This window comes from Mauremys reevesii, linkage group 3 (assembly GCF_016161935.1).
Source record: "Mauremys reevesii isolate NIE-2019 linkage group 3, ASM1616193v1, whole genome shotgun sequence".
Taxonomy (NCBI): Eukaryota; Metazoa; Chordata; order Testudines; family Geoemydidae; genus Mauremys; species Mauremys reevesii.
The window spans coordinates 64,541,425-64,613,104 of NC_052625.1; the positions used below are offsets into that span (position 1 = coordinate 64,541,425).

The 71,680-nt window shown below is 47.6% G+C and overlaps 1 protein-coding gene across 8 annotated transcripts; it reads right to left on the minus strand.

The window, feature by feature from the left end:
* Positions 1 to 19,265: 19,265 nt before the first annotated feature.
* VEGFA (vascular endothelial growth factor A) lies at positions 19,266 to 43,352 on the minus strand. Of its 8 annotated transcripts, none has more exons than XM_039531173.1 (8): positions 43,124 to 43,352; positions 36,532 to 36,583; positions 31,051 to 31,247; positions 28,881 to 28,957; positions 28,363 to 28,395; positions 25,250 to 25,303; positions 23,979 to 24,110; positions 19,266 to 21,723 (listed from the first exon to the last, which is right to left on the minus strand). In XM_039531173.1, exons 1-8 carry the CDS (start codon positions 43,187 to 43,189, stop codon positions 21,702 to 21,704), a joined length of 633 nt encoding a protein of 210 aa, XP_039387107.1. In that variant the 5' UTR covers positions 43,190 to 43,352; the 3' UTR covers positions 19,266 to 21,701. The 8 variants fall into 8 exon arrangements, with proteins under 8 accessions (XP_039387107.1, XP_039387106.1, XP_039387108.1 ...); XM_039531172.1 differs by having other exon boundaries at positions 25,232 to 25,303; XM_039531174.1 differs by lacking the exon at positions 25,250 to 25,303.
* Positions 43,353 to 71,680: the final 28,328 nt, after the last annotated feature.

Below are 71,680 nucleotides of genomic sequence, written 5' to 3' on the forward strand. Positions count from 1 at the left end.
AGAGGAAGGCGAAAAACCTCCAGGGCCTCTGATGTCTACGGAGTTGTGTCTCCCCAGCTCAGAGGAAGAGGTTCATTTTGCACACTGAATTCCTACTCTGCCCATACTTTGGGACTCAAGAGAAGCAAACCTGGCAGTGTCCAGTTAATTGCCAGTATCTGGAGCAAATGCCCAGTTTGCTAAGCTGGGTGAAACAATGAATGAACACTTACTCAGTCTTTTCCCTCTGTCTCAAAGGTCAGTGCCGTGTTCTTTTGCTGCTTCCCCTTCCTCCCAGGACCTTGGATCCCTGTTTAAAGAACTTGAAATGACAATAACATGTAAACTGTTTGGCCAGGGTGTATAAGTAGAGGTCTTTGTGTATCATAAATACATGATAATGGGGCAAAGGAGAGGAACAGAACAGTAGTGCTCTGTATTGGTAGAGTCTTTTTCTATGGGCTCTCATTCTCACCTACTCATCTATGTGGAAAAGTCTGATGATATAGGGCTGGGTCCTCAGCTGGTATAAATCAGTGCAGCTCCATTGAAATCCATGGGCGACATCCCCAGCTACTATAATCAAGGCAGATTTGCTGAGGTCAATGGAATGACACTGATTTAGGAGGATGTGGTCTATATGCTGAAGAGAAATGAGAGGAGAACATATTCAACTCCATTGTTTTTATTAAGAAAAAAAACATATCCCGGGAATAAAGTGGGGGCTGTCAGGGCTGTGTTACTGCACAAGCCCAGACCTGGCATCCATTAGTGCAGTGTGGGGCCTGCTCTAATTTATGCCACTGGCAGCAGCCCCTACAGGACCTTATGCTAGGAGAGGATCAGCAGAGCCAGCGGAGATCCTCATGAACCTACCCCCTCCATACCGCTCCTTCTCCCAACACACCCCCTTCAGTGGGGGTGCTCTTGTTGCAGGAGTCCGCTTGGCCACTGTTACATCAGTGGGAGTTCCCCTCTGCCAGGGCCGAGCAGCACAAAGGAGCTGGATTATAACAGAGGGCCTGGCCCTTGGTCCCTGTCTATCTGGGCACATCTATAACCCCAATCACCATAGTATCTGAGCAATTAGTACAAGTTTTGACAACACAATGGTCTGTTTTGGTTTTCTGGGAGGTGGAAACTTCATACACAGTAACACTACATTTTGTATCAGTTAAAGTTGCTGCACACATCACATATTTAACACAAATCTCAAAAGCAAGGATTATACTCTCAACTCCTCTATCCAGAGACACATTCTTTTGCACTTGCACAGCTATTTATAGACTACAGACAATGAACCATAACCTTAACTCTGCCCTAGTAGGAATGCCAGCCTTCCAGCACATCCTTCCCCAAACTCCCCCTACCATTACCATCATAAATGGACCAGGCTTCCCCTTCTACTGTTCCTTCTGCACAGTTCTAGGAAATTGCGCTCCCGTTTTGGGAGTGGGGTGCTGGAAGGCTGGCTCAGTGGCAAGCCATCACTGGAATACGAGGTAAGTATGCTGAGGAGGCAGTGTGGGCCAGTGGCTAGGGTCCCAAACCAGCACTCTGGCCACCTGGGGTCTATTTTCAGCTCTGCTGCTGACTGCTCTGTGACACTGGACAGTGACTTCACCCCTCCTTTCTGGTTTCCTTCCTATCCTTTGTCTGTTTGGTTTATTTAGACTGTAAGCTTTGCAGGGCAGGGACTGTCTTTCACTATACATTTGCACAGTGCCTAGTACAGTGGGATCCCGGTCTTGATTGGGTCTGCTAGCCAAGACTGCGAAACGAGTAATGAATATTCAATCAGTAGAGGCCCGACAGGAAAAAGATGGCCTCAGTGAGAGCAGACAGTCCTGTGATGATCTTTTGTCTTGTCATGGAGCAAAAGTGAAAAAACTTTCACATTCTGGTTTAAAAGTCTAGTCTCACCTCTGAAGAGTTTCCAGCTTAGGGGATTTTCAATATTTAGCACCATGAAAGCAGGACATCAAAGCTTTGCTTTCTCAGGAGCTACAGGATGCAGCCACAAATGCTACCATGAAATAAGCAGCTCTGCGCTGAGTTCTGTGGACTTGCCTGAGAACACAGAGCTGAGATCCTTTGTCAAGCTTTTGGGACTATAACACAAATGCCTTGTAATTTCCCAGAAGATCAGTGAAAGGCTCCTGGCTCCAAGCCTATCATTCAGGTAGTGGCACAGGAGAAACAGACAGAGAGTGACCCTGACATGGTTCTAAACAGGGGTGAGGGCCACTTGCCTGCGTCACTATGGAGATAACATCAGTCTGTTGGAGATGGCCTTACAGCAGCCTAATCATTCCTGCAGACAGAGGTGAAGCTGGACCCCGGGAGTAGCTCCCCTTTTCAGCTAATCTCTGGGCAGCTGAGGGATCAGTATGGGCGGGGACACTGTTTCACTGGTTTCAGCTCAACTAAGCCAGCCAGTCTCACAGCCTCACAGGCTTCTGAAGATGCCACAGGTGCTCAGATACCACAGTGACAGGCATAGTGTATGTACTAGGGGCTCTAATAGATGGGGTGGTCCTTGGTTTTCCATATCTGCACTATGTGGAAGAGTCACTGCTCAGTCTCTTGCTCCCTTTGGTGGGGAGGGGTGGAAGAGGGCTGGCAGTGCTGCAGAGGCGGCCTATGCTCAGCTTCTCAGGGGAAAGGGAGCACCTACTCCTGTCCAGCTTTAGAGAGAGGCTGAGCTCTGCAGGGTGTCCATGGCCAAAACATGGATCCCAGAGATAAGGGGCCTTGCTGGTGTCAAGGGTACAAAAGAGGGGACCCCGAGGGCTCCCGGATCACACAGAGGACCGTCTCCAGGCCTTTGCTACCCTCATAATCCTTTAATGGTTTCTGCACCTTTCTGTGTGTGGCTCTGAAGCCATCACACCCAGAACATGTTGAGGCTGATGCCATCACAGAACATGCCTACCTGAAATGCAACCCCAGCAAGGTGCAGCACAGAGCTCTGCCGAATTCTGCAGAACTCCAAAATCAAGGTGTGTGGACCTACCAGACCCAGCCCTTCCCTGGTAAAATGCACACACCCAGGAAGTTTCCAGCATAACTCATTGGCCTTAAATATTCAGAAACCCACAGTTATGTCCTCTGGGATGTAGGCCAAACAAAATAAACTAACAGAAAAAGTAGCAGGTTTTTGACTTTTGAGAGTTGGATGCTACAACCATTGGTGGCATGAGAAGTAACATCCACCATTTGCAGAGCAAACCCAGGGAAAGCAGGGTTTGTGTCAGGCTGCTGGGAGTGAAATGAGAGATGAACGGTATGCTTGGGTGCTGGATAAACGTCCTCATCCTAAAGCCTTTTGCTGCCCACTGGTGAGGGGCCATGGGCACATGCACTGGCAGAAGATGTAATGGAACCTACTCTTCCCTGAGGCAGAACCCATGCAATCTTGTGGACTTCAGTGAAGAATCTGGCCCATCGTGAAGGCTGTTGAGCAGTGAGGGCTTGTGTGTTCAGAATAGAGTCAGTGGTACCCCGAAAAGGGTGGCTGGGACAGCACTTGCGCGCACACACACACACACACACACACACACACATGCATACACACAAACACACACTAACTTGGTTCCGTTTCCAGAACCCCTTCCCCTCCCCCGTACACTCACCAAAAGAGTCTGGAAATTGTCTGAGGAAAAGCACAGCTGGAACTCAGTGCCACAAGCTATCAGTGAGGCCAAGAACTGTGTGGGATTCACAAAGGGAGCAGACGTTAAGCTGCATTGCAAGAACATCCAGCGTTACATTAGATAGGGTAAGAAAACAAGAGGTGTAAACTCTTGTGCTTTGGGACATAAGCCAGCTACTGACTGACAGGGATTAAGCAGAAACTTCCCTTATGGGCAGGTTATTCCAGAAATGCCTACAGCTGGGTTTCATGCACCTTCCTCAGAAGTAACTGGTACTGACTAGTTTCAGAGTGGTAACCGAGTTAGTCTGTATCAGCAAAAACAATAAGGAGAACTTGTGGCACCTTAGAGACTAACAAATGTATTTGGGCATAAGCTTTTGTGGGCTAAAACCCACTTCATCTGTGGAAGTGGAAAATACAGTAGGCAGGTATATATACACAGCACAAGAAAAGATGGGAGTTGTCTTACCAAGTGGGGGGGTCAGTGCTAATGAGACAATTAAATTAAAGTGGAAGAGGGCTGTTCTCAACAGTAGAATACCAAGGGAGGAAAAATCACTTTTGTAGTGGTAATGAGGCCAATGTAATCAGGGTGGCCCATTTCAAACAGTTGACAAGAAGGTGTGAGTAACAGTAGGGGGAAATTATTATGGGGAAATTAGTTTTTGTAGTGACCCATCCACTCCCAGTCTTTATTCAGGCCTAATTTGATGGTGTCCAGTTTGCAAATTGATTACCGTTCTATCGTTTCTTGCTGGAGTCTGTTTCTGAAGTTTTTTTGTTGAAGAATTGCCACTTTTAAGTCTGTTATTGAGTGTCCAGAGAGATTGATAGAGAGAGGACATTGAACAGGATGGTCCGCTGGGCCGATCCAGCCTGGGAATTTCTGTGGAGCAATGGAAGGAGTGGGAAGAGGCTGGGAAGGGGGAGATATGGAGAAGAGCTGAGGAATCTCTAACTTTTGTACTGGTGACCCCTTTCACACAGCAAGCCTCTGAGTGCGACCCCACCTTAGAAATGAAAAATACTTTTAAATATATTTAACACCATTATAAATGCTGGAGGCAAAGCAGGGTTTGGAGTGGAGGCTGATAGTTCGTGGCCTCCCATGTAATAACCTTGTGATCCCCTGAGGGGTCCCGACCCCCAGTTTGAGAACCCCTGATAGCGTGTGCTCTCCTTCTTTCTCTCACTCTTGTTTTTGCCAAGCATGTAAAGTTTTGAAAAAAGAATTGCCTAGATTAGATAGATAGATAGATAGATAGATATTTTTTAATTGTCTGTCCAAATGAATTCCCAGGTCAGCTGCCCCATGATGTCCCATCCAGGGATGGCTGATCCTCCCCAAACTAAACAAACGCTTGCAACAGCAACAATAAGCAACAGAATATTAAACATTAAATCAAAGCATGTCTGGTTCCTCCCCCTTGGGATAGAAAAGAAATACTGTGGGAAATCTAATCTGAACCAGGTAAAGAAACTGTGCCTACAAGATATTTTTGAGAGAGAATTCCTCTCCAAGAGACTTTGTGTGGAAACCATGACTAAGGGGTGATCCACAACATGCCTGGTGCACCCAGGTGTGTAAATAAATAGACCGAACCACGCCTCCATATCGAATGGCTGAGAACAGTGCACATCCAACTGCAGAAGCCAAAGGAAAGAAAGAGAGAGGGTTCCTCTGAGCAGCTAGCTTTGCAGTACAGGCAGCTCCATAGAGCTGGAGAGAGGCCATCTAAGTCAGATTCACTGGTTGTGAGGGGCATGGGCAGGGCTGTGTGTGGGGAGCTGAGGACTAGAATAGCAGGGAGTTGGGGATGGGGTGTTTCATATCACTGTTACCTTCAGGAACCATGTCTGCATAAATGTGCAGCACCCAGAACAATGGGGCCTTCACCCTGATTTCCAATAATATATACATATAACTGAAAAGAAATCCCTCTAGAGCGGCACAGCTCCCCATCCAGGCATCTCCCCCTGCTTCCATCCTACAGTGGAACAGCAGTTAACATCTGCAAACACAGTTTACTCCATCCTTCAAGTGACTCTGGGAAAGGGGAGACAATCTGAAATCAAGGAGAGATTAAGGTGCTCAAGCGTCTTCCCTTCTGCTCTGCCAGGCACCTGAGTAGGTGTGCCACCACTCATGACTATTGAGTCATGCTGGCCAGGGCTTCGTCTTATAAAATCTCAAACTGCCTTTGTGGGTGGCTGTTGATCTGCCCTCTGGTAATTCAGCATCAGGTGACTGGGGTAGCACAAGTGCCAGCAGCAATATCTGACCCATTTACTAGAACAGGACCTAATCAATGGGTTTTGCTGCTCTTTTGTCATCTTATCATCTACTTGCTTTTCCTCCCTCTATAAATCTCTATCCAACAGCTGTGTCCATTGCAATGAAGGGTACAAGCGACTGAATTCTCCGGCTCAGCCTGGGAATGTAGAGCACTAGTACTTAGAGTCACACTGCATGCTGCTGAGATCATCAGGTTCCCCACCCCAGCACTCCAGTGCCAGGAGCCACACTCCCAGCCCCGGAGCACAGGAGCCACCCACGAGCATCGTGATTGATATTGTTCCAGAGCCAAATTCAGAGGTATACGTTGGTTAGACTCCTCCACACTAACTTACATTCCTACCTCCTCAGGTAGCTTTCCCTCACCAGACCCTCTCAGGGCTCATCTACACTGAAAATGCTGCGCTGCACCACTGCAGCGCTTCAGTGAAGATGCTACCTATGCTGACGGGAGGACTTCTCCCATCAGTGTAGGTACCCACCTCCCAGAGAGGCAGTAGCTATGGCGGAAGGAGAAGCTGTCCCGTAGACATAACACTGTCCACACCAGGGGGTTGATCAGTATAATCGTGTTGCTTAGGAGTATGGATTTTCCACACCTCTGAGCAATGTAGTGATACCGAGATAAGCTAGTGTAGACCAAGCCTCAGACCCACTTACACTGGAGTCTCTAAGATGGTGTAGCTTGCACCTCAAGGACCTGGAAGAAAATGTAGGTTACAGAAGGGCCTGGCCTACTTCAGATTACACTTTTTTGCAGCCTCCTGTAACCCACTAACCCCACTTTTTATCCTATGACTACAGGGGTGTTAATGGGCCACTTCTCCTTGAATGGTCCCTTAGATTATGCTTAACTATCTGTTCCACCTTGCATTTAGCTGTGGCACTGGGAGTTCCTATCCCAGACCTGGAGAAGAGCTCTGCATAGTTGGAAAGCTTGTCTCTCTCCCCAACAGAAGTTGGTCCACTAAAAGCTACCACCTCACCTACCTTATCGCTCCGATGTTACAGCCTCCTGTTCATTATTTTTCTTACTTCAGCCTTCTTTTCTGACCCCTCAGTGTGTGACACACACTTTACACCTGGTTAGTCTCCGAGGGCCAAATGCAGAGGTGATGGGTAAGTTGCGGAGGTGTAGGTTCTACATTGGTAAATTATGCTTAAGTGAATGAATCTAAGCTGGTGTAACATACTCTAACAGGGGTGGAAGTAGAGCAGGGTGAAACTTTTCTCAGCAAAAAATGCAGATTTAGCAACACCAAAATGTTTCTTGAATTTGTTGTATACAGTGTTATAGGCATGTCGCTCCCAGGAGGGCAGAGCGACAGGGTGTGTGAGATAATATCTTTTATTGGAGCAACTTCTATGGTCAAAGAAGAGCTCTGTGCGGCTCGAAAGCTTGTCTCCCTCCCCAACAGAAGTTGGGCCAATAAAAGGTATTACCTTGCCTTCCTTATCTCTCAAAATTGTGTCTGTCTCACCCAACTGTTCCTGTTGAAAACAAAAACATTCCAAAAAAGTTAAAACCTTTCATTTCAACATTTTCTAAAGGGTCTAATTTTTCATTTTGAAGCGACTTTTTGGTTTGAAATTTCCTTATGTTTTATCTTTTAAAAATGCCAAAATATTGTTTGAAAGCTTCAAATCTGAATGGAACATTTTGTTCAACCTGAAACAAACATTTTTTTTTAACTTTTCAATTCACCAAATGTTTAAAAATATTCATTTTCAGTTTGACCCCAAACAAAGTTTTTCTCCCCAATTTTTCAGAATTGCCAGCAAACTGATAAAAAGCATTATTTGCATAGCTGTAGTTCAGGTTCCAGTACCCTGCATAAGAACACGTCTCCTCTGTCAATTCAGACTAATGTCAGCTGCCAACACCCCCCTATGTAGACATGCAGAGTTATGTTGTTGACTCTTGCTAGCTGGTGGATTCTCTTAGCTCAAATGCAGGATGTCAGAGTGTTTGGAGGATCTCTGTGAGGCACATGGAATTGGGGCAAAGTGTCCTGCATGAGTAAGTCTAACCTCCAACTTATGTGGTTATGGAAGTTAACAATAAAGGAAACCCTAGATAAGCTTTGACCACATCTAATGTGTAGTTACTCTGGGCAGAGCAAGATGGGAACTCCACTTGGTACCACAAGCACACTGTGGGGGCTGGAGGAAGGTTACCTCAATTTAGGCTCACTGCTGAATCTGGCCTTCAGTCTCTGAGTGGACCCACACAGCAGGGCACGGGTGTTTCAGCTTTATAAATACCAAGGGTGGCAGATAGTATTTTATTAATAGCACGAGAGGTGTTTCTTGCTAAGCAATAGTCAGAAGCATGGAGATTACTGCTGTTACATGCCAAGGTCTGAGTTCCGAGTCATTTTGGAACTAGCTCATTCTTTCATTGCTATTATTTCATTCTCCAAATGAGGGTCCCCCATCTTTAGAACAAGATGCAAAGTCAGGAGACGAGCAGATGGTAGGCTCTGACCCAATGGGAGGAGCTCCCTGCTGCCAGGTGATCGGTTTACAAACAGTGGTTCATGTGAGCAATGAACACATTTTAATAGACAGGGAGGAGCCACTGACTTTGGAACGGTGACCTGTGTAATATACAGTAGCTCTGTGATAAGAGGGTGCAACACCCTCAGGCATCCAAAGGTGAGTATCTCCTTTCTTGTAATTGCCCAAGATTGTAGACTGCACCAGGATAGGAGGCTGAGGGATCTTAGCCATCATTACTGAAGGATCACCCACTTCCCATGAGGAGTTGTGGGCCTTCCTGTAGTTGCTTCTGGTCACAATGTTTCTCCTGAGACCAGCAATACTGCTGCTATTCCAACCCTGCAATTGCTTCTCAGCCCTGACCTGCAGCCACCTGCTATTCCAGCCCTGGGCTCCCCACACACAGCTCTGCCAGTGCCCCTCACTCCTGACCTGCAGCCCCCCTGCTATCCCAGCCCTGGGCTCCCCACACACAGCTCTGCCAGTGCCCCTCACCCCTGACCTGCAGCTGCTATTTCAGCCCTAGGCTCTCCACACTGCTCTGTTGATGCCCCTCTCTCCTCACTCCTGAATCCAGTTCTCCAAAAATGAAAGGCTAACCCTGAAACTCATCACATCGTTGAACCTGTGCTTTTAATCCCAAAAGCCACTTTGGGCTCCATCTTGCTTTACAGGAAGAAAGTAGCAATAAGATGGATATTTCATCCTGAAACCACAGAGCTTACCAGGCAGCTAGAAACAATGTAACAGATCTGCCAAGCCTTAATCAAGGGAGAAACGTCCTTTCCAAAGCAAGGTTGATGAGAGTAAAGACTCAGGAGACTATATTATGGAGGGGAGGGATAGCTCAGTGGTTTGAGCATTAGCCTGCTTAAAAAATACAGGGTTATGAATTCAATCCTTGAGGGGGCCATTTGGCAATTGGTCCTGCTTTGAGCAGCAGGTTGGATTAGATGATCTCCTGAGGTCCCTTCCAACCCTAATAATCTATGATATTAATTCAGGCAACAGTTGCACATCACATGCATGTGAGGTTGTTATCTTACTATGCTAAGAGTTTGCCCCTAAACATCATACATGATCTCAAAGCATTTTACAAACATTATTAATTACACTTTAACAATTATTCTTTAATTTTCCCTTTAACCCAGTGGGGTAGATTAGTATCACCATCCCCATTTTACATTTAAGGAAACAGACACAGAGTGGGGACGGCCCAGATCCTCAAAGCTATCTAGGCTTCTAACTTCCATTGACATCCACGCCAAAGTGACTTGCCCAAGATGACACAGCAAGTCAGTGGCCAAAGCTGGGAATAGAGCTGCAGAATTCCGGTGCTGTCCCCTGCTCTAGCCACCCGCTCCTACTCCTTGCCTGGGTTAGAGGAGCCCACTGAAATCTTCTCTTTGTACCCAGAGACGGGATCTTCTTGGGTTACCTCAGTGCAAGTTTTCTTGTGCTGTTTTGCCATCCCTAGCACCCTTTTCTGAGTCAGAGGTTGCTCAGCGAATGCACCAGGCCCAGAGCTTGCACTAGTATGTGTGTAGTCATTCAGTGGTGTAGAACAGTGGTTCTCAACCAGGGGGCACACAGAGGTCTTCAAGGGGGTACATCAACTCATCTAGATATTTGCCTAGTTTTATAACAGGCAAAACACATAAAAAGCACCAGCAAAGTCAGTACAAACTAAAGTTTCAATGACTTCTTTATACTGTTCTATATACTATACACTGAAATGAAAGTACAATATTTATATTCCAATTAATTTATAACGATATGGTAACAATGAGAAGGTAAGATATTTTTCAGTACTAGTGTGCTGGGACACTTTTGTATTTTGATGTCTGATTTTGTAAACAAGTAGTTTTTAAGTGAGGTGAAACTTGGGGGGAACGCAAGACAAATCAGCCTCCTGAAAGGGGTCCAGTAGTCTGGAAAGGTTGAGAGCCATTGATGTAGAGTTCTATCTGCTTTGCTACCTAGTCCCAGCTCTGAGACACCCATGGACTGATTTGGTCATTAACATTCATGATGTTGTAATTTGAATGAGAAGGAAGGATGCACTTCAGTCTGTGGGTGTACATGAGCATATGTCCTAGAGTGAGCTGAGCATCACGGCACGTATATGGTGTGTGATTGCATGGACGTGGAGGCATGAAGTAATCGTACATTAAAGAACAATATCATTTGGTAGTGATCAAATATCATGACATTTCACACAGTGAGCTCACGAGGGACAATGCAATTAGTCTGGGAAATGATCTGACACTGGATCTTGTGATACAGCCTGTTACAGAGTGACTAATGATAGCTTTATAGCTGCTTCATGTCAGTGAAGGGGCACAAAACAGCCAGAGTGTACCTGTGAATTCTGCCTTGAATTATTTAGAGTAGAAAAATCTTGGTTCTGGTTTTCTTCTTACAGGCAATTAAAACTAACAATCGGTAAAAACAAAAACACTCTTTGTCCCTACTCTGCCTGAAGGAGTAATGAAATAGCTGTAATATTAATATGAGGATATACACACACACACATTTCCTTTCCATTAACATAACAAAAAACAGCTGCATAGATTTTTGCTGCCACACTTGCACCCAGCTGCCCCCTCTTTAAAGTGCTAATCTTACTGAAAAGACTCAATTGGCAGCCCTAAATCAGTTCCTGATTCAGCTTGGTGGCATGAAGCAGCCCAGTTGGCTGAAGTAAGCCGCAGTTTCTCTTGGATGCATCATCTCTAGCGCTTCTCTAGAAACAAACCACCGCTTCCTCTGCAGCCAAAACTCCAGCTCTCAGTAGTGCTAGATGTAGCCGGGCTCCTTAACTACACCAGCCTGAATTAGGAAGCGCTTCAAGGCTTCCGATTCAGTGAGATTAATAACACATTATAGGAGCCTGTCTGTTTGCAACAGGGGCAGCTGGGTTTTCCATTGGCTAGCAGCCCGTGCTGGTCATGTGACAGGATATTGACCTTTGTGACTGGGGCCAGGTTATAAAGTTTTGTTTCTTAGCAGTATTCACATGCGTCCTACCTTTAGTATGTGGGATTATAGATTTTGGCTTCTTTCTCAGCTGTAAAGCCTATATAACACTGTAGATAGCTAAAATTGGGGGAGGGAGCTTCAAACCTTTTTATCTCCTCTTCCCCCCTTAGCTTTCCACACACATGATCATTAAGCACTGGCCCCACTGAAATCAGTGGCAGTTTTGCCCTTGACTTCTGTGGGGCCAGGATTTCACCCTGTAGTGTGTGTAGGGATTGTTTGGGAAGCATCGCAGCCCTGTTGAGTGTTAATTGCACCCCGCTGTGCCTGTGAACGAAAGGAGAAAGGGCTGTCTAACCTGCAGGGCCCTATGTTGGAAAAAGTTAGTCAGATAGTAAATAAAACTAATCTGGTGGATGTGATTCACTTGCATTTTCAGACGCTTTTTTATAGGACTTGTCACAAAAGGCTGTTAAGGATAATTAATAGCTGCTGGATGAGGGGCAAAGTCTTGTTGTGCATTAATCACTTTGTCAGCTTTTAAAGAAAGAATCCGGCTGGTCCTCAGAGCAGAGGGAGCCAAACAGTCAGGTGCCCCAGAAGTCTGATAGTGCCCCAGGACTGGAGTGTGATGACGGCTATTTAAAGTTTTTATTAACGCTCTTGCGAAGGAAAGGGCATAATCTCAAGTAGGAGCAGAGAGGTTATTGTACCTTTGTATTTAGCACTGGTGCGACCACTGCTGGAATGCTCCGTCCCGCTCTGGTGCCTGCCATTCAAGAAGGATGTTGATAAATTCAGGAGGGCTGGGGGAAGAGCCACGAGAATGATTAAACAATTAGAAAACAGGATTTATAGTGATAGACTCAAGGAGCTCAAGTTATTTAGCTTAACAGAGAGAAGGTTAAGGGGTGACTTGATTCCATAAGTACCTACATGGGGAACAAACATTTGATAATGGGCTCTTCAGCCTAGCAGAGAAAGGTACAACACACTCCAATGGCTGGAAATCAAAACTTGTCAAATTCAGACTAGAAATTAGATGTACATTTTTTTGATAATGAGAGTAATTAACCATTGGAACAATTTACCAAGGGGTTGTGGTGGATCCTCCAGCACTGACAATCTTTAAACCAAGACTGGATGTTTTTCTAAAAGAGCTGCTCTGGGAATGATTTTGGGGAAGTTCTATGGCCTGTGCTATACAGGAGGTCGGACTAGATGATCACAATGGTCCCTTCTTGTTTTGGAATCGGTGAATCTGTGAACTTTATTGTTGGGACTCAGCTGTTTGAGCAGTTTGAAGTGGATTGAAAAGCACATGGGACAAAGCAACATGATGCGCTTTGAAATTCACCTTGGATAGGTGCAAGGTGACATTCCCTGGCACAAAATAACCTATTTTTTTCCTATCTGCCAAAGTACTGTGAATTTCCTCTGAGGAAAAATATTGGTGCCTGCCCTGAGTATAGAATCCATCCAACAAACAAAGTAGGGGCTTGAGTGCATTAAAAACGGGGCAGGAAATAAGCAAGAAATGTTTCTGATGGCACTAGGGTACATGGAACAATCCTCATTTGTCCCTAAGGAAGCTCTAAGACTGACGATAGGCAAGACAGATGGTTAGAAGTGGAGTGAGATTACACATGAAGGGACGCAACAGAAAAACTAGGATTTCGTAGCCTGAAAAGGGTTGAGTAGGATTTAGTGGAGGAATTTAAGAGTGTGAAGGAAGCTCAGGATTGCCAAAACGAGCATTTAAAAAGCGTGTACCAGGCCTCAAAATATTGTAGGATTGGTTTAATAATAAAAGTTGGGTTTTTTGTTTTTGTTTTGTTTTTTTGCCTCCTGGCTTCTGAGCCTTCAGGGCACCCTGTGGTCACATTGTCAAGCTTTTCTCTGCAACCATGAGGGCTACACACTTTTTTTCCCCCCTGACATCTAAGATGTTCATCTAATCACATGACTCCAGGAGACAGGGCTTTCAGAAGAACACCAAGTAGCATGAGACTCACAGTAAAGTCATGAGAGTTGGCAACACTGGAAGCAGATCAGTGCCTGCTTTTAAATGTAGTACCATGAGATAGGAACATGAGGTGACTCAGTGAAATCAATACCCAGGAGAGTGTCAGTGGAGATCTGAGCGCATTTGGGACCTTCCTTGGAGGACCAGGTCTTGCAGATTTTGACCTAAGATGTGATGTGCTGAGACTTAAAGGCGGCTGCCCAGTGCGGGCTCAGAGGCTGGTAAATGTCACTGAGTGCCTGGGAGTTCAAACGTTCCTGCAAAACCTAACTGGCAGTTTCCAGCTCTCAGAGCAATTTACTCAAATGATAGATCTCTCCATGAGACTGGAAGAGATTTCATAACTGCACATGGGGTGGGGTTTCTTGTGCCCCACGGCAGACAGATTATCTCACGATCGCCACACCCCACTTCTGAGACAGTCACCCTATGTCATCTCCTCTCAACGTCACAGGTCACCTCTCTCTCCCATCACCCGCCCTCTTTTTGTTTCTTGTGCCACCCCCTTCGCTAGCCAGGCCAGAATGGACTCACCTGAACTGTACGTCACACAAAGCAGTTTGTCTCCCCTGCCATTTCCTCCCCTCCCTCTCCCTTTCCTGTCACCCACACTTCATTCTATCCGGGAAACCAGAGCACAAGCATTAACCCCTGGGCTCACAGTGATCACGCTAGTGGAGATTGCCCTGGCAACGCTGGGGGCTCATGTCTCCCCTCCCACATCTGAGTCAGGCAGCAGAGCATCACCAGATCAGGGAGCAATAGCAATACTGTGCAATTCCGAGGAATCACAATGTGCTTTACACACAAAGGCCCCAATCTGGCAATTTACAGAGCCCAGGCAGTCTGCTGGTGCTTCACAGCATCCCCATCCACATGTGTGCATTGCAGGACTGGGGCATAAATAGGCAGGATCCACTCTGCCCACTGCAGCCTCGTACGGGGTGGAATGTGCAGCTATTTGAAAGCGGAGCCACTGAGGACCAAAAGTGCAAGCACATCCTCTCTGCAGCATGGAATTACCTGAGCTGGACTATGGCCACGCAATGAGAATTAACTATTGTGAAAAGTGCTGTGGCATCTTCAATGATTACAACTAGCCAGGAGAGCATCTCTCTTGAAATATAATAAAACTAAGAATAAACAACACAGAGCCTTTCGTCAGAGCCTCGAAGTGCTCTGCCGAGGTGAGGATTATTCTTATTTTAAGAAAAGAGCCCCCCACAGATATGCTCCAGATGTATCACACCCTTTTCCTGGTGTCAGCAGGTTCCCACAGCTTTTTACTTCCTGTGTGACCTTGGATTGGTGGATTCCCAGTCACTTCTGAGTTTTCAGTCAAGATTGGCTGGCTGTCTAAAAGCTATGCTGTAACTCGCCCAGAAGTGATGGGTTTGGTGCAGAGATTACTGAGGGAGGTTCTTTGGCCTGTGTTATACAGTAGGCCAGACTAGACGATCACAATGATCTCTTCAGGCCTTAACACTTATGAATCTATTAAAAGTTGATGGAACCATAACATTTGTTGGCCCCAGGAGCATTGCAGGGTACAGCGTACAACTACTGAGAGGTGGGAACGTCAGCGGCCTCACGCGGGCTCTCCTGAGCTGTTCCACAGGGACTGCAGCTAAGGGGGCAGGAGACTCCTCTTTGATTTGCACCTTACACTCACCTTTGAGGGAGTTCTGTCAGGAGTGTGGGGAACTGCACCTTTAAGAGACTTGTGTTGTGTAATGTAGAGGCAGTTGGCGCTGAGACACTGAATGAAGCAGATCTCTGTCAAACACTTTGTCTCTGAGTGCTTACTGCACACTGCAGAGAGAGGTAAAGGCCCCAAGGGATGTTTCTGAGACAGCCCCTTTATGCTCTATCCAATAGTTTGGTTGAGTCTTTGTGATGCTGCTGTCTGTATCAGTCAACATCAGAGCCTGGCACCGGTTTTATGTCACTCTCTCAGCTTGGCAAATCAAGAGACATTTGCCAAACTGGACCTTCTGTCCTCACCAAGTGGCCCAAAGCAGGTGAGGGACCCTTCCAGTGCACATGGAAATAGTGCCAGGAATAGCTGGGGGAGAAAGGTTTGAAATAGCAGAGCTGAGCCTTTTCCGTGTCGTCATCAGCCTTGTACCTCAACACCTGGCATCTGCAGTCTGAAAATCACAGGTTTTGCCATCAGCCCAACCTAGAGTGCGGTGGGAGTGCACCTTCCCCCATGCTGTACAGCGTATGCTGGGCGCACATCTTCAGAATGTAATCCTGGAGGTGTCTGCCTATAGTGTGTTGCGCCAGGCCACTTCTGGAGTTTGCATGTGATCCGGATGCCTGAGGAGTCATTCGAATCTTGTGTTTCTAATGACACATCCAAAAGGGCAGGGTTCACCTTGTAAAAATAGACTCTTAAAGAGTTTCAAACAGTAAGATTACATCATGCAGGTAGAGTTGTGTAACTCAAACCAAGAGCACAGGTACTTCATAGTAAGTCCCCATGTGATGTAGGTGTGTCATGTACCCGGAACTACATATACACCACAATCATCAATCAGAACTGAACACTTCTGCTACTGTTCTGTTAGCTGTAAGTGGTGAACTTTTATAATACCAGGGGCAAGCCCCTAGCAGTGACATGCACTAAGCCAATATATTAGCCAGGTTTGCCTGCATAACCTCATAAGCAGTACAAGTATCCTTAAATAGGTGGGCCACAGCTTGAGAAGGTGTCATAGCATCCACCATGCCAATGCGTGAACCCCGCAGTATTGACAAAGCATCAGAGGGGCCATTAATACACAGCCTCAGAGTGCATGAAAATCCCTGAGGACCATGCACACAGTATCTGCACACAGTTCCTTAGTCCTACAGCATGGCATCAGATCCCGACCCATGTCCCCTCCATGGTGCAAAGCCCTCAGGACCCTCTCAGTCCAACCAAGGTCCATGCTCATTGAGCAGAAAGCAAATCCTGAAGGAGGGTCATTCAAAATACTACTGCTAGGGTCACCATCACTCTAACCTCATCCTCTGCCCCTCTGAGGATCCCTCCCTCATCTCTTCACCCTTTTCTGCATCATACGCCAACTTCTTGTTCTTCTCTTCTAGGCCTTTCACATTTTAGCCCATCATGTCTATGTGTCCTGTTACCTTATCGTGACGGTCTTCTATTTAAGGCATTGGACTAGGACACAGGCTATTTGGCCGGCATTCAGTCCTGAAAACTCCCTGTGTGACCTCAGGAAAATCATTCATCTCTTTGCCTCAGTTCCCCATCCTTTGTCTGCCTTGTTTATTTAGACAGTAAGATCTTTGGGGCCTGGACTGTCTCTTCCTCTGGGTTTGTACAGTGCTTAGCGCAATGAGATCCTGAATTTGGGCGGTGGGAGGGGGGTGAAGTGTCTAGGTGCTACTCTAATACAAATAAATAGTAATAATAAATTCATTCCCATGCAGAGGGCCAGCATAAGGCCTATGAATTACTTAAATCTTAATGCTTAAATGGGACTCTAGGGCCTAGGTCTTGTGCCTATGCACTAAATTTACTCACAGTGAATAGGAATTTGCCCATGGGCCTGATCCCTTTCTCAGCAGCACATAGGATGACCAGACAGCAAATGTGAAAAATCGGGATGGGGGTGGGGGGTAATAGGACCCTATATAAGAAAAAGACGCAAAAATTGGGACTATCTCTATAAAATCGGGACATCTGGTTGCCCTAGCAGCACAGTGAAGGGGCAGGGATCACTTGTGCTATAACGTGCATCCCAAATCTGGTAGCACGGTCCCAGTCGGTTCAAAGTCACCCCAATCTACACTTTCACCAGCACAGGGCTCTCTTCTTTCTTCCATTCATGGGCAGGCAAGCTGCCCCCAAAGCACTAGGTGTTAGCAAAGCCATTGTCCAGTGGTTAAAGCAGCTGCAGGGTGGCAACCAAAGGAAGATTGTGAATGAGTTTAAAACATCTCGGCATCAGCGTGATTTTATCACAAGTCCTATGCTGGATGTGCCCTTCCGACCTTCTTCAGGTACATCATCTCCTTTAATACTGCCGAGTAAATGAATGGGACATCAAATGCATGGACGAGCTCCATGACGCTGCACAAAGGCAGCTTTAATTTACTGGTGAGCACCATACGGAGTCCTCAAGACAAAATCCCATTGTGGAGGATGAAAGATTGTACTCCTAAATTTGAGTGCAAACCTTCAAATCCAGCCTCCCATGCATAGTCTTTACTTAGGGAGTCACCCAATTGAGCTGCGCGGGATCAGGCTTGTACTGATGGGGATAAGCCATCCGAAGGAATGGGGACTTTAGCTTCACTTCGAAGGGCACCCTGATGGTGCCACTCTCTCAGGGGTCTCATATCTCGTGAAGGGATCATTCCTCAGCCACACTATGGCTGCGGCATAATCTCTGAGCATGTGTGCATCCAAGGCAGCTGCAAAAGTTCCTTTGCACCCAGCCTCGGAGAAGACACAAAGGAGACTTCCAACAAGCAGAAAACCTTAGTGGAAAGATGTGGGATCTTACCAAACAGAGCCAGTTCTCTCACTGAGCAGCAGGACACCGACGTTCCCTAGCTTTGTAAATGTGCTAGTTCTCCAATCCCCTAGTGAAGTTTAACATTAGGGGCACATTCCCATTCCCATTCCCCTCCCCATCAGGCCCTGCGTACAACCAATGGCTAATGAAGAACAGAGTGGGTAATAGTCTGGGTTCGTCATGCAGCTTCCCTGAGGAGGGCTTTAGTTCTCCATCTTGGAGAAAGTCAGTTGGGTTCCTTCATGCTGAGATTTCATTTTCAGACGTGCCGCTAGGAGCAGCGTGGAAGCATGGCAGAGGGCACCTTCTTGGCTTCCAAAGTAGTGGTAGCCAGGCAGGCTGTCTCTGCATCTTACATATATGGAAGCATCCACCACATTTCTGGATGTACAAGATACTTGTGAATGAAATCAGTACAGCCTCCTAAAATACTTACTCCCCTTCCCCTCTGCAGCACAATCTATGTTCAATGGGCTCTGTTAATACCCTGTGCTAGCGTGTCATGTCAAATATGCCCACACTCATGGGTGACAACCCGCATCCAATACACTCACCTTCAGGACAACCAGAGGATTAAGTCCATCTGATATGTCCACCTCCATGGCTGAGGAAGAATGGAAAAAGGACACTGGAGGTTTAGCACATTACTTGGCACATGCTAAGTGCTTTTAATCAGTGGATACCAAAGATGTGTCGGTATCATTCTCCCCATTTTACATTGAGAGGTGCCAGAACATGACGGCCATGGCTTGGCTGAACCATTGCTGATAGTGTTGTGTTGATATAATAAAACTTTTATTAAAATGTGCACAATGATCAGCTCCCTCTCTCCTCTACGTTGTAGGGCTCTCCTCTTCTTAGATAGTAAGTCCACTGAGGACCATTAGGGTCACATCTGCGTCTATGTTTCTACTCCACCAGTACAATGGGGCTTCAATCCTGATACTAGTGGCAGAGTTAGAAGTAGCCTGCTGGTCTCCTGACGCCTAGGCCTGAGCTCTAACCATTTAGATAACACTCCTCTACCAGAGCCAGGAAGAGAAGCCAAGAGTCCTGACTCCTAGTCTCCTTTGCTCAAACCCACCAGACCACAATCTCCTCTTAAAACTGGGAACAAAAATCACAGAGTCCAACCACTTGAATCCCAGGTGCTCTCTCACCTCGAGGCAACACTGGAGGGGGGTCTGTTTACACACTGGAAGAACAACAGGATGCAAAGCAGAAGGAGAAGCCAAAGAAAATCAAGATCAGAATTAAATTCTTTAATACAAAAAAAAGTTTGTTTGTCATCGTTGTAGTTGTTTTTTAAGATATATCTGTACTTTTGTGTTGGTTTGTTTAAAAATAAATATGTACTACGGAATATCTTGAAAAAATTCACTAGACACAATATGTATTGTTAATATCTTTTTCCCCGCAATTATTACAGATAAACAGTAGCACCAATAAATAAAATGATAACAAATATTAAAATTAAAAAAGGAAATTCAGGATGTAGAATTTTCTATTGTTCCTTTTTTTTTTACATATATAAAAAAAATCGTAGCGTCTATTTAATCCGAATCACACATATACATAGACATATATATATATATATACACACACACAGCCAAATATATATATAGTATGTAGATGTATATCTAACCCTTGTCTCAATAGGAATGTGTAGGGGTGTCTGTTAGAGAAACTCAATTAAATAACTACCTAGAACATGCTACTGAGTCTGCCAACAATTGGGGAGATGGGTTGGGGCATAGAAGGGTTAAACTTATACACAATCAGTTAAAAAAAAAAAGGAGGTATGGTTTATAAATAGTTGAAATTAAATATTAACAAGAAATACTGAAAAATCCCTACTCTTTAATTAAATTATGTTTAATTTCTAATTTAAAAATGGATATTAAATAAGTATATAAAACACTTTCTCTTCCCGCCTCAGAAGCTTCTGTCTTAAGCACGATGCAGCGCAAATATATACATGATGGATTCAGGCACACACCCGCGTGTTTTCCTCCTCCTGAAAGCCATCAGTTGGCTGGGGAATTCGTAGTGGTTAGTAGTCACTTGTGGTGAGTCTGTTTTTAGACTGTCTTGTCTTTTGGGACGCTTTCATTTGGTACATTATTAGGTGTTGAAAGTTCAATTGCAGGTGGTGGCTGGCAGCATTCTGACACAAACCAAGTATCCTTTTGATTATTGTTTTTTTAATCACAGAACTCGATTATATATATCCACATAGACATACAAACACTCATTGGTGTGCAGGGGTGTGTGTGTGTGTGTGTGTGTGTGTATGTGTGCATGTGCATACTGGCGCATATTACACATATAGAGAGAGATGGCCAAGATTTTCAAAAGAGACTAGTGATTTGAGGTGATGGGTACCCAACTTGAGCCTCCTTAAAGGGGCCTGGTGTTTCGAGAAGAGGTGAAAAATCAGGTCTCCTTAGGGTATCTCATATGAAGCACTCAAAAAATAAATCACTGCAAATCACTAGGCACTTCTGAAAATCTTTGCTGTATAGATATATATATATATATAGGTACAGATAATTAGATATACAGACACACAAACACACACACCCCTACTGTGTATATACTTTTGATTAATATCCCTTTCCAGAAATGTTCCATCCACATCTTGGACGCTCTTCAGTGGCAGCGCTGTGCATGAGGAGAGCAGGCCGTGCTGTCTGGCTATGCACGGTTCCCCATTCTTGCTTCAGCGCCCTACAGGCCCATCTGTCGTTTTGCAGCCACCAGGGTGAGAAATCGAGTTTCTTGTAATACCTCCTCAAGGGGAATGGTTCGTGCGTCAGCTGCCCACCATCCTTAAGGCCAGGCTCTACCCTCGGCAGAGTTTCTACAGCAAGTCAAATCAACGCAATATGTACACTGACATCCCGTGTCCCAACAAGGCAGGTCGTGAGACGAATAGGAGCAAAGGTTGGAGGGAAGGAGGGGAAAAAGAATCCTCAACCACGTAGAGGGCCCAGCGTGCCAATCCGCTTCCTTGACCTTTGACCCATAACACCCCAAGGCACCGCTCTTTGGAATCCCCTGCCCTCCTCTCTGGTTCCTCTCCTCCCCGGCACGGGGAAGAGAAGGTGGTTTGTGGAACAGCCCACGCAACAGAGAAACAGCGGCGGCCGCACAAGTCAGTCAGAGTTAAGAAGGCTACACCCAGCGCTTTCCAGTCTCAGCTTGTTTCTTATGCCCCAAGTAGCCCGCTTGTGTCCACAGCAGTCGAGTATATCCAGTGAAGACACCAATAACATTAGCAATGTTAAAAAAATTCAGTGTGTGTACATACACACACGCGCACGCACACACACACACACACATACAGATGCGGTTAAAATATATACACATATATAGATGCATGTATGTATATATATTTATACCTACATATGCGTCTGTATGGGAATCCCATAAAATACACCCCTATAGTCTTCCTGGCTCTGTTATTTAGCAGCATGAAAAGAAAAAAAAAAAAAAAGTTCAAAACCCAAAGGTGAATCCTGTGCGGCGGGTGCCTCGGGGAATGTTCCTTCCGGAGTCCATCATCCGTACTGAAAGTGCTGTGCTCTACCGATCCTTCATTTTAGGGTTCATTTGGATTAGGGTTTTTGTTTTTTTCCTTTCTTTTTCTTTCTTTCTTTTTCCATCCAGGCGAGAAATCAAGCTCCAGAAACAGGGCTGTTCCCCCTTCTTCTCCGCTGCTCACCGTCTCGGCTTTTCACATCTGCTGGGGAGGAGAGGGAGGAAAGAGAGAAAAGCGGTTACATTTGTGTGGCAGGGAGGGCGCTGACAAGTTTAAGACTGCGCTGAGGCTCTGCGGGGACAAGCTGAAGGCACTGCAGGGACCCAGGTAGTGATTCTTTCCGTACTAGAAGAGGGAGAAAAATCACTGAGAATATCAACCCAGCCAAATCACATTCCCCTGGGTTCTTAGGTTGGGGGGTGAGTTAGGAACAGAATTACAGCTGAAAAGTGCCTTCTCCCTCCTCATCCTTCAAACCCACCCTGCTTCCCATCTGCCCCTTCTCAGACTCACACACCAACTCATGCAGAGATACACACATACACCCCCACCCCAACTCCACCTGTGGTTCCCACTGGAAGCAGTGCAGCCAAAACGGTCTCATGCAGGCAAGAAGATGAAAGGAAAAGTGTGTCTCATTCCACTAGCTGCTGCGAGCAGGGGTTAGTGCCAGAGAACAGTGGCAGCCACTTGTGGAAGCAGCAGGAGAAACAAGAGCTGGCCCTGCCCTGTAGGGACCAACTTCAGAAACTCCAGCGGGGAGAGAGGGAGGAACTTCAGCTTAACCAGCTTTAAATCCGGAAACAGCTAAATCACCCGCTCCCATGGCTCCATCCTGCACTCCCGGCCAATGCACTGGCTCTGGAAACCTCTAATCATGCCACTCACCCCACCACAGGGAGAGCTTGGCAAGAAAGACTAATAATCCCTCAAGACAGGAAGGTGTTTCCCCCTCCCCCCCCACTTGGGAATATTTCCCACCCTTGAATTCTGAGGGGATGATTTCCAGCTGCTCCTGGGACGGGGGAGGGACGTGGTGGGAGATAAAGGTCAAGGGCAGGGAGCTGTCTGGTCTCACTCTCTGTAACTCAAGAAAGGCTGGCTTGGCTCTGCCCACAACACCAATCACTCTCCCACTCAGGTTACACCTCCCTCCCACCAAAAAAATTTCCTCTGCGTTCACAAGCCCTGGCAGCACCAGAAGTCTGGGCTTCCCGGGGTTTGGCACAAAGCAGGATGGCACAAAGCTTTCGGGGTGTGAGCACCTCGCTCCCAGGGATGGCTGTAATACACAGCCGCTGATCAACCGCAAAACTACCACCAGGCAGGGGACGAGATGCCTCAGCTTCCAGCCGTTGGCCACACAGGACCTCATTTTCATAGCCACTTGCCCTCTTCGCCCCCAGCAGAAACAGCCTAACACCCTCTTACAGGAACCGAATCTTTGTGAATCAAGGCTGGAGTTTATAGCCACAGGCTGGTCCTTAGCAGTTCCTTTTACACATCTATACAGAGATTCTCTCACACACACCAGCAGGATCCTCAGCTGGAGTCAATCAGCATAGCTCCATTGAATTCAATGAGGCGACACTTATTTTCACCAGCTGAGGATCTGGCCCACGGTTTCTATGCATGTCTTTCTCCAGCTATAGCTATGACTGATAGAGAAGACGTAAGTAGGCTGAAGACACAGCATGGATGGCTGGACAAACCACACTGTCTCTCTGTAGTCCCATCACACATGCAGCAAGAAACAGTGACCCCGCCTTGTGTACACTATAGACAGACACACACATACCATGTCTCGTGGCAAAGCCTCACGTACTCTCATCTCATTGTTAGGACATGTAGGGAGCTGTGTGCACACCACAGGCCAGAGTCCTCTCCCTGGCATTTAGGAGCATGAGGGCAAGGAGAACTGCCGGCTCTAGGGGTGCATGGGGGAGAGCTCGGGGAAAGCGAGGACTTCCTGGACTGTTTCCAGTCTCCCCACAGGGGTGTGAAAGAGTCACCCTCCAAACATACCAAGGGATACATTGTCTATGCAAAAGAGGGAGTGTAATCAAAGTGCGATAGAGAAGCCGTGTGCCTTTTCTAAACCAACCAATGGGCAGTATGTACACTGGGACGTATATGGGGTTACAGGCTTGTTCCCTGTTTAACACAGCAACACAAAATCCACCAGGGTGTCCTGCTAGTGGGTACGCTGGCCCCAAATGCCCCGTCTGTGGAAGCCTCCCATTCGATCCCTGCCAGCGCATTCAAAGCTCACAGCAGACGAACGGTAAACGCTGTCCCCTTCCCATTGCAAGGTGTCCCTCTGATCCCTGGCCCTTTAGTACAGAGGAAAGGAGCGACCACAGAGCATTGGTGCCAGAAGCCAGCAGGAAGCAAGCTCCCCCTCTCTCTCTTTCTTTCTCTTTGGGTGTTTCTCTTTCATCCTTCAGGACACAAACCTGCAAGTGCGCTCGTTTAACTCAAGCTGCCTCGACTTGCAACGTGAGTCTGTGAATTTGCAGGAACATTTACAGGTCTGGGGATCTTGTACAAACAAGTGCTTTCTCCTCTCTGAGCAAGGCTCACAGTGACTGCAAAAAGGCAAAAGGAAAGAAGTCTAAGCTACAGCGCTTCAGCAGGAAGAAAATACACATGCAACACTCTACACATCCAAGCAATCCCCTGCCCCCTCCCCGCTGCTCCCACACGGCCCCATTGGAGCGCTGCTGGCCGACGGACTCGCACAGCAGCGCTCCGACTGGCCCGGAACCTAGTCGCGACAACACCCACTTGCGTTAGCGTAAAGAGACAGAAAACAGGCTCTAAGCACAGTATTCACCAATCCCGCATTGGGGCCAATCCACACGGGGGCAGGGAGGTGAGAGAACCTCTCTGACTATGGCTGGGTTAGCAACGGGCCCCTGAAATAGAATGTCCAAGCTACAAAGAGGCCAGCAGCTAGTCGGTTAAACCCCCGTGGTCTCTCCTCCCCCGGAGAGGCAGGCAGGGCTCAATTGTGCAGTGAGGGCACAGAAGACCCCTGCCCCTTGCTGCTACAGTTGAGTTTTGTCTTGTCCTTCCTTGGGCACTGGGGGATTTAATTCATTCTTTAAGCCCCCAGCCCACTCCAGACCTGCCACCTGAGAGACTATCAGGAGAAAGGGTGTGAATTTACAATGCAGAATTGTGTGAAGCAGAGTGAGTGAGAGAGAGAGAGAGAGAGAGAGAAGCCACCAAATCCAGCAGATGCAGAGAGCCCCCCTAAGTCACCCAGCCTTCCACTACTCTAGGCTTGTGTTTTCATCAGACACACACGCACATGCACACATGCATGCACAGCTGAGGCCAGCCTCCTGTCGCCCGCCTTGCAGCAGGGACTGGCGGAGGACGGAAGCCGAGATGGGAAGGGGGATTGCACAGGCGCATTATAAGGAGTGATTACAGCGCAACGAGCCCGCCCGGCCACCACATTCCTGTGCCCTCGGAAACGACTACAGCCACTCGTCAAAGAGAGGAGGTGCCAAGCAAGCAAAAGCCACCTGCCCTGAGCTGCGCTACCCCTGCCCAGTGCCAGAGCTGTGCCACCACCAGTGCTGCCCTGCAGGGCTATGAGCCAACCAATGATTCGGAGGGGAGGGGGGAGATTTTGAGTGTGCTGCAAGCGGGCTGATTGGTTTGGGACAGAGTCTACGAGCACATGACACAAACGTACAAGCTGAGCGGTTTGTACCGGCTTTTCTTGCGCTTTCTCTTTTGCCCCTTCCCCTTTCCTCGCTTTGATTTTCTGGAAGAAAAACCAAAAAAAAAAAAAAAAACAGAAAGAGAGAGAGAGAGAGAGAGAGAACGGAAGAAAACCGAAAGGAAAAAAATACAGCCGTGTGTGTCCATTCGGGGAGAGGGAAACACCCGGGGCAGGGCCGGAGAACCGGTCTCTGGGATGATGTGCTCATCACACCGTTCACACTGGCCTTCTCATGCTCCCCACCACAACCACGGGGCAGAGAGCCCTTCAGATCAAAGGCAGCCTGGACCAGTCCCAGCAACAGCATCCTATTGCCCTGCTGCTACCGCCTCAAGGGTAGGAGGGCTTTGCGGGGGGGTGGGGGGCAGAGAGACTCAGCAAGTGTGGCCCAAACTCTGGGAGGGCCAGCAGCAGAGCGCCCGTCACTGACTGACAAGAAGAAACCAGAACAGAGAGACTCCCCTCCTTGATAAACTAAAGCGCTGGGCCCAGACATATCCAGGTGTGCAGGACAAGCTGCAACACCAGCGCCGCCCCATGCATCACCAGTATCCCAAAGGGAACCTTGGTGCTGCAGAGAATTCCACCGCGGGGACCAGCCGGGCCAGGGTTAATACGTGCTGGGACAGGGGGTGGAAGCTGCCCTCTGTGAGGGCGGGGTGTGTGGGTGTGTGTTAAATCTTTGCCACGGGAGCCTTGCTACTAAGGGGTAATGAGTTGAAAGCGTTTGGTCAAAGTTCTCCCAGGCCTTTGCCCCGCACCCACTGCCCTCGTGGCAGCCAGGGGCAGCTTGGCATAGGCAGTAGCCCGCTCACTTGTGGGGGGAGGACCCTACAGCGCGAGGCACGTCGGCGCCCAACCTGTTTCCCTTTGCTGCGGCAGCTGCATGGGCAGATCGAGTGAGTGATTCCTGCAGGCAGGTGAGCAGCGGGGCAGGAGGAGTCAGAACCTGAGTGACTCACTCGCTCATCCTTGCTGCTCGCTGGCTCCTGACTGTCAGCCCATGGCTGGGAGCTCCAGGGCTCCCGCTCACTGGCAGCTTCCTACCTGCTCTGCATGAAGGAGGAAGAGGCCTGACCTAGTTCTGACACCTGGGAGGGGAAACAGACCCCTCTTTGCCAGCCAAGCAGTTTTCAAACCTCCCCCTCCCCCTTCCACCTGGCGCTGCCCGAGAGAGGAGCGGACGGAGCCAAGAGACTGACTCATTTTACACCTTCTTCTTCCAAATCCATCCATCGCTTCTGATTGGCAGGCGGGTCTGGGAGGAGCCGGCACTGATCCGGCTGCCAATGGCAGAGCAGGGGGACAGCCTGCTCTACCCCCTCCAGCTGCACTAGCACCAGCGCAAGGGACACATGCGACAGAGACAGCAGACAAAGTCCCAGGGTTTGTCAGTCAAGTGAGCCCTTGCACCAAAGCCCTCCTCCTCCCCAGCTCTGCCTCCCTTCCCCGGCTCAGTCCACCTTGGCTGGGTGGAGAAGGGTGAGGAGAGGGGGCGGGAGGACCCTGAGGGTAACTGGCAGGGTGTTTCTTGGGCCCTGTTCAAGCCTGTTTGCTGGCACCGGCAACTGAGCGTTAATTTCCTTCCAAACTCTCTCCTAGCTGCGGGCAAAGAGAGCGTCCCAGAAACACAAGGAGAGTTATGGGGTGGGGGCGAAGGGATGGAAATGTCCTTTGGGGGAGATTTCCACGCCTTGCAGACTACAGAGAGACATTAAGGACAAATGTACTCGGGGATGGAGGTGGGGGGACGGAAACATCAAGCACAACAGAGACTTCAGTCCGACCCAAACCAAACTGTCGCTAGCGTGCAGGAATGGCATAGAGAAGGGGAGGTGCTGCGGGTCAGGTTAGAGGAGAAGGAATGTTGCACAAACAGAGGGGAACAGGCCAGCTACTTCGCCCACCCCCCACGGCACCAGCGCTCACACGGCCCCAGCTCTCTCACACTTTCAAAGTACAGAGTCACTCAGACTGAACCACCACTGCACATACTAGTCCAGCGAGAAAGAGCCTCCAGCCGAAGCCTGGGGGACGTTGGCCTGATGGAACCATGAGCCGAATTCCAGGGAAGACGGGAAGCAACTCTGGCTGCACAGCTGACCAGGAGGGTGTTCTCCCTCTTTCTCTCTTTCTGCCTCATCTCCCCATGCCCCAGCTCCATCACTTCCCTAGCTGGCACTGTGCATCCAAAGTGCAGAGCCGCTAGCCCAGCCATGCACAGTCCAGCTCCCCCACTCCCAGGGAGGGGTCACGCTTTCCTCTTTATGGCTTGATTTGTGCTGGGTGAGTGCAGGATCCTTCGTTCCTCTCTCTCTGTTATCGTCGCCGTGAGCAGATGGCATCAGGGTAATTTTCGTGACCGTTTTTGGAAAGGTTCTACCCTGACCCTTTCTGTGTCACCCGAGCAAATCCACAAGTTTGACCGAGATTCTACCTCTTGCTAAAGCCTCCGTCGGGAACATTCACACATGCCGCTAGGCGAGCTAAAGTGGCTCCTTTCCTTCTCCCACCCGCCTCTCACTGAGCAGTGTCTAGCCCCATATAGTGTTCGCCTTGCCTCCACCAGGCCTCGAGTGCAATCTCTTCCTGCTGCCAAGCACGGCTCTTGTTCAGAGAGGGAGGCCCTGCCAGGAACCAAAGCTGAGATGGATAGTCTGGCTGCTGAAAGAGTCTCTGCGCAAGCTGATGCGAAAGAAGCCAGCAAGCTCTCACCAAAACAGCAGGGAAAAAGAAAGGCAGCGATTGCCAGTGACCACAGCAACACTCAGGTGCTGCACCAGAATCCATTCCTGAATGGCACCTAACTCCATTCCAAGATTTCTCTGACACTCTATGTAATGTGCCAGGGAGCCACTGTCATGTGGGGTCAGGCAGGGAGCAGACTCCTGCAGTCCAGAATAAGAAGGAAGAACCCCCGGAACTGGATTTCTGTGCCTTTCTGGAATGGATTCAGGGTATAACCCCCTAACAGCACCACTAGCTTAGTAAAGAAACAACACCTAGATCTGAGCATCTCCTGCTGTCAAAGGAGCAAAGAGGGGGAAATAAACCACCAGCCAACCACCAAAAGAAAAAGGAGGAAAAGGCTCGTCACTTACTTTTCTTGTTTAGTTTTGACGTCTTTCTTTGGTCTGCGGGGCAAGAGAAAACAAATGCTGGCTTAGAAGGGAGCCAGTGGCAGGCCCTTATTCTACTGTCCTCCCCTTCACCATCCCAGCCCCCCCTCCCCAAGGACAGCAGTCCCACCACTGCGCCCTGGGCACGTTGCACACAGGTCCCATCTATCCCGACTGGCTGAGCGACTTCCCTGGAGGGGTTTGTCCTCCTTTCGCAACCCGCTGGCAGCCGAGGGGCTCCACGGGACAAGGGCTATCATCGGCGCTCCCCCGAACTCTCCTCAAGCCCCCTGGCAGTCTCTAGAAAGGTCACCAGCGAAGGACCCTTTGCTCCCCAGCCCAGCTGCCCCTCTGTGAACCAGCTTGGAGCAGACCTGCAGCCTCAGGCCAGGGTCCCTAACCCCCACTGCCAGTAAAAAGGAAAGGCCAGCTCCCCGTGGGCGGGTGCATTCTGAGGGCAGCTGGCACCCTGGAGATCCCCACCGTGGCTCCATCCTCACCTGCATTCACATTTACTGTGCTGTAAGAAGCTCATGTGCACTATGTGCTGACTCTGATGGGGTTTAATTCTCATTATCTGGAAGGAAAGACACAGAGAGAGTCACAATCATGGGCCAGTTGGGGCTGATCGGCATCTCTGCCAAGGAGCACAGACAAAAGAAACATTCCCAGCCCCCCGTTGTCTCTCTGAGGAGGGCACCAGAGCTCCTAGCGGTGCTTCCAGGCGCATCCCCATGGTCAGTGGAGCCCTTTGCACGCCTGGCAGGAAGCAGCACCAAGCTCTGCCTAGGGCTTTATTTTTTCAAATGTGAAGTAGAGCTGGTGCTGCTGAAAAGTGCAGAGTGACAGCCCTGGACGCTGGTACAGGAGCAAGGGCAGCTGTGCAAGCTTCCCCCATGCTGCCCTGTCCATAGACTTCCTCCCTAGTGATATTTCTAAAGGCCGACACTTGCTTCAACAGTACCAGACCCCGCTAAGACCGACAAGAAAACAGCTGATTTCACAGCAGCCACAAAACTGCCCTCAACTAGAGACGAACTTCAGTCCCTACCAACACGAGTGGCATTTAAACCAAGATTCCACAGCCCACTCCTGATCACCTGCCCCATCCTGGATTCAAACTGGTGCCTTCCCGGTGTAAGGCTCTGGGAGCAAACTCGTGATCCCCAAGTCGCCCACTCTGCCCAGGCTGCTCATGCAGAATGAAAGCCACTGCGTAGCAAGACACGTGAACCATTCAATGCTGCAGAGCTACGATTCCTGCACTCAGCACTAGAATCATCCCTGTAGGGACAGCTCTTCAGCTGGTGTCAATCAGAGCAGCTTCAGCAAAGTTACTTAAGCCATGGATCAGACCCTCTGTATTTATACTGCACTCATCACGGTGGTATCTGAACCCAGCTGGGATGCTGGCACTGGTGCTTCCAGCAGAGATCTGCTGATGTGTTCCTGCCCCCAATGCATGTGCACATCAGTCTGCTACAGTGAGTCCAGTGTGAAGAGGCAGGAAGAAACATGCATCCCTATTTATAGCACCCTGCATACTGGGACCCCAATCCTGACTGGAGCCCGAGCTGCTGCTGCAATATAAATACTGCAAGATTCTCAACACACAAAGTCAAATTTGGCTCAGGTCATGAGTAAAAGGAGTGTGTTTAGTGTCAACATAGTCCCATGTGGTCTCTTGTCCATACCACAAAGCCACTGCAATATTTACAGTTTCTGCTTGAGGGGCCCAAAGCTGGAACGGGGGTGGGAGGAGGCTGCAGGTCAGGGGTGAGGAACTGTGTATGGGGAGCCCAGGATTGGAATAGCAGGGGTAGTGCTGGTCAGGCTCAGGGGCATCAGCATTACTGTGGGGGTGAGAGGCGGGAATCTGGCCAGTGTGGAGGTACAGTGGCTGATCTATATGGAGAACACTTTCACAGAGAGCCTCCTGCCAGTACGCCTGGCCTTCGCCAGCCTCTGACTTTCCTGAGTACTGAATTCAGCAGTTTCAGAACAAAAGCGAGAAAGGCACAGAGACTTTTCCACTTGACACTGCAGCAGCTGCATTTCTTAGAGCCCCTTCCCACCCCTGCTGGGCCATTGGAGCTAATGGCCCAAATCCCCAGCTCTGCTGGTAAAGGCTGACCTGACATGCCCTCCAGGGGAGAGTTCAGAGAGGGCATCCTCTTTTACACTATGCTCAGCCGCCACAGGAGCAAGCGCTGCCTGATACAAGTGCCAGAGCAAGAGTTAATGTGGAACAAGGGGCTGGGAAGATTCCCTGCCTGGCCTCCGATATAACACAGGGAAGTCATTAGAAGTGCTCCCTTTATAATGCAGCTTCTCTGTCTGTGGCTAGTGAGTTAACTCCACTGACCCAGAAAATGGATTCTCCCCTTAACCTTAAATGGAAGCAACTCATGTTAAATCCACTTGGTGCAGCCACTGGAGATCAGACCCCCGAAGCAATGTCTCATCACACCAGCCTATGGCTAGAAGTGAGACTTGACCACCCCCCTTTCCCCTCCCTAAGACTCCAGAGGAGGCCCATCTGCTTTCTCTGTAGAGGTCTCCCTCCTTCTCCTCCTTGGCTGCCTCAGAGCGAGCAAGTTACAGTGACAAAGGGGATGGCCGAGGGCAGGAGGCGTCATCCCCTCTGCTATCCCCATTCTCCAGCCTCACCTCCATGGTGACATTGTGCACTTCCATGGGGACGCATTCTAGGCCCTCGTCACCGCAGCAGCCTGCACACCTCAGCAGGGGTACGCAGGACGGCTTGAAGATGTACTCCACCTCATCGGGGTACTCCTGGAAAATGTCCACCAGGGTCTCAATCGTCCTGCAGAAGCTGCGCTCGTAGACCTCCAGGAACCTGATAACTATGAGGCAGAGGGAGGGAAGGAGAGAAAGAGAGGGAATGAATTAACAGCAGCTCAGCCTGGGAACACTCACACCTTCCCCTTAAAATGAGACAAGCAGTTGCAATTACTGATCCCTCTGCCCTTTCCTGGGGGCCCTGCTGCCCCGATCTGCCTCTGCAGTACAGAGTCCCTCATCTTCACCCCACCAAGCTGAGGGGGTCCCCATTGGTGCAAATTAACTTCCCAGGTATCCTGTTAACTCCTTAGGTGAAGGGGGGCTCTTCCTTGAATTAGCTGCTGCTTCTGAGTAGCAGAGGAAGGGTGGAACTGGGAAGATTACTGTCTAGGCTGATCTAAGTCACCTGGCCCCGATGCCTCCTCTACCTGCCTTCCTAACCCTGTTATCTGACACACTCCATCGGACGCCCTGCCACTAAATGCCTTAGCTCAGCCAAAAAGCACCTGATGCTGACACGGATGGTTTTGGGTGGGGGTGAGTCATTGGTAGGATTTATCTTTCACCCCATTCAAAGTGTCAAATTCTCATCCAATGGACACTGGGAATGCCATAATCTAAAGTGGGAAGTGACTCCCAAAAGGTCAGGTCAGAGGGGACAGACTCCACCACTGCCAATCTTTGGGAACAGAAGCTCCCTTGGGGTGAAGGAGAATGGGTTTGAATCATTAAAAGCGCATTCCTAAACCTCCGTGCTGTCCCTCCCCCATTCTACCTTCCTGTTCACCCACCCAGAGCCTGCCTGTCAAATCCAGAGCATCCGTTCCAATATGCCACCTTCTGCAGCACTACACTGCCTGTTAACGACACTTGCCAGAGTATCAGTCCCTAATTCTCCAGAACCTCTCAGCCAGACCACGGTTTCTCAGCCCAGGAAATCCAGGGTCAGCGGAGTGGAGGAATCAAAGCCACCTCTCAGCATCCAGGGTAATAACTGGGCCACATACCAGAATGAGGCAGAGTGGGGTGCAGATCTGCCTTTACTTCCTCCCTTTTACTCTGAGTACCCAAGCGAACTAAATATCAGGTGCTGGGACCCTCTCTGATTTCACAAGTGTTTCCCAGTGCTCCCCTGTCTGGTGCCAAAGATTCATCTCACTGCTTGGTCAAGGGGTGGAGAGATTTAAAGAGGTGATAGATGAATACACAGACAAAGCCCTGTTCTGCGGATAGCAAATGCATGGCACCCTACAGTCCAGCATGCATTCTAGAGAGGAAGTTTCAAAGAGCAGAGGGAGAGCGTAAGCATAGGGAGACAGTGGCTGGCCTGTGCTGTTCCACATTAGAATGATACGCCTGCACTGTATGCACACAGTCCTGTAATGGTGAGGTCGATTACCCCATGTGATAAGCACAAACTGCTTGCATCATGGAAAAAATGGTCTCTACTAAGTGTTTCTGGAGTGCCCTGAACCTGTGACAAACTAGCATAAAGGTTACTTTGCCACAAAAATGTAAAAGCTGCAGAGCTCTGAGCTCAGGGCCCACAATTAATTGTTGAAAGTTAATTCTAGGTCATGCAGAGCTGACAGTGTCACAGTACTGCTGGCAGTGGGTGCGAGGGGGAGGAGCATCTGTTTGGGAATTGAAAGTGTCAGACAGCACAAACGCTATTAAAAGGGAAAGTGGCTCAGGAAAGGGAAATGTGACCTGCAAGACAGGGACTAGTTGCTAGCATTCTTCCTCCAGAAGAGTCATTCCCCCTCTCCTCCGCAAGCCTGCCTCTCATCTCCTTCCCTGTCTTGTCTGTGTTACCTCCTTCTTCTTGTTCCCCTTCAAGGTGACCTTAACCTTAAAAAGAGACTACCTCTATTACAGTAGATTTAAACAATTTAGCCCCTGGGAAATTACACAGGCCCAGAGACAGCCATGGAGGCGCACTGCTGATTACTCACACCCTCCTAGTGTTAAGGATCTGGGAACTGTCGCAATACAAATAAGTCTGGGATAAAAATGCGGATGGATCCATGCAGGGATGGAATCGCTACATGTGCAAACCAAACACTACTGTGAGCGCTAGTCTAGTCATGACAGGCAGAAACTGAAACTGACTAGAAACTAAAGTGAAACTGACCAGCCTGCTTCCATCGTCCAAACTGAGTGTGTCAGAAGGGAAAACCAACTGCATAAATGGTGAAAAAATACATTTGGCTTTTAAAAATTCATTTTTATTTTATTTTTTGTATAACCAAAGGGGTTATTAGCAACATAAGGAAGGCGATTCCATTTCTAAGGGCAGATTTATGGGTGGATTCCAAATACACTGCTTTGCCAGAACAGCACCAAGCAGTTGAATCATGCCAGTGACTGTGGTCTATAGTCTGGTTTCAAAACTGCATGTGTAGTTTCCTTTGCAGAGTCTTTTGTTTCATTTGTACAGTCTCCAGTCCTTACACGTTCAGCAGTGCCCTGACCATAGTGCTGAGGATTCACGGTGCTGCCAAACCGAGAATGTCCCCATAGGAAATCTCCAGTAGAAGCCGCAGCCTTTACTTGCTGCTGTTTTTTGTGTTTGACTATGAAAGATTATTTTCAGGAGCATGTGTCAGCTTCTGAAGATGGGGAGGGGAATCTGTACCCAAATTTAAATCAAAATATCCTGCCCAAAAAGGGGCAGATCTCACCAGATGCATTGATTTATTTGAGTTTAAGGTGCTCAATATTTAGCAGGATCAAGCCCAAATTTGGAAAAGAGGGTGGTGCTCACAGAATGGGTTTGTGATTGGTTCACTGCTGTGCCCATCACTGGCTGAGCAGCTATATATACACATACTGTTCTTTTAAAAATAAAGAGCTGGTGGTTTCCTTTATTTATACCAGAAAAATCTTTTCTCGTGGAGCAAACAAAGAGTGTTTGTCTGGCTTCTCTACAACGGCCTGTGCCACAAAATCATGTGGAAGGATATCTGAGCAGCAGGGGGGCTAGGTCGACAATTACAAATAGTCCCCAAATTGGATCAGGTCCATCCCAAATGTAATCCTGGCTGAAGTGGGTGGGTCAGTGAAGAGGCCAAAGAAACAAAATGACCTTTCGTCCCAGGACCTTTACAAAGCATGAAGCTGTATGACTCCTCTTGTGGAGTAGCTGAGTATTATCACCCCATTTCACAGAGGGGGAAACAGAGGCACGGGGAGGGGAGCAAGGGGGAAGGAACGGGATCTGACTTCCCAAAGTCTTGGAGCAAATTAAAAGCAGAGCCAGGAAGATAACCCATAAAGCCTGATTTCTAGTACCCTGAGCTAACCATAGACATATTTGCATCGCAGAACCAGGAATAGAACCTATGCGTCCTGATTCCTAGTCCCTCTGCTCCAATCAATAGACCAATCTCTCTTTCCTTCCCATCACCATTCTTGTGATGTGGAACCAGGAGTGGATGGAAATTAAGAACCCTCCATTCAACTCCTCCTCTCACCAGTAAGATGGATGGGAGCACAAAGGGGGCACAGACCAGGGTATTAGCTACTACTTGTTTCTACCACTAGCAGAGGGACTGGGTATCAAAATGAGCCTCATAGCGTGCTCAATCCTGCTTCCTCTGAAGTCAATAAGCCTTTCACCGTTCATGGGGCAGTCTGCCAGCAAACCAGAAATGGATGACAATGCAAAATGGACACCTTGTAACAAATCTAGCCTGCTGGAAATCTCTGGCAACACTCCTATGGCTTGTCATGCCAATAAAGTTATTGAAATTGAAACTGAGTGTGGCAGGGAGGGGTTCAGTCCCTAGGTGCACTGCTAGAGCCCCCTGCTGCCCTGCTGTGGGAATAACACCGAGGGTCACAACCTGCCAGGCCATGCCAATCAAGATGAGGATAAAGACAAGCTGGGGCTGGTCATTGCCAGCGTAACAGTGGCTTTCTCCAGCATGAAGGTGGAAAAGAACAGTAACCCTGTCTGAGTTGTGGCACAGAAGGTCACCTCACCCTACTGATCCAAAATCCAAGTGCTGTAATCCCCAGTCTGAATCAAGAACTACAGAGAGAAAGATGAGCCATTAAAATATACGGGCTCCCACAAGTCAGAAGTGGGCTACCAAGGCTTGCCATCTCATAGACTTTAAGGTCAGAAGGGATCATATAGCTCGGTGCCTACTGCGGTTCTAGTCTATACCCAGATTTATTCAGCCCTCCTTCCAAACACCTGATTTACTACCCATTATAGTCTTTGAGCAGCTAGAGTTATCTGAGATAGCAATGACTTGAGACGCACCAAGGTCTCACTTCCTTTTCATCCAGTATCCCCGTAGGTACTAGACTGCCATCAATGAACTGAATGGAATCAACTGGGCTATGGTACCAACTAATACACTCTCTAGGCCTGCTACCTCAAACAGAGCAAAAGGGAATGTGTTTCAGGTCTGTCACTATATAGTGCAACCCTCTCCTCCTTCCAAGAGTTCTGGCTGAGAGTCTGGAAAATTAGCCCTGGCTGCTTCTTTTTTTTTTTTTTAAGATGAGCTATCTTACTGGCTCAGGAAGATCCAGGTGCTGATTGGTCCTTTGTCTGATGATCAGATCTTATCACTGAGCAGGGCATAGTGAGTGCGCATGGGAAAGAGGAGAGGGAGACAGGCAGCAAAAATGACAAACTCCTTCCTGTGACATTAGGGAACTACTCATAGCCACTCAGCTTCTGGTAAATTGGGGTTTTTTCCGGCATTCTGGGAAATGGGCAATGGGTTCATACGGATCTCTGCAATATGTTCCATTGGATTGAGCCTGTGCCCCCCAATCTCTCCAGAAAAGATGAAGGAAGAGAAAAGTCTGCTCTTCAGACAGGCCCACCTGTTTCACAAAATGGCTTTCCAAATTAAAGAGCAGCTCTGACTAATGTATTTGAGCATAAGCTTCCGTGGGCTACAGCCCACTTCTTCAGATGCACAGAATGGATTCTATGCATCCGAAGAAGCGAGCTGTAGCCCACGAAAGCTTATGCTGAAATAAATTTGTTAGTCTCTAAGGTGCCACAAGTACTCCTGTTCTTTTTGCGGATACAGACTAACACGGCAGCTACTCTGAAATCTGACTAATATGAAGCCACAAAAGGGTTAAATCTGGTGTCTCACATTTCAAGTCCTATTCCCCCCCTCCCCCCCCCCCCGCCCCCATGCACACTTTGCTCCTGCTTTCCAGAAGGTGGCAGTATTGGTCCTCAGGTTCTTCCCAGCAGCTTGGCTCAATGTCTCCCCCAAAGCACCCCATTCCCCACCTCCCAGAGCTTCTGCTCTTCCTAATTGCTTGTAAGCCCTGTAGCTGTTGAGAAGAAAGAGGCAAGCCGCTTACCTTCATTGGGTTTCCTCTCCCCATCCCCCAGGGTCGGAGCGGCCTGCGACAACTGCAAAGATAATAGAAAATTAGTCAAAACACAAAGTCATTATCCTGTCCCCAAGGGCGGTTAGGGAGCTGAGCTGCTTCCCAGGATTCCACCCTAATGCTGCGGTAACAATGCCACTGGAAGCAACAGTGTTTCAGAGCATTATTGTAGCGTTCGGATGCATTCCAGCTCCTCTAGTTCCATCCCAACCCTCTTCTCCCCTTGGAAAATAAAGCCGCCACAAAGGAGCATGTCTGACTTCCCTATTACAGCCTTACAGGGAGAAGTGTTGCATGCGGGGAGAAGTTATTAGTAAAGGCTTTTGCTGGCTTTGAGGGGAAGTGTTCCCCCCCCCACCCCATGTGACTGCAAGACAAGCACAGAGAAACCTTTGTCTTCTCTTTCCTCCAGAGCAGGAGAAAATGAAATAAAAATAACACCTTCAGCCTGGGCTTAAAAAGGGGGGGCGGGGCAGAGACACAGCATCCAGGCAAAGGCAATTCACCCCAGTGTGTGTATGAGAGAGAACCAGAGAGGGCACTTGGGAGGGGAGGGGAGTGGGTGGGGATCTGGTTTAATGCAACATCAGTTTAAAAAAGAACACAGAGAAATTAACTGCTCAAAGGCATTTCGAATTATTAAGGTCAAAAAAACAGAGCGGGAATCTGGGCGGGGGAGAAAAACAACATTGGTGACCTTCTAACGCTGACATGACAAATACGCTAGGAGATTTGTCCACGTTCATGTTCCAAGGAAAGTTAGTGGAAGGTATTTCAAAAAGGGGCCTAGGTTACAAAGCAGGCTAGCAAGTGCAGATGGATTGGGTACTGCTTTTAAAGGGACAACAGCCCTATTTTTTCTACCTCCCCTCTCGCTCCTAAATTAGTCTCTGTTATAAAGGTAAATCATTTGAGCTGGCATTATGTGGCGGGGGGGAGGAGGGTGAGAAAAGTCTCATGGTTTGAAAGGTCATCTCTGCTCTTACCATGTTTGCCGCCGAGTGGTGGCGATGGTTGGGCGTCGATATTTAGCTTTCTGTCAGAGTGATTAACTGTTACATCACTCCCTCACATAGTAACTGCCCCAAACTCCCCTTGCTCCCTCCCACTCCCCCAGCATGAAGGGCATTGCGCACCACAGCACAATGGGGCCACAGATCTGGGCCAGAGCCTCTGTGCTGCAGAACCAAATCTAGGCCCCTCAGCTCCCTCTGTCACACTTTCCTAACCAAAAAAAAAAAAACCCCTCCTGCTGCTTTTGTAGTGACAAGAGAGCTTCTGAGTAACTGACACAGGCATTAATGGAATTAACTAACCTGCCCCCAACCAGAGGGAGAGATGGAGAGAAAGCATTACAGTGTTTTATCAGAGAACTCTTTTAAATTTCAGGTGAGACCTTAAAAACCCAGCTCCTGTCTGCTCCGTGTGAGCATTATAGCTCTGACTGCATTTTCCATAAGGCAGACTTCACCCTGCTGGCCTTGACCAAAAACACCCAGTCACTCACTATTTCTGCAATGTGTTGCCATCTGCATGTCCTCCACCCCAGAGACAGCTGCATTTCAGTGGAGCTGAATTAAAGTGCTTTGGGATGAGTGGTGATATATAACGCAATATATTATTTATCACTGATTGTATTAGGCTTTTTAAAAAAATAATCACTGTCATCTCACAAATGGCCAGGTATGTGACTGGAGCCAGCCAGCCCAAGCCAGTGTGAGGCCTGCAAAATAGATCAGCTACCTATATGCTTCCACACAAACCCACACACAGCCTAGCACCACCAGTTTTAAGAGGAGGGAGGAGACGGAGCTTCCAAAGCATGAGAAGAAACCCCTCTCCCAATTATTCCCCAGGGCCAGTGTATAGTTCCCTCTAGCTAAGGTTCCCCTGATCTGCCTCCCAACACCACTGAAACACATAAGCTCCTGGCCCTAGGTATAACATGCAAATCCAGCCTTCAGTCACCCAGTTAAGGGCCTATTCCCCATGGGAAGAGAAGCTATCTTCCCTCACTTGGCATTAGGGCTGTGATATCAGCTTTAAAAGAGGACTCCCAGGAACATTTTCATTCCCGAAGGGTGAAGGTCACTGCAACAGCACAAACAAAATGGAGGAGGAAGAGGCTGCAGCAGCCCTCCAGAACCAGCCCATGCCTGAAGACCAAGGGCCAAAAGGGACAGAAAAGCATCAGCTGTGCCCTAGCGAAGGACAGAAATCACCAACCAGATCAGTCTGTTCAATCTACAAGGCCCAAAAGTACTGTTAGGGTAGGGCTTGGAGTCAGGCACAGCATGATCATTGCTTGCTACTGAAAACTGGCCTTGAGACACCTTTACAGCTTCGCTGTGCCTACTCGCTTTCTGTGGCCGCTGGCCTCCCCTGCCACATGCCCCCCACGTCGCCGGCAGGTGTCAGAAACAGGTGTAAGCAGCTCATTTTCACTCCTCACCTGCAACATAGCCCATACGTCGTTCTACAGCAGAACCCACCGTCTCACAACCAGCACCTGGTGCAGCAGCTAGAACCCATTCTAGGAAGTAACCAAACTCTAACCCGTGATTTTACTGTTATCAAGGTGTGTGAGTGCGTGTGCAAACTGCTAGCTAACAAAGTCTGCAAGCATGTTAAAAGTCATACAACAGTCTGGGAAGTCACCTGAACTGAATTGCTGTGCCTGCTTGCAATCAACCCCTCATGCCACTCCTGACTACCAGCTGGCCCGGAAAGAAGGTGATTTCACAGCAGCTTCTGGAATTATTAATAATACAAGGTCTCTCTAGAGGCCCTGCTCCACTAGCGTATTTCTCTCACGCCTTTTCCCTTTCCAATGACTGGTACCCACAGAGCCTGTCTGTTGAGGCAGCATTGCTTGGATGGAAGGGACCTTGCCTCACATTAGACCAGGCGGCTATGTATCACAGAAGGGGCAACTGACAAACAAAAACGGAAGAGCCCTTCAGGGGACAAGGCCCAGTGCCCTTCGGTGGGAGCCTGAAGGTCATGCTGCCTGGGCTCTCTCTCCTCTATTGGCATTTGGAACTACTCATCACTTCCGTAATATGATTGCTTTCCATGTTTTTCTATGGCATGGATGCGGTCCCCGAGCTAGTGGCAGATAAATTGCCTTGGGGTAGGAGCTATACAAGAAGAAGCTTCTTTTGTTCTCTTTGCTATTTGCAGGTTGTTGAGAATTTGTGGTCTGAAATCAGCTAAACACTCCCCAACACAGTCAGCTCCTGACTCACTCTGTCTGTATCTGCCCCTTCTCTGTCCCCTGTCTGCTTGACTGAGGGATCCAGTTCTAATGTGAAGCAAGTTATTCTCTTGAGGAAGAGAAAAGGTTAATCCAATTGTTCCCCCCACCACAACCCTTCTCTTCCTTCCCCTCCCCCTAATCTCTGCAGGCTCATTAAAAGAGCTTTGTAACTGTTTGGGGCTGGAACAAACAATCCAGCCACTTTGGGAGGGACTCTGGGACGGGAGTTAAGGCACTTTCAGTCTTAGGCGCTAGGAATTCTTCTCAGAGGTTTCTGCGTAAGGAGGAGGCTTTACTGCAACCTTTCCCCATTGTACATGCAGAGAGAGGTCAGTAATCCTGCAAGCTGCCGGCAGACAGCCTGGGGATCTCTGAGACAGAGTAGAATGGGGCAAGAGAATCTAGGTTTGTCCAAGAATTAGAGATCCTCTGGGATGGCAGTGCGGAATCCCCCTTTTTGCTCCCAAGACCTGCTCCTGTTAGTCTGTTCTCAGAGCAAGAGCGAGAAGCAGCTTTGGGGAAGGTGACCCGCTGTGGCTTGTCTATGCAGCGTGGAAGGGGCTGGGGAAGTTAGTTCTCCTGGTGTTTCCAGTGTGGCCTGGCTCATAGACACACCAAAAGCAGGAGCTGGGTGGGTGTGAGATCATTAACAGTCTAGTCACAGGCTCTCTTTCCCTCCCTCCCTTAGTGTCTGATCACTGCCGGATCCCTATGGCAATACAGCTGGTGTACCCAAGTCTCTTCACATTCCAGGGCAGGAAGGGAAGAGCTCGCCTCCCAGGATATTCTCACCCTGGGGTCACTCCTAGGAGGCTGCAGTTTAGAATCAAACCCATCAAACAAAGAAATGATGGGGCTGGCCTGTGCTTCCCTGCTTTCTAGGGAAAAGGGGCTGTGGGGAAGACAACTTATCCTCTCCCCAAACCCACCAGCCCCACCTGACCCTGAAAGGAGTGAGGACAGGGTGGCAGGGCCAGGGCTGGCTAACATTTGGGGAGGGTGGTATTCTAACTGCATTCTCCCCCCACCCTAACCCTCATTACAAAGGATACTCCCCACAAGTAGACCGGGACACCTGCAGCAGCACCGCCCATCCCAGGCCACCAACTCACAATTTCCCACTGTCCCAGCCTCCCAGCAAGTAGTGATAATAATAGTAACAGCCTCCACAATGAGTAATTATAACTCTGCCTTTACTAAAGCGGCATTGTAATACCAGCCCCACTCCTCTGCATTTATGAAAGCAGCATTGCATTACCTGTGTACCTTGCTTTTCCCATGAGCCTGGGCCAGGGCTTTATTTAATTCTCCCCAGCGTGCCTGGCTATGCAGATACGTTTATTCAGCACAACTGCTTGATAAACAGTGCAGATAAAATATCATCATCAAAGCACGAACCTTGGGTCCCAACACAAAGAGTCATGTTTTATGCCATGCTCACGGTCATCGCCATGCTGCCTACGTGAGATCTGTCTAGCCACCAGCATTTCTAATGTTCCCACCACCGTAGTATCTAGGCGACCGACATACAAATAAGGGCAGAACTCACATCTGTCTGCAGGAAGCTGGCGGTCTGTCTGTCTAGGCACTTATCTGGCCCCCATCTCTGTACTATCGGAGGAGCATCTCACAGTGTGAGGCAGGGATGCCTCTTCCCAGCCACTCTGTTATTCCTCCTTATTTGTTCCTACCTTTTCCCTCTGTCTCCTTCGTTCCTTGTCATTATCCTCCACTGGTGAGGAGAGACTTTTGCAGAAGGCTTTTTGCACTGTGTTCTGAAAACGGCCAGACTTGGGTTCTGTCTGATCTGCTGGTTTCAAAGTTTTTTGGTTTTTGGTTTTCTTTTTTCAAAACCACCTTAACGTGAGACTAGCCAAGGCCAGGCCAGTGATATCACCATAACTTAACACATGACACTCTCCAATAGGAGGGAAGCCTGGCTTTCTATCAAGTGCAGGCTAATATGCTGCTGTCACTAAGAAAGTGGCACTATAACAGGCTAGCAACAAAGCGTGTGATGCCTGCCAGACTTTAGTTACATCTGAAATGGCTTCTAATTGAGGAGTTACCTTCTAGTGCCCGTGCTGAGCAAACAATGTGAACAGCAGGTTCGTTTCCCAATTATATTTATTTTCACACTGGAGGGCCTGGCCCTCCGCGATGGCCTCCCCAAATTCCTGAAGACAAATGGCAGAAGAAAACTAACTTGTTCTTATCCCTCCAATTATACTATATGCCCACCTAGCCGATGTACACCACAGCCACCTGGATGCTCAGTCTAACCCGTTTAAAAACTCCTGGCAACACATCCCACTTGACTCCCTTAAAAAGGAGACAAAGAGGTGTATTTTGTACAAAGAGGTGTATTTTTTAAGGAGACCAAACCGATTTCCGATCCCTGGGAATGCCAGGGAGGCTAGGGAGAGAAGGGGGAAATCGGAGTTTTGAAATCTCAGCGGGGACATGTATTTTGAAAGCAGTCTGGATGAAGTACAGAATCCATCCTGCCCCCTTTGATCTCTGTTTGTTTTTCCAGCGAGGTGTTCTCGGAGCGCCAGGCAGTAACATGCCCGAGAGCTCTAGCTAAAGACAAATAGGGCAAAACAGCCCTTTGCAATGTCAGGAGACAGAGGACGAGGCTCGCAGCCCAGGCACGGTGCTCCCAGAAGCTGATGCAAGAAGTCAGCGTGCCGCTTCCATGCCCGGGGAGCGATGACGGGGCCAAGCACGGGGATCATGTCCGCCTGTGGCTTTCAAATAAGGCTCCCAACTTCTACGAAACTCCACAGGCAGCAGATCCGTCCCATTCCCAGGAGAAAGAGGAGAGTGGGCACGGACTGAGCAGCGAGTGGGAAACCGGGACTCCTCCAGGAACTCATAAAATCCCGGATCTCTCTCCCCGCCCGCCCAGTACAAGGGTGCCTGCTGGCCATTACACTCAAAGTGCATCTGTGTGTGTGTGTGTTCACTGTAGCTCACACACCTTTCTCGGTGTTTGTCTGAGGGCGTGCGGCGTCTGGGGCTACTTCTGCACGGGACACACGGCACCGCACACACAGTCGTGCCCTTGCACACGCACGCAGAGACAGCTGCATATGTGACTTCCATGCCCCTAGCCTGGGCGCGGGGCAGGCAAGAGGTGCTCGCTCTGCCACGGGCATCAAGGAGTTCCCAGCCTCGAGGCACGGTCGGTGGCAGTCGCAGGCCGGGGGGAGGGGGGAGACCACGCCGGGCAGGGGGAAGGCGCCCCCTACACACACACACAGACACACACACACAAAGCCCCCCCCCCTCCTCCCTTACCTTGGCGTTGTGGAGATAGAGCAGCGCCGCCAGCCCCCAGTGGATCCAAGTGAACAGAAAGTTCATGATTCCTGGAGCAGGTCGGGGGAGGGGGGTGGCTTGCTGAGCTTTTGCTGTCTCTCTCTGGCCGCCTGTCTCCTTCCCTTTCTCTCTACTCCTCCGTGCCCTCGTCCTCCCTCTCCTGGAGCCGCTCCCCTGGGCGATTTCTGCAAAGCTTGCGGCCGGGGGGAACTCTTCAGTCTCGGGTTTCACCCCTCCATGAGCCCGGCTCTCTAACCGCCAAAGGAACAGACACCCCCCTTTTTTTCCTCTCTCTCTCTCTCCCTCTCTCTTGTTCCCTGCACAAAGCTCAGCCTCCTCCGTCCGGCCCGGTTCCGATCCGACCCCCGGAGGGACAATCCACGCTCCAAACGGCACCGATTTGTAACAGATTTCCCCTCGGAGAGGTAAGAAAAACCCACGCGCGCGCACACAAAAAAAGTTTGCCCGAAAGTTTCAATGCATTTTCCAGTCTTCGGGTTGGTTTCCTGCGGCTGCTCCCAAGCTGGAGTTTCCTTTCAGGGGAGGGGGGCTGATCCCCGCTTTGGATCCCTGGTTCTGTTCTCCTGCAACTAGGAGGGATCGGGGGTGCGGATTGGATCCCTTTCCTTCTTTCCACCGCTTTCAAAATCCAAACTGGCCGGGGAGTGGAGGGAAAATCCAAGCCGGTAAGAGTGGGGGCGGGGGAATAAATTAATGAGTGGGTAAAAATAATAATTAATAACAATAGCAAATCCCAGCGCACAGGGAGAGCTGCTCCTCCTAGTCTGCTCTGCTCCCTCCTGTGCTGATCTGGCTCGCTCGCTCTCCTTTCTTGGCGGAGTCTGGCTGCACTTTGCTGTCGCTCGCTTGTGAACGTCAGGCAAGAGCCACAGCCCAGTGCTCTCTTTCTCTCTCTACCTCGCTTCGCTCTCCCTCTGCAACTGCACCGCTCAGCCAGCTCCGCTCCCTACTCAGAAGAGCTTACTAAGCCCCGCCCACCTCCAACCTCCTCCCCTCCCTCCTCTGGCGCGGGGGGGGGGTCCAATTCTTACACCGCCTGCTCCTTCCGAAAGCTCTCCGCAGAGTCGTGTGGTGCTGGCAACCGCTTGCAGCCAGAGGAATTGGGGATCCTCTCCAGTGCCCCCAGCCTCTTTCATTCCCCCCCCCACAAGTCACGATTGCGTCCCCCCTTTTGCAAGCCCCTGTGGGCACGTGTTCAAAAAATCAGATTCACCTCGTGAACGAGGCTTGCTCCAAACCAAAGCAACATTATGGGGGCAAGAGGGGGGGCTATGTCCTCGCCTGCTAATCCCCAAAGGGTCTCTGACCCCAACATTCTATGATCTCTTAGCACCTAGGAAAAGGAGCATTCGCTCCTCCTATGTAGGTTTGACTTCCCTCCAGCCTGTGTGACTTCATGTCCACTCAAAGGACCTGTGGGTGCACGCTGTGTGCTGTGGGGACCGTTCTGTCAGACAAACCTCAATCAGCTTCCTGGGGGTTAAAAATCTGTGCAGACAAAATGTGGACCCCGTACACATTCCCTAATCAAGATCCTTCACTCCTGCCACCCACAATATTTCATCCTTAGGAGAATATTGTTTTTATCCCTTTCTTTTTCTTGCAATAGTTTGCATGTGTTAAAATAGAGAGAGAGAGAGAGATCTCCTGCCTCCTGACAATCGGGTATATTGCATGTTCAACCTGGGCAAATTCCTTGAGTTCACCACAGGCTGCTGAAAGGGGAAGGGGGTGGAAATGGGGAAGGACATATTCTCTCATTAGAAAGCAGTTTATTTCCAGCATAGTGCCACTAGGCCTGGGATGATACAGAGAAGCATTGACTCTATAGAGGCACCTGCTGGTGGAGGAAAACACACACACAAAAATCATTTTATTTCCCTTCGTGGTTCTTCGATTCACTCTTCTTTTTGTTGGCTTATCTTGGAATTCCTTTTGTGCTGGCATCTCATGCAGCATTCACCAATCGGGGGGGATGGAGATCAGTCTTGCTGATCCAGTCTAAGACTTGGTCTGAGTAAGGAGTGACTCACTTCCAGCAACTGCAGTGGTGGGCTCCTCATGTGCACTGCAGGATTTGCAGCAGAGGGGAGAGATCAGAGCTTTGTAGAAGCCTGAGGAGGGTCCGGGGTCCTGCTTGCAACAGGGCAGGAGGGTTGTTCAAACATTGCAAAAGACTCCCTCCTTTTTTCTAATTGTTACAGACTCCTTCGGAGGCAGCAAATTGCAAATGACTGGACTTTCCCTTAAATGTCACTGCCAAAAATTGCCTCAGGGCTGATAGGCCCACAGGAAAGGGGTAGGATATTTCTCTAAATAAAGCTAAAATAAAAGGTCCCACATTCTGGACTTTTTCCAACAATGTTTTGTGCAGATCCCTATATGCAGTCCCATCCTCCTGTCCTGGCCCCTGCATCGCTCTCCATGGGCAGCAAACAGCTGGGCCTATGGGGTGGGAGAACTGCATAGTTTTCTTTATTCGGTGTAAAGTCCAACCAACTTTTTTTAATTAGTTTTTTTTATGAATAAATGTTGTTATGAATCGAACAATCCATAATTTTAACAATCCTCTGTCTGGGTGAAATTAACAAGGCCTATGCATCACAGTAATCTATCAAAATAATTTTCAATCCACTGATGGGTCATGTCCCCATAAAGCTACAATGTACTGTAAATATTGTACAGCATCCTCACTTTTAAAATTACCCCTGTAACATTGCTCACCTGGTCTTATGTTTCACCTGGCCAACATCCTTTTACCAAAAAAGCAACCAAACTGAAATCTGACCAAATGTTTATGTACCTGCATGAATTCAGGCACAACCGAGAAGACTCATGTGCCTTCCCATGTTAAGGTTCTACTGCAGCTAATATGAGGCAATAGCTGTAAGCATTTCTATGGTGCCTAGAATGTTTATTAGAGGTGCCATACATCAACAAAGAAACTAAACAAACGTCCATGCCATATTTCCTGTATGGTTCTTATTCTTTTACTCATGATAACAAGTCAGAAGTAGCTGAAGGATGGGAGGAAGAAATTAATGGCCACAATGTTAAATAATGGGTACCTCAAAATACTAAACCCATATTTAGGCTCTTAAGTTAGTGGCCTTATTTTTAAAATGACTGAGCAGTGACTTATTTGGTAGCTGCTAGGTGCTGAGTACTTTTAATAACCAGGCCATTTAGGACTTATTCTTGTACCATTGAAGTCAATGGGAGATTTTCTCTTGACTTCAATGGGCATAAAATCTAGGTGCTTAAATATTAATTTTAAGTGGTCTGAAAAAACAGGGGTGTCTATCATAATCTGGGAGCAGGAGCTTCACTAAGACAGTGCTTGAACTTTTATTTTTGCCAGATCTGTGACCCCCTCCTTCCCCGCACACACATACACTGTAAGCATTGACTTTATAAGCCTAACTTTGGGCCTCCATTTTTGGAAATCTTGACCCATGCTAGTAATACCCTTCAGTTAATCACTCGATTAACCCTGAAAACATGCAGAAATATCAAGCCATTTTCAGTAACATTGCACTAATGTACTTGGATGAGCTGGCGGTTTGTAGGCTGGAAAGTCAGGTTTCCAAGAACTGCATTCTCGTTTTTTTCCTCCCTCTGCTTTCTGACCGCTGAAGGAATAACCAGAACAATTCTAAGAGATCCGGACCCTAAGCAAATTTCAAAATGGAATGGGAAGCCTGAGAAAAGTGGACATTAAAAACCAAACAAAAGAGCGTTTTCTTAGAATTCCATCTTGTGGGCAAGTCTGATGGAATCTGGATTTGGATCATCTAAATTGGGAGAGAAGTCAGGGAAACAAAGAATAATTTTAAACATTTTAGTGCCAGAGCTATTTCTTAATACACAAATTACTCTCTGATTTCATATAAAGTCCCCCAGTGCCAAGCCTGGAGCATAGCACCAGAAAAAGATGTAGCTTGGTCAGTTCTCCCAGCGGATCTGGAAAAAGAGCCAAAAACAGTATTGTACCATACTAGGAAAAGCCGTGAGTTGACAGGTCTGAATCCTAATTATTCAAATATGTTTCAGTTGATTATTTTTCCTTGAGAAATCACAGCTATGCAATATATAGTAGCTTGAGTATGGTATAGTCAATTGCTAAACTGTGGGTGGGTGGAGTAGATAGATCAGTGAATCATTCTATTCTTTTTTCTTTCTTTCTTTCTTCATTTGCACTAACAGAAGCAACTCTAGGTGTAACAAAAGGTTTTCTTTCTGCGATGCTTTGCCAACGCTCCCTCTGGTGTGGTATAAATAGAATACAGGCAGCGGGCAATGTTAATACAGTTTGTATTTGCAGTCATTAGAGATGCCCATGCACCACCCACTGGCAGCTTCACTTGCCTCTGTCATTCAGGAGTTTCTGTGGAAATTCTCAGTTTCTGGAAATAAAAAATGCATGGTACACTGTGCACCATCACACAGGCTGTCACTAGATATTACTTTTACAGCTTGGGTGGCTTTTTTCCACTGTCAGATGCTAAATCAGGCATATCTGGAGACCCGAAGAAGAGCTCTGGGTAGCTCAAAAGCTTGTCTCACCAACAGACATTGATTCAAAAAAAGTTATGACCTCACCTGCCTTGTCTCTCTCATGCACTGGGACCAACATGGCTACAGCAACACTGCAAACAACATTTACAGATGACAGCTTTAAGTTTCTTAGGGCTTTTAACCTCAGAATACTACACACACTCCAATGAGCATCCTAATTAAACTATGTTTAGGACTGTTTAAATCTAGGAAGCTTTCTTAATGATGCCTTCTCCATGTGAACTTGATCGGTTCTCATACACACATGCATATACACAGCCACACTATAAAACCATCAGATTAGGAAATTAAATGCTGGGATGCTTCCCAGTTAATAAAAACAAAAGATACAAGCAGAACAAAGGAAAAATGAGATACATAAGATAACGGGGTTGTAAACTCTTCAGCTCTCAGCATCTTCTGCACGGGTGCTGACTTTTGGTTTTGCTGGTGGGCGCTCCTGTCCACCTCCTCCCCCTTACAAGCAGCGGGCAGGGATTCAGGAAGAAGAGGCTGAGCAGGGGTGGGGCCTTGGGGCGGAGGGGTGGGTGGCTCCTCAGGAAAACATCAAGTAGGGGCCTGAACCCCAGAACACTCATGGAGTCGGTGCCTATGGTCTTCTGGACTCTCAGGTTACATCTGCACGGCAATTAAACATGTGTGGCTGGCCCATGTCAGCTAACTTGGGTTTGCCCATCTAGGGCTGTGTGGCTGTAAAACTGCTGTGTAGAGGTTTGGGTTCAGGCTGCAGCCTGAGCTCTGGGACCCTGCAAGAAGGGAGGGTCCCAGAGCCCAGGCTCCAGCCCAAGCCTGGATATCTACACTGCAATTTTTAACCTCACATCCCAAGCCCTGCGAACATGAGTCAGCTGAGAAGGGCCAGCCGCGGCCATGCCAGAGGGCTTTTATTCCAGTATAGACATACCCTCATAAAGTAGCAGCTTGAAATTGTAGTCAGCAGGGTTTTCTGCTGCCACAATGGAACTTTAGTGGAACTTCAGGTGCAAGGAGAAACTGATCAAAGGCTGGCATAGCCTGTTTGTTGATGTCATGACTTCCTCTCCCCAAGGTGGCTGGACTTGGAGATTCTGGAAGGTCAGTCTTCCCTCAAATGGCTCATTGACCCAAAAGCTGAGCTTCTGGGCCTTTCTGTTGATCCTTATAGTATACATACTCCAATTGCTCTGTCTTATAGCTCCTCTCTTTAATGTCTTCAATTAGGTTCAAATGAGGTCATCTTTAGCTAGCATCAGTTCTAGAAAACTCCACTTTAAATCAGTAATTCAAAAGGATATTTGGGTGTTTGCCTGCTGGCTGCCACAGAAGCTGAAAGTCCAAGTCTCATACAAAAAAATGCAGACATGCCACTTTTGAGGAAGTTGGCATAGTCTTCTCTGGGGAAAATATTTTAAGCTGTCATGCCACCAATTTTACAGGAAGGTCAATGTAAAAGAAACTCTATAAAAATAGCTGAATAAAAAAACATCCAGGCAACAGCTATTCACCCAACAGTCATCTATCAGCAATATTAAAAATAAATTCAGACTTATGATCCAGTTCATCTTTTCTCTTTGTTTTTTACTAGTCTAAAAATAGACTAATATCCTTTTTGGAACTAGGCTATAGGTGAAACAGCTTTACATTCTGAAATCTACATCGTGATAGAGAAAAGTTACTTTAAAGCTTACCCAGTGAACACCCATTAACAAATATAAAATGTTATATTTATATCAGGTCTGTATTCCCATACACACAGGTTTTCACGCACAGGGACTACAATAACTCTTCCAAAACTAGAAGGGTAAGAGGAAAGGGACTTTGGTTCATAGAATCATAGAACCATGGGGTTAGGAGGGACCACGAGGGTCATCTCGTCTAACCCCCTACCGCGATGCAGGATTTGTTGTCTTCACTATGTGTACATCATGTTAAATTCTACCTGGGAGTAAAAATAAATGGAGCTTTGCCCCATTCCCTTGCTGCACATTTCATGATGGTTACAGTATGGGTGAGCTAACATTTTAACTACCCAGATCATGTATTATAGTGCAGTGCGTCCATGCACATGCACACAGAGATTCAAAATCCCCTGAGAGAGTAGCGCAATGGCCTGTTGTTGTTATCATTTATTGTGGTAGCCACCCAAATGGGCTACGTGCTTTCCAAGCACAGAGGACGACACAGTCCCTGCCCTAAAGAATCAATCACATTCTGACAGAATATTTCAATAAACATCTGGATGTCTGCTTTGCTCTCTAGTGAGCTGTACGCTACACTTCCACTGACGCATATTATGTCTCTGATTGTTTGCCTTCCTCCCCAGGAGAGTTTAGCCAGTTTGTAAATGCAACAGAGAGGACGTTGAGTAAGATGTAATGAAGCTGCCATCACAATTTTGAAATGAAAGTGCCCCGTTTTCACTGAATCATAAACACCCTTCTGCCCTCTTTCACACAAAACAGTTTTCAAAATGCTCAACCTACCATCTCAACCAGAGTTTAGGTTCGTAGGCCACTCTGCCACTTAATGTTATGAAACTTGAAGATTCAGATCCTGAAGTCTACTCCTGTCCCTTTAAAAGTCATTACTCTGCTTTATGCTTTGTTAAAGTTTCACTAGTCCCAGAATGATTTTTGCTGGTAGTGTTGATGCTGGAATAATACAGAACTCTAAATGTAGGCTCTGAGTTTGTCCTTATTATTGGGTGAATCCGATTTTCGCAAAGAAGTTAACTTGGTTTTTCTGCAAAATCACATCTTAAAATCATAGGGGCTTGTCTACCAAAAAAAGCTGTACTTTATCTTACAGGTAGGGGAATAAGCTACACTGGTATAAGGCATGTTTGAACCAGTTTAATTGTGTCCACGCTATGGGTTGTACCAGTATAACTGTATTGGTAGAAGATCACTCCCCAACTGAAATAGTTAAATTGATACAAAAACCATGGTGTAGACCAGATATAAGATTCCCTTTTATTTTAATCCCTTTCAAATGTTTGGCTCTGTGATGGGGCGTACTCCCCACACCAGCCTTGAAAGAGCTGAATTAGGCTAGGTGGGCCCAGTCAACCAATTAAGCTGCAAATGGAGGAGATTTAGGCACTAATTAGGAGGAAGCTAGGGTTGCCAGGCATCCAGTTTTCGAAAAGGGACCCTTGTGGCTGCAGTCGGCACTGACAACTGGGCCACTAAAATCCCAGCCGATGGTGCAGTGGAGGCCTGGGGCTAAAGCAGGCTCCCTATCTGCCATGGCTCTGCAATGCTCCTGGAAATGGCCCCCAGGTCCCTGTAGCCTCTAGGTACCGGCCCCAGCCCGACTACCAGCTCCACAGCTCCCATTGGCCAGGAACTGCAACCAATGGGAGCTGCAAGGGGTGTTGCCTGCAGGTGCGAAGGTAGCATGCACCGCACAGAGCTGCCTGGCTGCGCCTCTGCCTAGAGGCCGCTGAGACCTGGAGGCCGCTTCCTTGGAGTCACAGTAAGCGCCACCAGGACCCCACACCCCACCCCCTTGGCTCAGCCTGGAGTCCCCTCCTGCACTCCAAACCTCTCATCCCCAGTCCCACCCCAGAGCCTGCATCCCCAGCCCAGAGCCCATACCCCCTCCCACATCCCAACCCCCTGCCCCAGCCCGATGAAAGTGAGTGAGAGTGGGGAAGAGTGAGAGACGGAGGGAGGGGGTAATGGAGTGAGTGGGGGCAGGGTCTCAGAGAAGGGGAGGGGAGGGGCGGGGCAGGGGTGTTTGGTTTTGTGCAATTAGAAAGTTGGCAACCCTAGAGGAAGCTCACCTGTGAGGGAACAGGCAGGGGCTGGCAATAGAGTGGGAGGCTGCAGGAAGGAAATCTGCAGTCTCTCTCCCTGAGGTAAGGGAGAAGGAAGAGGGGAGAGGAAGGGTTTACCTAGTAGGCCCAAGAGAGAGGGGCTGTCTAGGAAAGCTGGAGAATGAAAAGCTTGGAGAAGCATGGTAGGAAGTAGTCCAGGGGTGAGAGCAGTAAGGTTGGTGTAGCCACAGACCTTAACGGCTCACTACAGAGCACTGGACTGGAACCCACAGCGTAGGCCTGGATTCCCCTGCCATCCACGGCAGAGTGCTATTACATGGAGCAGCGAATGGGAAGACTGCCTGAGTCACTGTGGGAGTGACATAGTCAGGGCAGTGGGCGTGAGGACTGCCTGACCCTGCATGTGGAGAGAGACCTTGAAAGACTCCCCTGGAAGGGGAAATCACAGTGGGACCTGGCCAGAGGGCCGAGTCACAAAGTGGCTGTACCGTGACTACGTGAGCAGGAGGAGAGCGGCAGCGGTGAGAGAGAAGAAAGGGGGCACTGAACTGGGTGGAGCTAATCACCAGAAGGAGGCACCACCCAGCAGGGAGTAGAGCATCCTGTGATGGGCTCATATTCATACATGTCCCCAGGAGCTCTCCACTGGCTAAAATAGTAGCAATCAAATATGGACTGAAGAGGGGGTTGCCAAGCTTCCAGGATTGTCCTGGAGTCTCTAGGAATTAAAGATTAATCTTTAATTAAAGATTATGTCATGTGATGAAACCTCAAGGAATATTCCAACCAAAATTGGCAACCCTAGAGTTGGGGCGGGATCATTTTCTCTTTGAGATTTATGTCATTGATTTGTATTGGGCTTGTTTTTCTGTGTCTCAGTAGCAAGGCATGACACCCTGCTCCGGCCTGGACAGCATTGCCATAGGAACAGTCCAGAGTCAGAGACAGGACCAAAACACTCCTAGAGAACATTGTGTGCTCGTTTCAACCGCTAGGTACCGGGGCTGTCAGATACACGACTTTCACCTCACACATGATGGGCACAGTGGCAAAATAATCCAGGCAGGCTTTTGTTCCTGGCTAAAGTGAATTTCACAATCTAGTGCTATCTAAAAAAAACCTGAAGCCAGCCTCATTGCACATACCGGTAAGTGTATGTCACATGGAGGCACCCTCATATCAATCACATTGCATAGGGGATTGGGAAACCTACTCAGTCTGCACCCCGAGGTATTGTTTCTAATTCCCTGTTAACATGCCAGGCTCCCTGCTGTTTTGGTGTACCACTCTTTGGAGATTTCTCTCCTGGTTCTGGGTGTGCTCAGCCAGATGGATATTGCAATATCTGCAACTGCCAAAAGCCTCTCCTGAGATGGAGTTTTTCTTTATGTTTTAAAAAAACAGATTTAAGAGCAGCCTGTCATTTTGGAGGTTGGCATTAATTGTCTGGAAGGAAAACATCTTGTGGTGACTGGAAGGTTTATTTTGTACCTTATCAGTTCATTTATTGATTACCATAAAGCTAGGTCTCTTTGTCCAACAGTCTCTGCTGGGTTAATGTTCATGTACTGTGTAGCACCAGGTTTGCCCTGGGTAATTATGGGTATACCACTGGGACAGCGCTACCAATCAGCTTGAGCGTGTAACATTTCACTCTGCCACATCACACCAGTGACCCTCAGAAGCCCCTGAGTGTTGAGTGGATTCTGCTGTGCAGGTGCTTTTGTCTGATATTTGAACCATACAGACTCTCTGTGGTATTTTTGGAAGGCCTACCTAGCACCAAAGGGACCATCTGAAGAGCAGGGTGTATTCCTGGAAGATTTTGGGGCCTTTACAGGCTCTCCCTCGTTTAATGATGTATGCTAGGTCCAAGAGGAACCCGTAAAGTGAATGCAGATTGCAGTTCTACTTTGTGGTTGGATTGTATCCTCCAGTGAATGGAAGTTGGGACTAGTGGCAGGTTTATTCCTTCCTGCAGGGTTTCATTTGAAGAAGCTGCCTTTTATTTCTTTATGAAATGGGCGGTAAGAATGGAGTATTCTCATTAGTTGACAAAACTCTGGGATGCAAGTTATTTGGGCCTGCTGACAAAGGGACCGTCTACTGGTAAGCAAAGGAAACACAAAGTATATGATGCTTATTCCTGGCTGCTCCAGTGTCTCTCAGCTGCAGTCAGACAAGACCAGAGAAGAAGAAAGAACTCAAAGGAGGGGGATCTAACAGTACACAATCCCTTTCCCCAAAACTCAACAGCATGCAAACAAGCCAAGCCAAAGTCCATCCAACCAAGAAGAAGCAGACCCTTCTGCCAGCGCTGCTGATAAAATGAGATTCTTAACACCATCGTCTGCAGCAGACCCAGAGACTTCCTGACATCCGCAATACTTCAGCACTGAGATACCCTTCTCTACAGAGCGGCAGATTATATGACAGGAGGAGTGTTGCTGCTGTATATTGTACTTTGACTTGCTTTAGCAACACTTGAGCTAGAAGTAAAAAACACAATAGTTCTTACATCACAGTTGCAATAATGTGTGGCATGCAGGCCTGGTCAGAAAGGGGTGATGAGAGGATAGGATGAGCACACAGTCTCAGTGCCGCAGGAGGGGCAGTTCTCTCAGCAGAAATATATCCTACATTAGACCTCATCTTGACAGATAGAGGAATTGGCTGCAGAACTAAAAATTTGTGATTGCTTAGGTGCAAAGTCCCAACTGGTCATATATATATGACTTTATTCTATATAGATATAGATTAGAGTTGGTGCTTTAAAAAGGCCAATTGCACAGAGCTGAAAACAAGTCTGAGCCAAACCAGGTGGAATAAGAATAGAATAGAATAAAACAGAAAAATGTGAATGATATTTGGGAACCATTTAAAAACACTTTATTAGATGTTCAAAAAGCCATAATTTCAAAATGGGAGAAAGAAGGCCACACTCATAAAAAAAAATTGCCGGGCTTAGTGCAGAAGCAAAAGGAGATAGAAAAAAAATGGAAAAAGGGGAAAGTTTAATAGCAAAGAATATAAATCAGAAGCTAGGAATTTTAGAAAAATTGTAAGGAAAGCAAAAGGACACACGGAGAAACCCATAGCCAACAGAGTTAAGGACAATCAGAAGGAGAGTTTTTTGAGCATATTAGGAACTGAAGGAATCCTAACAATGGTATTGGTCCATTATGAGATGGAAATGGTAGAATTGTCAATAATAATGCAGAAAAGGCAAAAGTGTTCAATAAATATTTCTATCCTGTGTTAGGGAAAAAGTCAGATGAGGTATTTATATCATATGATGATGAAATACTTTCTATTCCTACAGGAACTAAGGAGGATGTTAAATAGTAGCTACTAAAGTCAGACATTTTTAAATCAGCAGGCCCAGATAACTTGCATCCCAGAGTTTTAAAAGACCTAGCTGAGGAGCTTCCTGGACCATTAATATTGTGTTTTCAATAAGACTTAGAATGCTGGGGAAGTTACAGAGGACTGGAAAAAAGCTAATGTGGTGCCAATATTTATAAAGGGTAAATGGGATATGACCCAGGTAGCTATAACCCTGACAGCTTGACGTTCATCCTGAGCAAAATAACAGAACAGTTCATATGGGACTTGATTAATAGAGAATTAAAATGAGGATAAAAAAATAATGCAAATCAACATGGGTTTATGGAAAATTGATCTTGTCAAACTAACTTGATATCTTTTTTTATGGGATTACAAGATTGGATGATAAAAGTAATAGTGTTGATATAAAATAGTAAGACTTCTATAAGGTATTTGAATTGGTACTGCATTGCATTTTGATTAAGAAACAAGAACAATACAGAATCCACATGGTGCACATTAAATTGATTAAAAACTGGCTAAGTGATAGGTCTCAAAATATAATTGCAAATGGGAAATCATCATCAAGGGTCGATGTTTCTGGGGGTGTCCCACAGGGATCACTTCTTGGCCCTACATTATTTATCAGTGATTTTATGTTTCCTTCCAGGTCATTAATAAACATGTTAAAGTTTGTAGATGACACAAAGATTGGGAGAGTGGTAAATAATTAAGAGGGCAGGTCATTGAAGCAGAGCGATCTGGATCTCTTGGTAAGCAGATTGGGGTGGGTATGGGATTTCAATATGGAAATCAGACTTCAGTATTAGGGTTTTTATTAACTATAGGTATAGAAAAGTATTGGTAAGTGGAATAGGATACCATCCTAAAGGAGTTTTAACTGCCATTCCAGCTGACACAAACTAACAGCAGACAGAAAATCCAAAGTTGGGGCTGAAACCTATTCGTCTCACAATGACACTGTGAAGCCTAGCGTGCTGCTCTGATAGTGAATTCCCTGACTGTGACAGCCTTAGTGGTTTTTTGTTCCCAGAGTGTGATTGGAATTCTCATCATTCTACCTAGATACTTATATCTTCCCCCCTTGAGATAGTATCTGAGTACCTCACAATCTTTAAGATAGGGAAGTACTACTATCCCCATGTTATAGATGAGGATCAGAGGCACAGAGAAAGTGAATGACTTTCCCAAAGGGAACCTGTGGCAGAAAAGGGAATTGAACCCAGATTTCTAAGTCCCAGGCTAGGATTATAAACCACTGGAGCACCTCTTGACTACAGCACTAGCTCAGACTTTCATGCTGTCTATATTTCTTTCTGCCGGGGGAGTAGCGGTTGAGACGAGATACTCGGCATATGATCAAATCTACACTAGGACATTCCCCAGGAGACTACGCATTTGTGATTCTGTTAGTTTTTCTCATTATCTTTATTTATAGAAGCTAGATATGGAAAAGGCCCATGAGATCAGCTGACACCCCTTCCTACCCCCAAGACTGCAGGAATAAAATAGCCTTCACACCCACAGTTAGACTGAGTGTGAATTTCAGCCTTGATGAAGGTATCTATTAGGATTGGCTGCTTGTTTGGTCAATGCCATGAGAAAATAGGGACTCTTTGAACATTGCCTTCCAAACCATGTAAGCCACTGCCTGAAAACTCAATCATCAGACAGGCCCAATGGGCAGAGAACTAGACCATCTACCTGCTTCTCGCAACAGGGTAGCTATGGAATGCCATCAAATAGGGTTGTGGACTGGAAACATCATTAACTTACTGGCAATCAGGGATGTGAGTGTTCTTTGGACTGTTTACTCACACTTTGCAGTGTCACGTGGCTGGAAGAGGGGTGTGATTCCATGACTCGAGTGCCCTGATACCATGCTGATGGGTGTGGCAGAAATGCATCAAGAAGAAGCCAAATCCTGACATTCTTACTCAGAGGAAACCCCACTGAAGTCGAAGGGAGTTGTTTGCTTGAAATATGGACTGAAAACAAATGAGTGAGGATTTCAGGATCTGGGAGAGTTATTAAAACTTCATAATTAAGGGCATGTTATTTGACTTTTCAAGACTATGTGTGCTAGCCGCTGTGGATGGAAACACGCCAATGGGAAATGTACCTCATATTTCCTACACCCCCAAAATCACATTGTGCAGCCTGTTCTATTAAAACCTGTATAGGGCCTTATCCAAAGCCCAGGGAAGTCAATGGGAGTAGTCACATTAACTTCAATGGACTTATATAGGGCTGCTAAGCACCCTATCAGAAAAAAGGTACCACTCCCCCAGTTTCTGTTGCAGACAGCAGGGAACACAGTAAGTCTGAAAATGCTCTTGAATCCCATATCTTTAATGCAGTACGTTGTGCCAAAACAACCCTGCCATGTATGGCTAACCTCCCCACACCTCTGCTCTCTTTTTCAGCAGAACTTGGTACAATTGCCTCAGCAGCATTCTCCGCCTTTCAGCCAGAAGGGTCCCAAAGTGCTTCACTAACTGTATACTGTATATACTGTGAGAAATCCAACACCCAGTACTGACAGCCTCTGGGGTGGAGCTGCATTTCTGTCACACACAGCCAGCAACGCCACACAAACAGGGGAGGCAAAGAGCAACAACTCGCAACTGAGAGTTTGACATGTTTATATACAAATAATAAAAAAGGCAGGGACTTTTGCTATCGTGTGTGCAGCAGGTATATCTATAGATAATGTAAGCAAAATAGTGGAGGTCATACAGGCATACAGATTTGGGGGTATTTATATGGGAAGAGATAGTGCAGTGAGGAAGGATAGATAAGGCAGTGTAGGAGGAAAAGAGACAGAGGAATTTTGAGCAGTATATTTGAGAAGACCTTGGGAGTGAAGTTAGACTCTTTAAAGACAATATTTTAAATAGCCCTGAAAATGAGAACAGATTTTTCTGCAGAACAATTGTCTTTTTTTCCCCATGTAAACATAGACGAAGGAAGGATAAATTGACAAAAACTCGATCACATTAACAAATATGTATAAAAATACCAAACAAATCCTAACTGAACATCACATTCCAGACCCTCTCTGCAGCCCTCAACAGCCTGAAATGCACAGAGGTAAAGAGAGTAAAGGGCCACTAGTAATTCCAAAACCCAGTCTCCTGTGATTACCAGCCAACCTTTAAACAAAATGCCTTCACACACTGTCAACCGTAACTGTAATTCCATTGTCTTTACATTCTGGCCATTGAGCTCCCAGTTGAGAGAACAGTCAAGCAGAACACAGTGTGTAATACAGAAATCTAGAGGAGACAAAGAGAAAGTCCATCCGGGAGAGAGAAATATTGTTCAGTACGGATCACCAAGCAAAATCTACACAAATTCCAGAAGATAAGAATTGTTAATAATTTCCTCCTCTGAGTGGTCGGCCCTGGCCTCTTCTGCAACCTCTTGTTCCCATGAAGATAACATTTTTGAATTAAAAAAATCTTGGCACCATTCATGTATATCCATATCTATATGATATAAACTAATGCAGAGTTTCCCTGGATAAAACACTGGAACATTTCCATCCCTGTTTTAGAAATCTTTGACTTTAGACAATCAAATTTCTGTTATCTCTGATAGGTTGTATGGGACGTTTGAGGAAATATGGACATGTCTGAAAAGTTAAACTTTCTGCATTTTCTTTCAAGCAAACTCCAAGCTCTGTCTCCAACAGACATACATACAGTACTAAGTGTTCTTGGGATCGGAAAGTGAACCATTAATTCCACCACACAGCAAACACCTGCAGCTGCTCCTGTAATCCAAAATACTGGTTAAGGTCCATCACATTTTTTTTTCCTTTAAGGGTCTGATTAAGCTCCCAGTGGGAGCTAAATCAAGCCCTAAAATAGTATCTGGACCTTCCAGAGGATTCCATGCCATTTAAACTTTTTGCACATTCCACTACTCAAAGGTTTGTAGCCCCAGTGTTATTTTCCGGTATTTCCAAGATTGTATGTGTCTTGGTTTTGGTAACAACGTATTTTCTTAAATAAATTGCTTTTCAGGGACTGGGTTGTGGCTCTCCACCTGTGACTGCAATGTCCTGGATCTGTGCTCACTGTTTGCAGACTTTTCGGCACACAATTCAACAAATCATCCTTCATGTGCTCAATAATCCTGGAGTAAAAGCATCAGTTCCACTGTTGTTAATTCTTTCCATTGCCTGGTGCTGGAAGCCTCATCATCAGAGACAGCCCCCAGCCAAATCACCAATTTCAGAAGTGGACTTGCCTGCTATGAAGGAAAATGGTAAACTGCTTGCATCTCCAGATATCAGAAATGTGACCAGTAGTGTACAGAATAATATCATAATGACACAATTTGGCTTGTGGGCTGCAAAGTAACTGTAAAAATGGGCATTTCTTACTGTGCAGTTCTGGTCCCTTTGTATATTTAGACTCATAGTTACTTACTCTACTAACTAGAACACATGTGTATTGCTTTTTGCCTGAGTTAGCTGTCCAGGAGCCACACAACTCTGAGAGAGCAAGCTGGAGTCTGTTCACAGAATCATCAACTTCATTCCAGCTTTATTGAATCATGAAGATCATGAATTAGAAAGAACCCAGCTTGACAATCAGATCCCAGACTGAGATTGCAGGGCTAACACTGTAAATAAACCATTGTTTTACTTGTAAACTGAGAAAATTTCATCTGGAGTCAATGGTAACATTACACAGTGTCCCATGCTCTCCCTGCAGAGGCTGAGGGATCAGCGAGCTTAGGGGCAAAGTTTCCCGCAGATCCCCAGTCTGCATGAGTTTAAGTGCTCACATGTCTCTTCCATGGCCTACAGTGTTCTCCCCCCCGAGGGAAGAATCTGAGGAGATTTGTGTGGTAAATGTCATGAAGTTTCCTGGAACCCATGGGAGATTTCAGTATGGCCTTTTGTAATCTGAGCATTATCTAGAAGGATGTGTTCTTTATAACTCCCCCATGCTGCTTACACTGAAGAGTCCTGTCTACGGTAGCATCATTACCGATTGTTGAGAAAGGGTGCTGCTGAACCCAGTCTGAACACAGCCAAATTGCAAGAGCAGCCTAAGATGAACTGTTTCAGGAACCAGAGCTCACCTTTTGCTACAGGATAGCTCTTTGTTCTCATTATTCCAGTTGGAAGTATAGGTGTACCTATTGGGTTCCGGGAAGTGGGCGGGTGGAAGCCCGCCCACTGCTAAAGGATCACCCCCACAGCCTAAGGGGAGGATCCACAGGACCTCAAAAACCCAACTGAGTTCGGGGGACAACTAATAAAAGAACAGGGGACAGGAGTGCGGCCAAAGGGTCATAAGAAGGGAGGCTGACGGGGACACTGAGCAGAGAACCCCGGACAGTGCCCACTGCTCCTCGAAGGCGTCAAGGGAGCCAGTGGACACCGCCCAGAGGAACTCTGCCCAGATGCATGAACGGACAGAGGATCGGAACCAAGCCCCACAGTCACAGGAGTCTCCATTTGCCAACCTCCTCTCCCTGGTTGTGTAGATGGCTATTTTAGCCAGGGCGAGGAGGAGGTTGACCAGGAGGTCCTGTGACTTTGTGGGGCCGTGGATAGGGAGTGCATGGAGAAGGAGTTGAGGAGAAAAGTGCAGCCAGAAATGTAACAGTATATTGGTGAGGAGCCGGTATAGGGGCTCCAACCTGGCGCACTCTAAGTAAACGTGCACCAGGGTCTCCCTCGCGCCGCAGAAGGGGGAAGTATAGGTATATCTATTGGGTTTCTGGGAACCGGGCGGGTGGAAGCCCGCCCAATGCTAAAGGATCCTGCCCCCCCAGCCTAAGGGAAGGATCTACAGGATCTTAGAAACCCACTAATTTCGGGGGACAACTAATAAAAGAACAGGGACAGGAGTGCGGTCAAAGGGTCATAAGAAGGGATCCGGACGGGGACACCGAGCAGAGAACCCCGGACAGCTCCCACTGCTCCTCGAAGGCGTCAAGGGAGCCAGTGGACACCGCCCAGAGGAATTCTGCCCGGATACATGAACATGGAGGTGAGGGGAAAAGTGCAGCCAGAAATGTAACAGGATTTTGGTGAGGAGCCGGTATAGGGGCTGCAACCTGGCGCACTCTAAGTAAACGTGCACCAGGGTCTCCTTCGCGCTGCAGAAGGGGGAAGTATAGGTATATCTATTGGGTTTCCGGGAAACGGGGCGGGCAAAGCCCGCCCCATGCTAACGGAACCCCCCCCCCAGCCTAAGGGGAGGTACCACAGGGCCTCAGAAACCCACTAATTGCGGGGGACAACTAATAAAAGAACAGGGACAGGAGTGTGGTCAAAGGGTCATAAGAAGGGATCCTGACGGGGACACTGAGCAGAGAACCCCGGACAGCGCCCACTGCTCCTCGAAGGCGTCAAGGGAGCCAGCGGACGCCGCCCAGAGGAACTCTGCCCGGAGACGTGAACGGACTAAGGATCGGAAACAAGCCCCACAGTCGCAGGAGTCTCCATTGGCCAACCGCCTCTCCCTGGTCGCGTAGATGGCCATTTTTGCCAGGGCGAGGAGGAGGTTGACCAGGAGGTCCCGTGACTTTGTGGGGCCACAGATAGGGAGTGCATGGAGAAGGAGGTGAGGGGAAAAGTGCAGCCAGAAACGCAAGAGGATATTAGTGAGGAGCCGGTATAGGGGCTGCAACCTGGCGCACTCTAAGTAAACGTGCACCAGGGTCTCCCTCGCGCTGCAGAAGGGGGAAGTATAGGTATAGCAGGGTAGTCACCAGCTCCTGCCCTGAGGGGTTTAAAGACAGCCCTGGGAGAGGGCTGTGGCAGGGGGAAAGCTACTAGGCTGATTGGGAGACAGCCTCAACTGTGGCCACACCCTAATCAGGGCCCAGCTGGCCCTATAAAGGCTTGAGCCAGGAGCTCAAGCAGACAGTCTCTCTCTGCGTTCAGAGAGAGAAGGGCCTCGCTGCAGGGAGCTTAAACAGTTATCTGAAGTGGAGTAGGGCTGGGGGAAGGCCAAGGGAGCTGGGGAGCTCTGGCCTAGGAAAGCCCCAGGCTGCAGGCCTGGTAAGGCCTATTAGGTACTGGGTTGCAGGGGCAGCCCATGGGTAGCCAGAGGCAGCAGGTCCAAACCCCTTTGCCTGTGATGAGTGGCTTATACTGCAGCCTGTCCCACTGAACAGGGGCTAGATGGAGACTGAGCGGTAGCCAAGACTGAGGCGAAGTGGGGATAGTGGGTGGGTGTTCCCCTGGGGGAGACCCAGACTGTGGGGGTATTGCCAGGGGGCAGCACCCAGTTAAAGGGGCACCAGGGTCCTGGGAGGGACACGGGGGCCAAACGACAGGAAGGACACCTGGCCTGCAGAGGGTGCTCTGACGACTGGTGAGCTAATTCCCGAGATGACCAGCAGGAAGCGCCGCTGGGTGAGTCTGCGCCTGATTACAATTGGCCAGATTTTGTTTTTGACTTAAGCAAAAATTCTCTCTTCTCTTGCTACCTGTTCAAAGCTCTGACAGTTTGGAACCTCATTTAACTAGTGACTGTTTCATCCAGACATGTGCCTGTTACTGCAGAAGGCTCTGATGCTCCATGAATCCCAAACCTCTCTGCACCTTCCCTACATCTGTTCATTGGTCTCTGTCATGTACTTCTAGTACACTCTAGGTTACAGGGCTGCTAATAGCAGGTCATGCTCTTGTACCAGATATGTACTCGCTACAGATATTCCTTTACAAAGAGAGATACTAGAGGTTTGTCCCTGAGATCTTTTAATGCACTGCTAGAAATGGCTGTTGTGTGCTTAAGTATACTATAATAGTATAATACAGTATAGTTAACATTATAATACAGTTTAACATTTTATTACATCTCCCTCATTACATTTTAAATTCCTAGCATTTACAGAAATTGACACTATCATGCTATCTTTAGAGTTCCGTACAGATCAGTCTGCTAAGTGTCTCTAATTGCACAGCCCAGCAACATGGTCATCTGGCTGTTCATTAGTTGCAATCACTGCCTGTAGTCAGTTTCAGATCTTTGAGTCATTGTCTTCTTCTTCTGCACCAGCCATCTGTAGTGTTTGCTCTGTTGACTGTTCTTTCTGAGGGTGGTGGTGGTGGGGGGGAATGTAGATACTGATGGTTTCTGTGAACTCTCCACTGTCAGTCTTGATCACATATGATCTGGGCACTGAATTCTTTTTCTTTATGACAGCTGGCATTCTCCATCCCTTTTCTCCGTCCAGTATGACACAAACATGGTCACCAGGTTCTAGACCCTGAACTATATTCAGTAGCTGTTCTTGATGTTAATCTGTAGTTCAGAAGAGCAAAGAATGGAACTTCCTGCTGTAGGATTTTCTTGGCTGTCTGTACAGTTCTCTCAGCCTCTCCATTTGCTTGTGGGTAATGTAAGCTGCTAGTAACATGATCAAAATCATATTTTGTTCAGACAGATTTAAAATCTGCTGCAGTGAATTGTGGTCTGTTTTCCATCACTAGTTGTGGAATACCAAGATGAGCAAAAGTGCACTTTAGTTTCTCAATAATGCTGCAAAATGTTATGTCTTTCAAGTACCTTATTTCTATATACCCAGAAAAATAGTCCACTATGATCAGGTCATGATGTCCTCTGAATTTGCATAAATCTGCAGCTAGTCTCTTCCAAGGTCTGTCTGGTAGAGGTATTTGTATGGTTCATCATTGTGTCTTGAGGTTATTTGTACTAGATATCCTTTCAAAAGTCCAATGTCACCACATTCTCCATAGAGTTCTTCCACTTTTCTCACTAGGCCCATCATGGCTTCCATGCTGCAGCTGAGAAGGATGTTGGCATTTGAGTTTTTGATCACATGTACTCTGAATGCAAAGCTTTCTTCTTTGTAAATTGTTTCTGTGGTGAACTGGTCCATACAGTTCAGAATACATCTAGGGCTAATCAGGTCTGTTTCAGGTGATTTCACCTCTGGGAGGGTTGAAGGTAATTGTCCATCCCTCCTGAGAGGACTGTCATTTTTCCTCCTGAGTCAATTTTAAAAACAACAATCTTTCCATGAATACTCAGTTTCACTCTCCAGGCAGGCTCTGTGTCATCATATGTGATAGTTAATAGAAACAGTGGCCCTTGATTGTCTGTAATATTCAACTTCCTGACTGCCTTGATATTGCAAACAGCTGCAAAATGTCCATATTTTGTGCATTTATTACACCTTGTGCCTTTGGCTAAATATTCATCTGTTGGGCTATGAATCTTTCCACATCTTGTATATTTAGAATGAAAGGTTTTGTAATTTGCCTTGGACTCCCTCATAGATTCAGGGCTTTTATGGTAATGACTTTTAGCTCTCATGTTGTCTATTTATAGCTTCTAAGTTTCAGGTTTTTCAAGTTGCTCCTGCCTTTTGTTCTGCTGTTTGACTAGTTCAGACTGCTTTGCTATCTGTATAGCTGTGTGCAGATGTAAGTTTGTCTTTAATTGTAGTTGCTATAAGAGCAGGGGCGGCTCTACGAATTCCGCTGCCCCAAGCAGGGCGGCGCGCTGCGCCGCTCGCGCTGCCGGGTGCCGGTCCCGCGCCTCCGCGGGACCTTCCGCAGACGTGCCGCTGGTCCCGCGCCTACGGTGGAGCTTCCACAGTCATACCTGCGGGAGGTCCACACAAGCTGCGGGACCAGCGCACCCGCCGCAGTCATGCCTGCGGGAGGTCCGGTCGTCCCGCGGCTCCGTTGGACCTCCCACAGGCATGACTGCGGAAGGTCCGCCGGACCCGCCTGCTGCCGTCCAGTTAAAATGCCGCCCCACGCGCGCGCTTGGCGCGCTGGGGTCTGGAGCCGGCCCTGTATAAGAGGTTCTTGTCTGATAGACTGGTTATTGGGTTATCTCTAACATTTTCATGTTTTTCAGAGCAAAAATCAGTTTTCATCCAATGTATGAAGAACTCTTACAAAAGATTCAACATTTTCTTTTGATTCTTAAATTCTCTGAAACCATGCTCTTTCATAAACCACATTTCTCTGAGGTATAAAGTATGCATTAAACAGCCAGAACCCTTTCATAGTCCTCTTTGTGACTGTCTTCAGTAAAGACAAAAGATTTAAAGATATGTTCTGCCTGCTTTCCCCATAACACAAATTAAAGAAGATACCTGAATATCTCCAATTTCGAGGTGGAGTTTTGTAACAATGCAAAATACTTCTTCCAATCTGTCCATTCTGAAGGTGTATCAAAGCTGAAGTTCTCCGGGGCATTGAAGAGTGACATGTTCATGAGCTCTGCGTCCTTTGTTGCTTTGTTCCTGCTCTCCACTGCCAACAGTTAGGTTGCCCTTACTTCTAACACCATGTCATGTACTCCTTGTATACGGTAGGTTCCATGGCTGCTACTAGCAGATCATACTCTTGTACCAGACATGAACTGGCTACAGAGCTTATTTCCCAGAGATAGCTACACCAGATGTCTTCAGTGTACGATCCTTGAATGTACTGCCAAGAATGCACTTGTTGATGGAAGGATCTCAGACATTATCCCTCAGAGTCCATGCCCAATTCTCTTCCCAGGTCTTTGATTTTATCCCTTCACCCATTCCCCTGAATCTATACCTCTGGCCTTGGCTCCTAGGAAACAGCATGCAATCCTGTTTGGATTACAGGATGTCTCTCTTCTGTAGAATGGTTGGCTTGGTTGGGTCAGCATAAAGAGGCTTCTTTGGAGCAGAATGTAGAGAGGGCTTTTATTAGTGGAAAAGTGGGTATGGACAGATCAGTCTAGGCTGTTCACTTGTGGTTTGGCTAATGCAAGAGTTATGCCCCTGGAAAGTGGCATATGGTTTCATCACAGAAAGAAGCACCATTAGAGTAACACTCGGAACTTCTTTTTATTACATAATAACAACGCTTTCCCTGAACCCAATGTTCCAGTGGTGTGCTTATGAGCACAAATCCACTAGTTCCTCTTCCTTAGATTATTATGTAAGTGTGAATAATCATTTTCAGCAGTTACTGTTGAGCACATCATTACTGAGAGACTGAATCAAACAGGACCCAAATGAACTTCAATCACGTCTTCAGCTTCCACACATACACAACCACACCCTTTCTCTTCCTCCATTCTCTCCACCTCCCCTCTCTCTCCCTCCTCCTTGCTTTCCCTCTCAGCCTTCTCTGCTCTCTTTCTCAGTTTCTCTTCAGATCTCATTTCATTTTCTGCCCTATTCTAAGTCCTTCAGCTCTTACCAGCCTCTCCCCTATCAGACTCAGCAGTTCAGGGCATCATCACTCTTCCCTTCACTGATTTTCAAATATACCTGAACAATAATATACTGACACCTTGTCTGAATCATACCAGAGCTACAATAGAGACAGCAGGGGGTTGCTCAGGGAAAAGAAAGGGCCACAAACTCAAAAGCCACTACAACAGATCCTGAAGCCCTACTCTGTTTGATGGCCATGGGTGAAAAACAAGCAAGGACCTCAGGATTTACCTCAAAAGGCCTGTAGCTCGCTAATAGAGAAACTGAACCTGTGCCATCAAGCAAGCTAAACTAGGACTGTTAAGTGGGACACTTTCCTATCGATCTCCCATGTCAAACGCTCCTCCTAAGTTTGTGAGTGACCTTGAAGTAGATTGTTAGAATTCCCTTTGGAGAATAAGAGGATCAGTTGAGTGGGGGAAGGACAGGGAAGACCCATAGCTGGTGGCTCCTTGTTTGTCTGCCTCACTGAGCTTTGTGATGACCACTTTAATCACAGCTGCACTGACCCAAGTGTCTGGTTCATCAAAAGAAAGCCAAGCTTAGTGTCTATTCTGGGAAATTCAGTGGGAAGGGAAGGGGGTGGAGGTGGGGGGTGAGTGGGAGTCTGACAAGAAGATACTGTTTCCATGGTTTCAGGCCTCTTTCTTTCTCTGTGCTCTCCTCTTCAGCAGCTAATTCCTCTTGCTCAGGCCCAGCTCTCTGCCTCCTCACTGGGATTCACCTTTCCAGGCTAGACACTGGCTCACAACACGACTCATCAAATCCTTCATTGCTGGAGCAAGGGGGCAAATTCATCCCTGGCATTGACATAAATGGATTTGCATCTGCTAACACCAAGGCTGATTGTGACCCCGCCTGCTCTTCCCACTGAGCTTTCAGGTTGTGCTGCCTACTGCCAGCCTTCTCTTTCCCTCCAAATGGTGCTGCCCTCTCACATGGGTGAGGCCTGGCTAGATACACAAATTCACTGCTCAGAGACTTGCAAGAATACAGGGGGAAAACTACTTTGTCACTAGCATGAACAAAGCCTTCTCTCTCCTGCTCTTTCTCTTGGGGCAGGGGGTTCTCCAAGTTCACTCCATTTCCCTGTCTGAGCTCCCGCTTCAAAGCCCCCCCATTGCAGCAACCGTCTCTCTATTTTGGAGGAGAGGTGGACGTGGATCCAGCTCTGCTCCACGTCAGATGCAGAACGGGTCACTGTGGTGGAAATTCCTTCCCAAGGGACTGAACACCATCTCAGCAGAGCTCCCAGCCCCTGTCAGGCAGGAGAGCTAGTGACTAGGTGCAGGTCTGTCTGTCTGTCTGTCTCTCTCACTCATTTCCTCACTCCATTTCTCTCTCTCTCTCTCTCTCTCTCTCTCTCTCTCTCTCTCACACACACACACACACACACACAGAGCTCCAATTCCAAGCAGGCCCTTTCCACAGAACACAAGAAGCAGCAGAATTCCCAGCTGGAGACTGTTACGGCAAAGAGTCGATTCAGATATCTTTTCTGTTGCCCCAGGGTCTAGGGTTTTTTCACTGGGAACACCCCCGCCCCCTTTCCCGTGACAGAGTGAACACAGCAGAGCTGAGAAACAGGCTCATGGATACAAGTCCCAACACAAGAGAGGGGAAAACAGGCCTGTAAAGCAGTCTACCCTGTCATTAAAATATGAAAAGGATTAAGCTTATCGTCTGCTTAGGAAACAGAGGAGAAGTGGGAAGTGGCAGTGTAAGGGGCCTAAAGCTTAGCTAGCTTTGTTTGCCTTTTATCTCTAGTGGGGAGAACTAAGCAGTGTTTACAAATATGCTGACAGCCCAGCCCAGACCATGCTCCAAAAACACAACATCTCCACTCTTGGCCTGCATTCAAGCCTCGGCATTGCCTCCCTGTAGCCAACAAGGAGTAATAAATAAAAGCAGCGATCCAAACTATGACACAACTTTTGAGTTACAGTTTGCTGTGCCTGGTGGCACAGAGCGGGCTGGTGTCCACACATCCCACTGGCAATTGCTCCAGTAACAAAAATATTATTGTCTGTTCTGCAGTGGGATATTAAAGACCCCAAGGCACTTTGTGTAAGAGTTGGGATTTAGCCAGAGCTCTGTGTTTCCTGTCTCTAAATGCTGTGATGCAATAACTCTGCCATGGCCTGGGCACCCATTAGCCTCCATCCAGTAGGTATTTAGACCCTGTAAATGAGCATGATGCATGAGCTGGCCCCTCTGCACAGGGATGAATTACACCCAGAGAGTGCTTTGAAGTCCTTTGGGATGAAAGGCGCTATATAAATATTTACAATTTATTATGATTAAAGATAACCTTGCCCTCTCCTCTCCTTCCCATGTACCCAGCCTGAGTCTGTCTTACTGGAAATTCACTCCTCCCACTGCCATTAGTTCCTAAGACCTGTGTATTTTGATCTCTAGAGGGTGCTAGAGAGCAATGTTTAACTTCCCTGACTCACAGACTATTTACTTGTGGTCCCTGTTGAGCGTCTTTGTTAAATTAAGAAGTACCTTGGGGTAAGGGTCCCATTACACAGATGGGTCTCTCATTCCTCATCACTCTCAAACTGAACACAAGTGGGGATTAGCCAGGGGCAGGGAGTGTGCCACATGTGTACAGTGCAGCAGCATTCCACGCTAGGGTACTCTTTGCCAATCAGAGGCCATGGGGACCTGGGATGAGAGTGGAGGGGCCTTAGCACAGACACCTGTCAGCGACATCCACACTCTACATGCTGTTAGTGGACCCTTTAGTACCGCCCGCTTCAATCCCTCTGAAACACATATGCCTGGAAATTAGGTGCTCGGGTGCCAGGATGATGGGTGCGGTATAAGACCCAGAATACAATAGAGAACAAGAAACTATTTTGTGTAATTGTGTTCTTCCAAGTCTTGGAGCAATGAACTGCTGTATCCAGCCTGGCAGGGTAGCATGAAGTGAGCCTTCGGCCACATCTACACTGGGATCTGGGGTTGCAATTCCCAGCTTATGTAGACATATCTGTACTAGCTCTGGTTGAGCTAATGTGCTAAAAATAGTAATGTAGTTGCAGTAGCATGGGAAGCAGCATGGTCTAACCACCCCAAGAGGACACCCACCTGGATCCCATAGGTATGTACCCAGGGCAGCTAGCCTGTGCCACCACTCACCACTGCCTGTGCTACCATGGCTATGCTACCGTTTTTAGTCTGCTAACTCAACGTCTACATGAGCTGGGAGTCACACCTCCAGCTCCAAGTGTAGATGTAGCCCTACCATGAACACACACACACACTGCCTGTATTCTTATCCAAGAATTGGCTCATTCCTGAACCCAACTAGGAATTCATGCAAACTTCAGGCACTTTGCAAGTTCAAACATAAAAGAAACATTTTTGCCCTTTGCGCTTCCCCGTGATGAGAATGAACAGCTGAGACCAGGCAGAAATGAGGTAGGGCTCACCCTGCCAAATTGATTATTTGAAAAATGCCCAGTCCTGGTGGCTTTCATTCTCCTTTCTGTGGCAGGACCCAGGTAGAGTCGTGAAGCTTAGGAAAGCCCTTCTGCTTCTAGCAAGAGGTGTTCCTCATTTTATTCCTTGACATTGTGTTTCCTGAAGGACACGGGTGCCCAATATTGGCAACACTAAGGGGATGCATTGGTGTTTTGCCAGACCCTCAAGGCCTGCATGTTAACTACATATAAATGTACATAAGGTTTTAATCAGAGCTAAATGTTCATAGTTGTTGTTTTTTATTTGGACAGTAACAGCACACTGCCCCTTCCAGAATACAGAGGAGAACAAACTAGGCTTTGAGAATGGCAGGGGAAGTTGTAACAAGAGAAACTGGCCCAGCTTCTCTGGAAACAGCTTCATCCCCACTTTTACCTTGAGGGTGGTGAAATGTATTATGCACTGCACAGTCAAAGAATCCATTTGGGGTCCTGTGACCCTAAGAGCATCCCAGTACTGGAGGGCAAGGGGCTCACTGGTAGATGGTAGTGAGTTTCAGCTGGTCTGACCAATTCAATGTACCCCAATTCACTTATGTCATAATCCCTATCTAATAGGTGTCATGTAAGGTATCATTGGAAAACCAAGAGCACATTGATCATTAATATTCTTGCATGGTGTATGTATGATAAATGCCCAAAGGACTGTACAAATGTGAAAGAAATATGGGACTAAAATGTGTTTGAACCAGAAAATTCTGGGGAGTGGGTAAACCATTTTTTCCCAAAGGAAAGGTCGATGCCTCCATCCAAGTGCCATCACAGACAACTGGCAATCACAGTCCAGTGGCCTATCAGCAGCTGCAGGGACAGATCAATTTGCATTGTAGAAAGCACCAGTGGGGAAGAAATCCACATGGAGCCTTCTCTTTCAGAAGCCATGGCACCTTTCTTCACAGCAGGGGCAGTGAACTTCGAGAAGGATATATTTCCAAAGTTCCCTGGAGTGAAAAACAGAAGGGCAAAGAACCCAAGTGATCTTTCACCTAAGAAGACAAAGGCACTGAGCACTTTGGACTTTGTGGAAGATCCTGATCAAGCGGGTGGTCAGCCATCTTGCTGGAAGGAGATGTGGTAAGACTCTTACCATGAACCAAGACTGGAGTTTTGTTATGTCTTAGTCACTAGAAAGTGTTTTTCACTTTTGTTTGTTTGTAACCATTTCTGATTTTATCCCTTATACTCAAACTCACTTAAACCAACTCACTATCTCTTTTTGATTAAATAAACTTGTTTTACTTTTATTCTAAATCAACCCAGCACTGTGTTTGACTTGAAGTGATTATTATCTCCAGTTAAAGCAACAAGCATATATGCTTTTGTCTCGTTAAAGGGGCACAGGACCTAATTAGACCTCTGAATGTTCTAGGAGAGAGCTAGGCATTTCAGGGCAGGCAGGTTTGGGGAAATTCGGTCCTGGGGTGTGTCAGGGTCACTTGGCTAGTAGTAACCAAAGCTGGTGGAGACTAGAGTGTGACTGTGGAACAAGCAGGCTGCTGGAGTCAGAGTTGCGGACCCAGGGCTGTCCAACACACAGAGACTCAGCATGTGCTTGTGGGCTGGCTGTGAGCTTCCAAACAGGGCGCTCCAGCAGCAGAGCATTTTAAGGCATTCAGAGTTACAGGACCAATTATGACAAAATTTCTCACTGGCCTGATGCACCGCAATCTGTTCCCAGAGCTCCCAGCAGCCGAGCGTGGCAGAGGGTGGCGAATTGCACAGTGAGAGAGCTCCCCGTGATTCAACACTCTCTGTCGATGCAAGAGCACTGACTGTGGATGCAGTGGATGCACTCTGACGACAGAAGGAGTGTTGTGTGGATGTGCACAACCGATGTAATTCAAGCGGCTTATGATCGTCAACATAACTTACATCGACTTAACTCTATAGTGTGGACACGGTCTTAGGTTTGTCTTTTACCTGTAACCTTATGTTTCTAAACCCTTCTATTGCTTTTATTTGAATCTTTAACTCAAGCTCTGTTAAATAAACTTCAGTTTGGTTTTGCTATAGATATGTCAAAGGGCAAGTCTACACTACCGCTTAAGTCGATCTAACTTATTTCGCTCAAGGGTGTGGGGGAAAAAAAACAAGCAACGCAAGTTTTGAACTGTTCACACCGGC

Bases quoted from the DNA above. Each gene is read 5' to 3' on its own strand.
- VEGFA (XM_039531172.1), bottom strand. From the start codon at position 43,189: ATGAACTTTCTGTTCACTTGGATCCACTGGGGGCTGGCGGCGCTGCTC. The intron at 31,248-36,531 runs GTAAGCGGCTTG...TCTGCCTCATAG, and splicing joins GGAGAGGAAACCCAATGAAG to TTATCAGGTTCCTGGAGGTC. The intron at 28,396-28,880 runs GTGAGGATGGAG...CTTGCCCCGCAG, and splicing joins CACAGTAAATGTGAATGCAG to ACCAAAGAAAGACGTCAAAA.